The sequence below is a fragment of the Talpa occidentalis genome, unplaced genomic scaffold (genome assembly GCF_014898055.3).
Source record: "Talpa occidentalis isolate TD23 unplaced genomic scaffold, MPIMG_talOcc4v2.1, whole genome shotgun sequence".
Lineage (NCBI taxonomy): Eukaryota > Metazoa > Chordata > Mammalia > Eulipotyphla > Talpidae > Talpa > Talpa occidentalis.
This window is the reverse complement of record NW_026555331.1, coordinates 24,921,907-24,993,995: the sequence shown is the minus strand read 5'-3', so window position 1 is coordinate 24,993,995 and position 72,089 is coordinate 24,921,907. Positions and strand designations below refer to the sequence as shown.

The 72,089-nt window shown below is 34.2% G+C and overlaps 1 protein-coding gene and 1 long non-coding RNA gene across 2 annotated transcripts; one reads left to right on the top strand and one right to left on the bottom strand.

Annotated features, from left to right (window-relative positions):
• Positions 1-19,956: 19,956 nt before the first annotated feature.
• Positions 19,957-34,540, bottom strand: LOC129145392 (uncharacterized). The gene is made up of 3 exons (XR_008550925.1): positions 34,495-34,540; positions 24,502-24,722; positions 19,957-20,007 (listed from the first exon to the last, which is right to left on the bottom strand). It is a non-coding gene; the product is annotated as an uncharacterized LOC129145392 (long non-coding RNA).
• A 163-nt stretch (positions 34,541-34,703) lies between these two features.
• On the top strand, positions 34,704-64,210 carry EMC2 (ER membrane protein complex subunit 2). Its single transcript, XM_037502726.1, has 11 exons — positions 34,704-34,783; positions 42,856-42,969; positions 43,725-43,789; positions 45,730-45,815; positions 46,675-46,732; positions 49,306-49,391; positions 49,543-49,602; positions 54,568-54,649; positions 55,737-55,847; positions 57,597-57,701; positions 63,814-64,210. The coding sequence occupies exons 1-11, from the start codon at positions 34,744-34,746 to the stop codon at positions 63,898-63,900; spliced, it is 894 nt and encodes a 297-aa protein (XP_037358623.1). The 5' UTR covers positions 34,704-34,743; the 3' UTR covers positions 63,901-64,210.
• Positions 64,211-72,089: the final 7,879 nt, after the last annotated feature.

The window sequence follows — 72,089 nt, the reverse complement described above, 5'->3', positions numbered from 1 at the left end:
TCTTCTAAAGGAACAAAGTGTTCTTTGTTCTGGAGATTAAGTTTCTATAATTCTGGGAATTAAGTTTCTATAATGACAGTTTCTTAGAAATATGTTAAAATTATGGAATTACAGAATTTTAAACTATAAATTTAAAAAGTTTACTTTTCTCTTCACAAAGGAACTTATCAATCATGTCAATTTTTTAAAAAGAGCTTGAGAGGAGAATTTATATGCCATTCTCAAATTTTAAACTTTTATAAACTAAAATTTCTCTAAGCGACTTATTTTTGGGAGTCAGTATAGCTTTCTTACATTCTGAATCTAATACTAATGTGCTCATCTTATACTATGGCATTATTATTATAAGAACACAAAATTGTATTTCAATTATTCTCAATTGAATATTGCCATGACATTTTGCTTCTGAGCAATTGCTTTACTGAAAAAGTACATCCTACTTACTGGTGGGAACTTCAGAAACCACACTAATTAAGTGCACATGGAAAATTTACTTAGCCTTTCAGGGTTAGTTCATAAGCTAAACTTAGATAATAGATTGTCCCAAATGAAGCACAAACAATAAAATAAACAGAAGTCAAAGGAATGATAAGTTTTAAGCCTGTTTCCTGAAAGCCAGTATATACCTTTTACTTTATAAGATTGCTATTACTCATTTATTGCCAAAAAAACTTAAAAAAATACATGTTGAATCAATAACTACAGTTTTTGGAATCCTTTATCATTTTGTTTAACAAACTGCTATTGATACATATTAGAAGATGATTCTGGAGATTAAGTTTCTAATCATCAGTGAGAGTGATTTAGTTGTAACTTAGGTCTCCAAACAGTTCTATTTTCATAAAGTGTGGAATTTCATCTTTGGCTCTATGAGTTAACATATCAGTGATCTAAATAACTTCATTACTATAATTATGATCTTTTACCTTTCTTTTGTAAAATTTTTTTTTTTAAGATTTATTCATTTATACAAGCACTGGGTACAGTCAGAAGCCCAGGAGGGGGTAAGGACTCAGCAGAGCCAGAGCAGGGAGCAGAACAGGCAGAAGGACCAAAGCACACTGCTGAGGGGAGCAGCGGGCAGCAGGAGAGGTCTGCGCGTCATGCGGGACCCTCGCCTGGTGGCCGGGGATCGAACCAGTGCTGCAGAGGCTGCGGGCAGCTTCGCAACCCAGCGCTCAACCACTGCGCCACCGGGGAGGCCCCTTTAACCTTTCTTTATGAAAAACTTCTCTTAACCCACCTCGGTGCTAGAGTTAGAATGCAAAATATTTACATAAATATTCATTTTCTTTCCAAGTGACTATGTTACAAGCCCACATTTATTAAGCATATTTTTTTAATCTCTATTGTTGGAATGTCTTCCTTCTTCATATTTTACTTCCCACCAGATTGGTTGGAAAGACTCTTTTAATGTATCAAAGTTCCCCATACCTTACCTTCTTGAAACTTTCAAAACTAAATATCAATGAACTTATACTGCTTTTCATCATTATATCTCACAAAGGGACCCGTTTAATGTAAAAATATTAATTTGTCTTTTTTTACCCAGCCCTTTCCTCCCTAAGTCCACCTCATTCCAGCTATGGAGCTCCGCCCTTTACTGGCCCTCAGTGTTTATTTCTTATCAAACTTTACCTGTCTCAAATTCTTTTCCTTCAGGGCTGTCACACAGAGATTAGATCATCTCTGAGAAACTCATTAAAACTAATGGAAAATACTGAAGTAGTACTGCCTCTGGTCATGTTACAGGATGGGCATAAAACACAGGATTTGAGTATGTATGAGCTCAAAGTTTAGAGATCATCAGTCCCAAGATGAAACCAGCTAGTTAGATTCTATTACAATTAAGCAAGGCTTTGTTTCTGTTTGTTTTTTTTTAATAGCTTATTATTATATTTCTTAAGTTTTGGTACTTTAAGGAAAATAAATTTAAAGATTAGTAAAAAATTTCATTTAGAGAACACAATATTTTAAATAAATGTTATGGAATAAATAGGTGTTATCGGAACTCAAATTTTGTAAATTATAATCAAGCAAGAAGTCATTATAATACATAATTTCTGATTAGATATTATTTTCCTTGAGCAAATTCTGACGCACCAACCTAAAGGCCAAGTGACTTCATTCTTCCCAGAATGGCAATTTCCCAGCATAACACACCCTGGAATGTATTATTGTGGTTTCAAAATGGTCTGTGTGGTGAAAAATTTGTCATAATTAAGATGTTTCAAAGAAAATAATAACAGACCTAGTAAAAGTTATTCCTAATTATAAATGTTGACAGGTATGGAGATTTAGGCATATAAATTTATACTAGGCATACAAATATATAGATATAATTTACTTTTACATTTATATGGCTATATATAATATATATAAACACGTATAATTAATATGATTTAACATGTTATATATAACTATATATGCATATATAATTTAAAACTCATTTTATCTTAATTTCTTAATTTTTAAGGTTTACCATTGAATATATATGTGATAAGACAAGAATAAAGGTTCCTTTATTAAAATTTATTTTATTTATGCATACAAGAACTGGAATGTAGGCCAGAGGTGGAGGGGTGGGTGTGAGAGGATTCACCAGAGACAGAGTGGGGAGCAGAACAGGCACATTGATTGAAATACACTGGTAGCGTGTGAAACAGGAGAGGTCTGCTGAGCTATATGTGGGTTAGCTTCCAGGCTGGCAATCAAACTCAGGACATAGCAGTTATAGTGCTGAGACTTAACACCTAGGCCACCAGGGAGGTTACTAAAGGTTCCTTTTTGAGGGGTCAAGAAGGGAATTCAAGGGTAGGTTTAAGGATCGGAAGACCTGAATTGAGTATTGGTTTTGCCATATCCTGGCTTTATTAATTTTTACTTAAAACTTGCTAAGTCTGAGTAACAACTGTTGCACTCCTTGTGATATTATCATTTCATGGAGCTTTTGATAAAATTATTTTATGTTTGTGACTAATGTCTTCATTTAGAGAAAGTTAAGAGTAAATAATCTCTCCTTTTATTTTTTTTGCATAGAAAAACTGGAGTGTAGGCAAGTGGTGTGGTGTGATGGGGAGGGGGAGTGAGAGGATTCATCAGAGACAGAGTGGGAAGTAGAAAAGGGGTACTTACTAAACTACACTACTAAGGAGAGCGTTGGGTGAGACAAGTCCGCTGAGCCATATGTGAGCTCCATGGCTGGGGATCGAACTCAGACCATAGAGGTGATAGTGCTGAGACTTAACCCCTAGGCCACCAGGGAGGCCCTAAATAATCCTTTTTTATTTTGGAATAATTTCCTGGTGGAAAAGTAAAGAATGGAGAAAAAAATAAATGATTCTAATGTTTGTGAAATAGAAATAGAATCCAAAATGCTTGCATAGAGTGAAAGAAAATTGACTACATTTACCAAAATATATTACTTGTACTGTAATTATCAAAATTTAATTGAAATTACTTGAGAGAGAGTTATTAACAAGAATGAATCATCTGGCATTTTTCTTAAAGTTACCATTAACCATCTTAACAAGATATAGTTAAAACAGAAACATTCATCCAAGAATGTCTAACTGATAAGATGAGTTATCCAAGACATTACTAGATGTCAAACACTCTCAGTTAATTAGATTTCACTGAGTTTTAAAATGCACAATGACTATACAATAAAAATATGGTATTTATATGCCCACTTTATAACATGGAAGTTAAAATGTAGTAAGAAATTGGTAAAGTATTATCTTAAGATAATATTTTATAAATTTTAAAAAACCCTACTCAAATAGTTCTTAAGGACAAAAGAAATGTACCAGTAGCAGTACTTTGAGAGCATTTACTTAAAAGTTTGATGAACACAAAATTAAGAATTGTATATTCACAAATGAAATCAGACATAAAATATCCTGGAACTTGGAAGTTAACATTTAAAATCACTCAAAAAACTCTGTCTCTCAGATGCCCACAGGAAACTTTTTTTTTAAAGACTACTAAAGGTATTTTGAAGTACTCTTGTTGGATTCAAATAAGAAGTCAAAAAATAAATTAGAGGGCCTCCCCAATGGCGTAGCGGTTGAGCGCTGGGTTGCGAAGCTGCCCGCAGCCTCTGCAGTGCCGGTTCCATCCCCGGCTGCTCCCCGGCCACCAGAGGAGGGTCCCACATGGCGCGCAGACCTCTCCTGCCGCCCGCTGCTCCCCTCAGCAGTGTACTTCGGCCCTTCTGCCTGCTCTGCTCCCCGATCTGGCTCTGGTGAAATCTCTCACCCTCCCGCGCTTCTGACTGTACCCAGTGCTTATATAAGTAAATAAATAAATAGATCTTTAAAAAAAAAAAGTTAGAATTATGCAGAAAAAGAAAATAGGAAGATGCATACTAAATATTATGGAAAATTTTAAAAGTATCTAAACTATCTTAATGATTAGAATGAAGTGTTATTATTTATTTTAAATCCTTAACTTAGAAAAACTTGTGATCTGAGTCACATAGGTGGCTACAAATGGAAGGAAGAAAGAAAAAAGATAACACTAAAGTATATGAGAAAATAGCTATTTTCTAAACTGAGAAGTTCTCAATTTATCATTCCAATTCTCTCTTCTTATGTTTCTTAAGGCATTAGCTGAAGTCATTACAAATCACTATCAATTATTTTCAAAACCTGGGGAGACTGGCCAAATGCCAATAGGCTAGGTTATATAAGTGCTTATAACCACAAGCAAGGAAAATAACAAAGTTAGAAGCTATAGATTCATAACATCGACTATATAATGCAGAAAATGCTGATATATATTTCAAAGAAATAGATTTGCAGTCATTTAGATTAAGGATAAAATTTGAAAGGAAAATCTGGCCTATTTTTTTCTCTTTAAATGTTATTAAAAATGATCATAACAGGAGGAAGGGCAGAAGATAGTAGATGGACAGGATCCTTGAGTCATCATTTCCTTTAGGGACACTGAGGAGAGGTATGTGGAAGGAGCAGCCAAATCTAGAATGGAGTTGGGAATGTGAGACCGGTGTCTCAGCAGGGTGACTCAGAAGCCATTGGAAAGGGTAGGAAAGACTGAGAAACAGTGAGCCAGTTCATCAGGAGGAATACCTACCCAGCCCCCACTAAATCACCCAGGCTCCCTCACTGCCCATCCAGGGACCAAGAGTACATTTCTTGATTTTTGAGGCTTGTCTTCTGCTGTTATGACCACTTGGTAGGCTGAATTATATAAAGTACACTGCTGTTTATTGATGCAGATACCTTTCCTTTATATATACCACAAGTTAAGGGATGAAAGTCAGATGAATCTTTTTTTCCTCTCAACACACCTTTGTCCAATAGCATAAAGCCATATGAGCATTTTCTGGTACTGATTTATTCTTGCTTTGAGGTGGGAATACATGCCATCTGTTTGGAATACAGCTGCTCATTACCATGTACTTAAAAAATAAACTTCAATCTAGACCTGCTGATTCTTTCAACAACATCTAATATCAAATCCATATATAAACATTATAAACTGCTATTCTAAAATATCAGGAAATATCTCTTGGATAGTAAATCATCAGAATTGCAGGTAATGCTCTCTAAGATTTCCCACATCTTTGAAATTGTCTTATATGCATGATGAACAGGAGAACATGACAGGGTCAGCTGTCTGATTATTCTACATGAACAAGAATAGTTCATATAGAAGACAAACTTACCCAAAGGCTATTTCCAACCTGAGAAATAATTTACAATAATAATCATTTTAGTGCTGAGGAACACCTTTTCATTTAATCAGGCTTTTTCCTGTAGGGTAAAGTTGAAATCACCTTTTCATTTAATCAGGCTTTTTCCTGTAGGGTAAAGTTGAAATCTGGTGAATCTGAGCTGTGAGAACAGCTGTCCTTTATAATTCTGACACAATAGACACTGATCTTAATTGTAGGGTAGGCAAACAAACAAACAAAAATGAAAGGTAACTTAATTATGTTTTAGACAATTCATTTGAATTTTTCACATTATTATTTATAATATCACTAACAATAATATTAAAAGAGAAAACTTACAGGAAATACAGAACTCATTCTCAAATTAATGACCTAGTTTTTAATGTTTGCATATTTATTTAGCATTTATTATGTGCTTGACATTAAGAGCTTTATCTACATTCATTAATAATCTTATGATTTTAAAAATTATTACATATTATATATTTATTTTCTACACTAGCATTTCCCAGTGTGTTTCAAACATCAGTTGCACTAACAAATATCCAATGAAAAAGAGGGCACTGTCATCAAACTTTGTATCACGTTCCTCCAAAGGGCAGGAGAATTTAGCTTATCAATAGATTGAAAAAGAAAACCCACACGATCTCTTTCATGCATAAAGAAACCTCTCAGCAAACTTAGAAGGGGACTCCTTCAATTTGATAAAGAGAATTCACAAAATTCCAGCATTACCTATAATATTTACGTTGAAAGACTGAATACTTTCTCTAGATACAGTAACACTGCAGGATAGATTATCAATTGCACATAATCAACACTTTTTCAAAATATTAGCAAGAAGCAATTTGAATTTGAAATCTAAAAGAAACTATTTACAATAACATTAAAAAACATGAAACACTTAGGAATATTTATTTTTAAATGTATAATATCTATATACTGAAAACTACAATTTAATCGAGGAAATTAAAGAACACTGAAGTAAATGGAAACATATACCAAATTCATGGATTGGAATCTTAATATTGTTAAGATGTCAATTCTCTCCATATTTACCTCTAGGTTAAACTAAATTCCAATAAAATCCAAGCAAACTTTCATGTAGAAATTAACAAGCAATTTAAAATTTTGTATGGACATGCAAAGGATCAAGAATAACCCAAAAGATTGGGCAAAAGAACAAAATTGGAGGACTCATGGTACGTGGTTTCAAGATCATAAAGCTTTAAAGCTATGGTAGTTAATGTATAATAGCATCAAACCTAAGGATAAACACATAAACAAAAATAAATGGAAAAGAACAAAGTCTAGATAAATATATATTTATTTCAGGCCACTAATTTCTGAAAGGATAAACAACTTGTAGCACATTCTCATTTAATACCACTTAGCAACAAAAATGAACTGATTACTGATCTGATTCATGTAACATCAAGATGAATCTGAAAACATCATGTGAAGTGAATGAAATCAAACACAAAAAGTTACAAAACTATGTAATTAAATGATATTCTGCGAAGGAAAAAAATTACAGAGGTAATTTTTGAAGAGCAGGATTTGATATGCACTGGAAATGAGGAGAGGGCACTAACTATAAAGATCTTAGAAATTTTTTAGAGTAATGACATGTTTATATCTTCAACTGTGGGGGTAGTTATACAACTGAAACATTTGTCAAAACTTCTGAAATACCACACTTTAACAGGGTAAGTTAGACTGCTAGTAAATTGTACTTCAAGGAACTTAAGTAAGGAACATTCTCTTAGAAATACATCAGTAAGAAACTGTTTGAAATATTTGTAATTCAAAGTTTTCCAAGGTTATTTTTTACTAAAATGTTTGGTTACATCTTTGATCACCCTATAGAAGTTTTTGTAGTGTTTATATATACTACATATAATCATATTTCAAAATATATTTTAAATATTTTATAATTTATATATTTCATATTTATTTAAAATGAAGGAAAGTTTCTTAAGTTATTTTTGAGGACTATAAATATATAGTAAATATATAACTTTGCATGTTTTTGAGTACTACCTTCAGGGAAGCAGTATAGTACAGTTTCTATGTAAAATTTTTTTCTCAGTTAATGTAAAATTTTTTTCTCAGTAGACACTGCAAGACCTATTGTGAATAGAGTTCAAAGACACATTTCTAGCCTTGAAGTTGCTCAGAAATCAATGTGAAAGATAGGCAAGTCAAGTTTTTAAAAATTCAGCAAATGGAATGTTAAAAATGTTTATGTAGTGATATAGAAGCACCTAAGAGGCTCTCACCAGAGAGGGTTGGTATGGATAACTAAAAGAAGGATTACTTGATGATGCATGAATTAGATATTGAAGGACAGGTTTAATTTATCTAGGTATAGTATGTAGTACAGGAGGAGGGCATAGCACTGCAACAGAGGGAAAAGAAAAAACATGTCAATCATGAGGTCTTTGAGAGAAAATTCAACTGGTTCAAGATTGCTGGAAGACAGGGTTTGTGGAAATTTTAATTGGGGAAATGACATCAAATTTGGATTTTGGAAAGTAATTTCTAATTGTAATTGTAGGTGATTGAAGAGATAAGACTAAAACATTTTTGCAGTGTTTGTGGTGGGAAATTACTAGGAAACAAACTTGGTAGTGGTAATAAACAAGGAAAAGATGAGACAAATGACATTTAGAAGGTAGACTTAACACTGTTCAAAGGCTGAGCTGACATTGAAGGTGAAGGAGAAGGAGTTTTTTCTGGGTCTTGTTAAGAAAACATTTAAATATAGTTTCAAATAAGATGTCTTCTCAACTTATTAGTAGAGCACAAAACAGTATTTGTACATTTTTATTTCCTATAATTTCTTCTATTTTTCAACAACCAGAAGATCTCAAAAAAATTTTTTTGATGAATGACCAAATGAATGAACATTAGAAGTAATAGGTACCTAAATGTTTATAATTTCAGATTCTTAGACTAGATAGGCAAGAGAATTTGTAAATAGAATTTCAAGAAGTTTCAAAGGTCCAGAAAATAACTTTCAAAGCTGTAAGAGCCAAGCATGTGAAAGACTATAAGATTAAAGGCTCAGTATCTTTATTTTTTCATATCTAACATTATACATCTGAATAGTCAGTTAAAATAAAAATATAAAATTCTTTTTAATAATATCAACATTTTTCAGATAAACTATTTCTTTAAGTACTTAAAAATAATTGTTCTTCTAGGGCCTCCTTGGTGGCGCAAGGGGTTGAGCACAGCACTATGAAGCAATCCGCAGCCTCTGCAGCTCGAGTTACAATCCCCTGGCCCGCCAGGGAGCAACCCACATGACGCAGCAGACCTCTCCTGACTCACCCGCTGCTCCCCTCAGCAGTGTACCTTGGTCGATCTGCCTGTTCTGTTCCCCACTCTGTCTCTGGTGAATCCTCTCACCTCCAGCACCTCTGGCCTGTACCCCAGCTCTTGTATGCATAAATAAATAAATCTTTAAAAAAAAAGAAATGTGAACTATTTATATAAAAAAAAATCTACTCTTCTATAGAGAACATCCTATTGCTATATTTTAATATTTTCCATGAAAGTTTTTGCATATTCATATACATTTAAGAAAAGTATTTCTTATTAAATTTTCTACATTATTGTTCACATACATTATTCTAAAGCTTTTCCATTTTTTCCAAATGCTTATTCTTATCCTCATCTTTGTCATTTTCAGTTGAAGACCTCACCACTCACTTTACAAACAAAATGAAAACATCCTGTCTGAAATACCCTTCTGTATATCTTCAAATCTACTGGAAAGTATTCCATTTCCTGAATGGAAAATGATTTTAATAGTTCTTGAGAAGTGACTGATTTGGAAGCATATTAGACAAAAAACTTAAATATAAACCTTCCAAATATTATGACACACAAATTGGATATTGATTTAAAAGATGAGCTATGTGTAATAAGAATAGGAAGGTATTACAGTAGCAGATTGCTGTAAGGTCTTATATTTACAGTGAGATAAAAGTTGTTGCAGGGGGGCCTCCCCTGTGGCACAGCGGTTGAGGGCTGGGTTGCAAAGCTGCCCGCAGCCTCTGCAGCGCCGGTTCCATCCCCCCCACCAGCTGCTCCCCAGCCATCAGAGGAGGGTCCCACATAGCGCGCAGACCTCCCCTGCGGCCCGCTGCTCCCCTCAGCAGTGTGCCTCGGTCTTTCGGCCTGCTCTGCTCCCCGCTGTGGCTCTCGCGAATTCTCTCACCCTCCCGCGCTTCTGACTGTATCCAGTGCTTGTATACATAAATTAATAATAAATAAAATAAATCTTTAAAAAAAAAGTTGCTGCAGGATTTTGAGTAAAGAAATGATGTAATATAAATTACCTTTTAAAAGGCCCATTTTGCTTTTTATGTTGAATATAAGAGAACAAGGAGGTTAAATAGGAACTAGTAAGAAGCAGTTGTAATAATTCGGGTGAGAGATACATGTGGTGAGTAGTTATATTCTGGATATAATTCAAAAGCAAAGCCAAGAGGATTTGCTGACAGATTGGAGGTGGGGTGTGAGAGAAAGTCTGTAAGAGTTTTTGGGGCACCTGAAGGGTTGGAGTTGCCATTACTGTACAAGGAAAGACTATAGGAGATGCTGGTTTGGATGGTTATTGAAGAATATGATAATATTAAGAGTCCAATTTTATTATTTTTTAAATCTCTCATTTTTATTTTTTTTTTCATCATTGTTCATTTTTAAAGAATATTTGCTTCCTCCCACCCCCTCAGGTGTAGTCCCCATAGTCTCCCTCACCAATGCACCTGTGCACCATCACCTCAGTCCCCTGTGCTCCTCCCTCCCTCCCTTGATCCCTCTCCCTCTTCCTCCCCTGCAATATGTCTCTGATTTATAATTGTCCATTTTTGCTTTGTTGTGTTTCATACTGCTATTATTTTTTTACACTGATGTCTTATTTGATTCCCCTATATTCCTGCTACAAGGGAAATCATCCGATATTTTTCTTTTTCTTTTTGGCTTATTTCACTGAGCATAATTCCTTCTAGCTCCATCCATGTTGCTGCGAACGGCATGAGTATCTTTTATGATTGCTGAATAATATTCCATTGTGTATATATGCCACATCTTCTTGATCCAGTCATCTATTTTTGGGCATTTGGGTTGTTTCCAGGTTTTACCTATTGGAAATAGAGCTGCAATAAACATAGGGGTACAGGTGTTCTTTTGTTTTTTTTTTTAATTTAAATTTTATTTTTATATTCCCCATACAATTACAACCCCCTTATTTTGACCCCAAGCCCTCCTTTCCCTGCCCCCCACCCCCCATAGAGTGTCTCTGGTTCATAGTTGTTTGTTGATTTTGATATTTTCTTTCTTATAGTTATTCTTTTTCCTGGTCCCTTATTTAAGTTTTCTAGATTCCTGCTATGAGTGAGACCATCCGGTGTTTTTCTTTTTCTTTCTGGCTTATTTCGCTGAGCATGATCCCTTCCAGCTCCATCCATGTTGCTGCAAATTGCATGTGTTTGTCTTTTTTGAATGCTGAGTAATATTCCATGGTGTATATGTACCACGTCTTCTTGATCCAGTCATCTATTTTTGGGCATTTGGGTTGTTTCCAAGGCTTAGCCATTGTAAACAGTGCTGCCATAAACATAGGGGTGCAGGTGCTCTTTGGAATTGATGTTTCTGTGTCCTTTGGGTAAATACCTAGGAGTGGAATTGCTGGATCATATGTCAGCTCTATGTTTAGTAGGTCCAGAAATCTCCACACAGCTGTCCATAGTGGTTGGGCCAGTTTGCACTCCCACCAACAGTGCAGGAGAGTTCCTTTTTCTCTACATCCTCGCCAACATTTGTTGTTGCTGTTTTTTTTTTTTAATATGTGCTATTCTCACTGGTGTGAGATGGTAGCTCATGGTAGTTTTGATTTGCATTTCCCTGATTACAAGTGATGTTGAACATTTTTTCATATGCCTGGTGGCCATTTGCATTTCCTCTTCAGAGAAGTTTCTTTTTAGCTCTTCTGCCCATTTTTTGACTGTATTATTTTCTTTGTTTGTGTTGAGTCTCATCAGCTCTTTGCAGATTTTTGTGATCAGTCCTTTATCATTAGTGTTGTGTGCAAAAATGTTCTCCCAGTCGGTGGAGTTTCTCTTTGTTTTTGTTATTGTCTCTTTTGCTGTGCAGAAGCTCTTTAATTTGATGTAGTCCCAGCTGTTTATCTTTCTTTGCCTTCACTATCACTACTTTGGGTGATGTGTCTGTAAAGATGTCTTTGATGTACATATCATGTAGCATTTTGCCTGTATTTCCATCCATGTATTTTATGGTTTCAGTTCTTATGTCTAGTTCTTTAATCCATTTTGAGTTGGTTTTTGTGCATGGTGTTAGGTAGTAGTCAAGCTTCAGTCTTTTGCATGTAGCGACCCAGTTTTCCCAGCACCATTTATTGAACAAACTTTCTTTGCTCCAATGCATATTCCTTGCTCCTTTGACAAAGATTAGTTGACCATAAATCCGTGGGCTTATTTTTGGATTTTCTATTCGATTCCATTGGTCTGTGTGTCTGTTCTTGTTTCAATACCATGCAGTTTTGATGATTATGGCTTTGTAGTATAGTTTGAAGTCTGGGCATGTGATGCCTCCATTCCCTTCTTTTTTTTTTAGGAGAGCTTTGGCTATTCGGGGTTTTTTGTGATTCCATATGAATTTCATCAATAATTGTTCTATTTCTTTGAAGAATGACATTGAGATTTTGATTGGAATAGCATTGAATCTGTATATTGCTTTTGGTAGGATGGCCATTTTAATAATGTTCATTCTTCCAATCCATGAGCAGGGGATGTCTTTCCATTTCTTTGTGTCTTCTTCTATTTCTTTTAACAGTGTTTTATAGTTTTCTTTTTATAGGTCCTTTACCTCATTTGTTAGATTTATTCCCAAGTATTTGATTTTTTTTTGTTTTGATAATAAAAGGGATGGTTTTTTTAATTTCTTCTTCTTTAGATTTCTTGTTTGTGTATAGGAAGTCTACTGACTTTTTGCGTGTTGATTTTGTATCCTGCCACTTTACTGAACTGATTGATGAGTTGAATTAGTTTTTCTGTGGAGTTTTTGGGGTTCTCTATGATATATTATCATATCATCTACAAATAGTGATAGTTTGACTTTTTCTTTTCCTATCTGGATTCCTTGTATGTCTTTCTCTTGTCTTATTGCTCTGGCTAGGACTTCCAGTATTATATTGAAAAGCAGTGGTGAGAGTGGACATCCTTGTCTTGTTCCAGATCTTAATGGAAATGCTTTCAGATTTTCACCATTGAGAATGATACCAGCTGTTGGCTTGTTATATATGGCCTTTATGATGTTGAGGTATGTTCCTTGTATCCCAAGAATTTCAAGGGCTTTTATCGTGAATGAGTGTTGCACTTGTCGAAAGTTTTCTCGGCATCTATTGATATTATCATATGGTTTTTATATATCTTTTTGTTGATGTGTTGGATAACGTTGATTGATTTTCAGATGTTGAACCATCCTTGTGTCCCTGGAATGAATCCTGCTCATTTGTCAAGTAAAATTAGGACTGAAAATGAACTAATGGATTTAAGAAGGTGAAGGTCATTTGTATCCTTGATAAGAGATATCTGGGGTAAAGATTATCTTTGATTTATACCTTTATTACTTTAAAATTAACTCCCTTTTGTTTTATTCTTTTACTTTTTAAATATAAAGCTACAGATTTCTAGATTCTGGAGTATCCACTTTCAGTCCAAAGAAATTGTTTGCAGCTCAAGCAATTCCAGTTTGCTGCAATACTATTTCAAGTGGCAGAATAACTCAGAATTCATAGAGGACTTTCCAAGCCACTTTCTTGTTTCACATAATCAGGAGAAAAGTAACCAGGATACTTCCTAAGAGTAATTTATTAATAGGAATATATGACAGGTAATATTTTTAGTCTGTATTATTTATTTCTAATATTATATCCTTCTATTTTATTTTCTATATTTGGAATAGATCCATGAAATTATTAATCAATTGAAATTGTTTACTATAATGATACAAATATTCAGTTCTTATCATTTGAAACAAAATGTTCAGTGTCCTTTAGGAACTAAAGTTAATGGGGTAGATTATATATATTTAAAATATGTAAGGTATTTTCATATACTGGTTCTTATTTGGGACTCACAGCTCTGAGAAATTGACAAGCATAGAAATTTTGAAAATATGACTACATCTAAAGCTTTGTTTCCTTATTCTTCATTTAATGGTCATTTACACTATGGTACATCTAGAAAAGAAAATAGTAAAGGGAAATTTATGTGCTTGAATTTGGGAGATTCAAAGAGTCAGCATAAGTTTTAAGAGTTTTTCTAAATGAATGACTTAGGCCTAAGTTTACAGTTACACAATGCTTTTTCAAGGACCATAAAGAATGGTTGCCATCTATGATATGGTGGTAGGAAAATAAAATAAGAAATAGACACTTATTTGGTAATCTGGACTAAGTTATTTTCCTAACTAATCTGAGTACTTATATTACCAAATAGTTTACAACATGATATTTTTAGGACTCTCACAAAGTAATTTGAACGCTTTGGCCACTGTATAAAATTTAGATTACTGCCAGTGGTGGATAGTGACTATGGTAAACTAAAAATTTTTATTGTATTTTTAAGACTGCTGTTTAAAGGACAGAGCCACATCTCATAGGATCTGTGGAAAACACATGGCTTTCCTCTCCTCGGGGGCTGTCCCCAGAGTTTCATCATTCAGCTTGATCAAATTAACTGAATCATTGTTCCACTCACTAAGCCAGTGTGTTCACTGCCTAAAAATTTACAACTCTGCCAACTGTGGTACCATTATTATGGTGTGCTTTTTCCTGTTGTCTAATACCATGTTTTTGATGAGGAAAAATATAGGACATTGTAATTGAGCTTTCTCTATATAAATTCATGAACATTTTACATGTCATTTTTTTAAAATTTTAATTATTTTCATTACTGTAATATTAGTTTACAACACTGTATATGATTAGAAATATAGGATCCCACCATTTCAGGCATAGGTTATCAACTACACCCAGTACCAAGGCACCAATAGTCCACCCTAGTCCATTTTGCCCCTTCTACCCTCCTCTTTCCCCTTTGGCAGTTTCAGTTTTACAGTCAGATTTCTAGGGTTTGACTTTGGTTTGAAGATGTCTAACTCTTTTTCTCCCCCTATATTCCACCAGTATTTGTTTATTCTTCGGGCTTATTACACTTAGCAGTTCCATCCATATTGTCACAAATGGCAAGGTTCATCCCTTTTAAGATTTGAGTCATGAGTATCTACAACATATCTTCTTAATTCACTCATCTGCCCTTGAGCACTTAGGCTGCTTTCATAATATAGTTATTGTAAATAGTGCTGCAATGAACACAGGAGTGCATATATCCCTTCCAATGAATGTTTTTGCATTCTTTGGGTAGATACCTAGGAGTGTAATTGCTGGATCATATGGTAGATTTACTTTTAATATTTTGAGAAACCTTCATACTGTTTTCCATAGTACTGGGCTAGTCTACATTCCCACTAACAGTACTTGAGGGTTCTTTTTTCCACATCCATACCAACATTGGCTGTTCCTGGACATTTTGATATGGGCCATTCTTACAAGTTTGAGATAGTATCTAATTGTATTTAGTTTGCATATCTCTGATGATAAGTGGTGATGAGCATTTTATCATGTGCCTGTTGGCCATCTGTATATTATCTTTAGAGAAGTATTTATTTAGGTTTCTGCCCACTTTTCTTTAAAATTTTTTTTTAATTTTTATATTTATCAATTTTTTTACTTTTTTTTAAAATGGTTTCTTTTTTTTTTTAATTTTATTTTTGTTTATACAAGCACTGGGTACAGTCAGAAGCGCGGGAGGGTGAGAGAATTCACCAGAGCCAGAGTGGGGAACAGAACAGGCAGATGGACCGAAGAACACTGCTGAGGAGAGTAGTGGGTGGCAGGAGAGGTCTGCGCACTATGTGGGATCCTCGCCAGTGGCTGGGGATTGAACTGGCTCTGCGGAGGCTGTGGGCAGCTTTGCAGCCCAGTGCTCAACCGCTGCGCCACTGGGGAGGCCCAATTTTTTTACATTTTTTAGACAATATTTACTTCCCCCCACTCCCTCAGATTGAGTCCCCATAGAATTTCTGCCTACTTTTTAAATAAAATTTTTATTTAGGTCAATGGTTCACAACACTGTATATGATTTAGAGATAGAGGATCATACCCTTCAGATGTATGTTATCAAAGCACACATGCCACCAAGGCACAGAAAAGTCCCTCAGCATAGTCTATTTTGCTGCCTACACCCTTTTTCTTTCTCCCTTTCCATCCCCATCTGGTAGCCTCAGTTCTACAGTTGGATTTCTAGACTTTTTTTTATTGGTTTTGCTTTATCTGACTTTTTGTTTTGCCATTTTGATAATGTTAATTCTTCCAATCAGAGAGCAGGGGATGTCTTTCCATTTCTTTGTGTCTTCTATTTCTTTTAACGATGTTTTATAGTTTTCTTTGTATAAGTCTCTTTTTTTTTTTTTTTAAAGATTTATTTAATTATTTATTTATTTATTTATTTATTTATTTATTATTTATTTATACAAGCACTGGGTACAGTCAGAAGCGCGGGAGGGTGAGAGAATTCACCAGAGCCAGAGCGGGGAGCAGAGCAGGCAGAAGGGCCGAAGTACGGGCGGCAGGAGAGGTCTGCGCGCCATGTGGGACCCTCCTCCGGTGGCTGGGGAGCAGCCGGGGATGGAACCGGCGCTGCAGAGGCTGCGGGCAGCTTCGCAACCCAGCGCTCAACCGCTGCGCCACCAGGGGAGGCCCTGTATAAGTCTCTTTGTTTTAATGAGCAGGAGCTTTTCAGTTTGATGTAGTTCCATTTCTTTATTTTTGCTTTTGTTTCCTTACCATAGGAGTCAAGTCCCCAAATACATGACTGAAGCCAATGTCATGGACTATTTGTCTATATTTTCTTCTATGTATTTTATGGTTTCGGGTCTTACATCTAATTATTTAATGCATTTTAAGTTAATTCCCCTGTACCATGTGAAATAGTGGTCTAGTTTCATTCTTTTACATATGATTGTCCTTTTTTCTTAACACCATTTGTTAAAGAAAATTTCCTTCCTCCATTGTATACTCTTTGCTGTTTTTAAAGATTCCTTCCTTCCTTCCTTCCTTCCTTCCTTCCTTCCTTCTTCCTTCCTTCTTCCTTCCTTCCTTCCTCTCCCTCCCTCCTCCCTCCCTCCCTCCCTCCTCCCTCTCTCTCTCTCTCTCTCTCTTTCTTTCTTTCTTTCTTTCTTTCTTTCTTTCTTTCTTTCTTTCTTTCTTTCTTCATAGATGAAATGAGGTGTAGGCCAGAGGTTAGGGGTTTGTGCGAGAGGTTTTACCAGAGACACAGGCGGATCTATTGAAATACACTGCTAAGGGGAGTAGCCAGTGAGACAGAAGAGAGAGGTCTGCTGTGTCTTATGTGGGTCAGCTCCCTGACCTGGGATCGAACTCAGGCTCTAGTGGTGATAATGCTGAGACTTAACGCCTATGCAACCTGGGAAGCTCCATTGTATACTCTTGTATCCTTTTCCTGTAATTTACCCATATAAGTGTGAATTTATTTCTGGGCTCTCAACTCTATTTCATTGGTCTATGTGTCTATTTTTATTCCAATACCAAGTGTTTTGATTAGTAATTTCTCATGATGAAATTTCTATAGTATTATACCCTGGGTATAAACTCAGGATCTGACAAGAACAATGAGCAGAGCATCTTTTAGAAAGAAATCTGAATTTGTACTTTGCGAAGTGATGATAAGATTTCTGGTAAATGTGCCTGCATTTCCTCATTCTCCTGAAGCCCCCCAAAAGTAAGTAAAAAAATTTAAAAAAATGAAGAGAGAAAAAGATGAGAGATTTATATTGAATTTTTGGGGAGCTAGAAAGCAGATAGAGGGGACTCCCTGGTGGCATAGGGATTAAGTCTCAGTGCTATGCCCTCTACAGCCTAAGGTCAATGCTAGGCCAGGTAGCTAGTGCACATATGGTGTAGCAGACCTCTTCTATCTCATCCCCTGCTCCTCTTAGTAGTATATTTCCATAAATCTGCCTGTTCTGCTCCCCACTCTCTCTCTGGTGAATCCTCTCATTCCCTGTACCTCTGGCCTACATCCCAGTTCTTCTTTGCATAAACAAACAAATAAATATATATATATATTTTTAAAGAAAGGAGATAGATCGGTGTCTAATACGGGAAGTTAAAACCAGTGTGCCTATATAGAAAACTATCCATGGGAACATGATTTGTGTATTTTTCTTCTTCCTTTTTTATTTGTAATTTAATTTTCCCTGCAGAAACCTGGAGAAATTTAGGTTATAGAAGAAGCACAAGGCACTGGTGGAATTGGTACAGAAGTGCAATGCTGAAAATAGAGTGGATGAAATTGGCTAGCTTCCCAGATTTCATCTAATCCCCCACACTCAATACCAGATAATTCATTCCCTCTTTTCTCCCCACCTTCCACTCTGCAGGATACCAACATTTTAGCTTCTAGATAAGTAGAGGTGAATACATGTCTCTCTTCTCATTCTTGAATAATTTTTTTTACACATGTATGAAATAGAATTCTAAGTCAAGGGAGTTACAGGAAATGTCTTAGTCCTATTTTTCCTTCTAGAGACATTTGCACAGTTGACAAGTACTTTAGGCCAATTGCCCTGGTAATAAAAGATGTTACATGCAATATTTCCATTATGGCTATTAGTGGTATGAGACTAGAACCCTGTGTTACAGGAAAAGTTTTCTAGATGTTATTGTTCAAGCCATTGTTGCTTTGTTTATTTTTAAAGGAATAAAAGTTACATTTATATTTCCAACTATATGAAGCCAACTTTTACCTTACCATCTATTTTATATCCTTTATAGGTAAGCAATAAGTAGCAGGGTTAGAATGATGATTGATAGGCTGTAAAAAAAATTTAGATTCTAAAACACAGGTATTTGAGCTAACATCATGTTAGCACTTATAAAAATGTCCCACAACTCCACTTCTTGATAACTACTTTCATTTTCTTTTAATCTGAGAAAGATAAAACAATTTTTTCCCTAAGTACATTCAGGAGGAATTTCAAAGTGAAGAGAAAAAAAAGAAACTATGTTAGTATGGTTTGTCAACAGTATTTTTTAAATAGATTTAAGAGGTTCAGTTTTAGGTTATGTGTGGTAAGAGACTGAAACAGGTTATTTTCCAAGTTTTCATAGTCAAGTTTGTTTAGAGTAGGTAGTTGCTTATTTTATAAACTTAAGAAACCATTTGGGCTTCCCCGATGAAGTAAACTGCCTGTAGACTTTAAAAACTTAAAGTAGATAGATTAGTAAAGCATGGGTAAAAATGTAACAACAAATTACTTTTGCTTCTTCTAAGATATTATTTTCAAGTCTACATCAGGTTTCTATTTAACTGTCACCAAGGAAATATTAGTTTGCTAGATCATCCTGTACTAGAGATGAATGATGAATGGAAAAGAAAATATAACTTGTCTATGAAATGATGACTTAATTACAGGGATTATTTTTAACCATTTAAAATTTATTTTATTCATGTGTCAGGTATTATACTCTCAGTTGCCTTCACATTTAATTATTTTTAATAACCCTCTGAGGGAGGTATTATCTCCTATCAAATTAGATAGTCATGGATTGATGCAAAATCATATTAATGACTGGCAAAGCCAGAAACCAAGTCAAAATTTTAGGATACCAAGGAATATCAGTATTTCAGTTCATTAGCTACAATTGCATCAAATAATCAATTCAATGATTTCCTTTTGTCAGTAACAGTGAGAAATAGCATTCTTTAATTTGTGTTATATATTTATTCAGTATTTGCATCCCTACAATTTCATTTGGGTGTCTATATCTTAGTGACAATTCCTTCAAAAACAACCTTCTGCTCATAGGTTTGTCCACTGGTAATTCAAAGATACATTTCAAAAGCTGAGCTACTTGAGTTTATATATAAAAAAATATTTCGGGGCCTCCCCGGTGGCGCAGCGGTTGAGCGCTGGGTTGCGAAGCTGCCTGCAGCCTCCGCAGCGCCGGTTCGATCTCTGGCCTCCGGGCGAGGGTCCCACATGGCGCGCAGATCTCTCCTGCCGCCCGCTGCTCCCCTCAGCAGTGTACTTCGGTCCTTCTGCCTGCTCTGCTCCCTACTCTGGCACTGGTGAATTCTCTCACCCTCCCGCACTTCTGACTGTACCCAGTGCTCATATAAATAAATCTAAAAAAAAAAAAAAAAAGAATCACCAAGAATCTTTATTAAAAAAAAATATTTCACTGTTTTATTGAATAATACAAAGTAAAACACTTTATCTTTTTCAATAAAAAATGCCTATTTAAGTTAGCTTCATATAACTTCTCTTGGTGACTATAATTTGAAACATTAGAGAAAAACTCAAAATCAGCCTAGTGTACTCTGGTTGAACTTTTTGTTTTTCAGTTAGTTGTGCTTAGTGTGCAGATTGATAATCTTGCCTGTGCTGACACAAAATATCTACTCAATGATACTATGCTGCCAGTTATTTTTATAAATGATAAACCAAATTTAACTCCTGAGCATTAAAAAGTACTTAGTATTTATCTTCTAAGCACTTCTAAACAACATCAACCTCATTTATTTCATTTTTCATTTCCTAGCATTTTCAGAATGGGGAAAATTAGTGGTTTACATTAATTCTAGGCTAGAGTAGCTGGGGAAGGAATTTTAGTTAGCAACATTTTAATGTCTCTGTGTTAGCGTGAAATGGCAAGTGCCCATTTCTTCTGTAATTGTGAAAATGATAAAGTATGTAACATAAAAAGATTTTTTAAAGAAGAAATGAGGAACTAAAACGTGTAAGCCTAAATTACAGTTTTTAAGTAAATAGTGCAAATCTGACTTTTTTTTTTTTTTTAAAGATTTATTTATTTATTTATACAAGCACTGGGTACAGTCAGAAGCGCGGGAGGGTGAGAGAATTCACCAGAGCCAGAGTCGGGAACAGAACAGACAGACCGACGAAATACACTGCTGAGGGGAGCAGCGGGCGGCAGGAGAGGTCTAGAGCGCCATGGGGATTGAACCGGCACTGCAGAGGCTGCGGGCAGCTTCGCAACCCAGCGCTCAACCACTGCGCCACCAGGGAGGTCCAATCTGACCTCTTTTTGCCCTATATTCATATTGAATTGGGCTAGATTAATGATGATACTCATAAGTATGATTTCTGGTTATTAAATTAACTGTTCTTTAAATTAATATGTTACGTAGTATTATAACTGGGGCATGCAATACATTAAAATAGATTAGTTTCCAAAGGTTTGACTTTATATGTTGTATATTTCAAAATAGATTTACATGTACTCAGCTCTGTTTTTCCCAAATAATTCTAATGAGGAAAAAAAAATGTAAAAAAATTTAAAAATCACTTCTCTAAGAGCTTACAGTATATAAAGATCTATAATTCATCAGATTTCTAATTTTTATTTCTATATATGAATACTGTTTGATCAACCATTTTATAGAGGAAAGACTTTTAGCTGCAAAATTTACCTGCAAGATTGTTTTATAACAGAAATAAGATGGTTTTACATTCAATATTACTTTTGTAAAAAAAAAAAAAAAGGGCTAATGATAAAGTATTAAGGCCTTCTTTCTATTTCCTTCCAATGACAGCAAGGACATTACAATATAAAATAAGACAATACTAAGGAGGGGGGCCTCCCTAGTGGCGCAAGGGGTTAAGCACCTCACTATGAAGCAATCCGCAGCCTCTGCAATGGAGCAACACACATGGCTAAGCAGACCTCTCCTGTCTCGCCTGTTGTAACCCTCAGCAGTGTATTTCAGTCAATCTGCCTGTTCTGTTTCCCACTCTGTCTCTGGTGAATCCTCTCACCTCCCGTGCCTCTGGCTTGTACCCTAGCTCTTGTACACATAAATAAATAAATCTTTAAAAAAAAAAAAAAGACAATATTAAGGAAAAAAGCGTAAGTTTGCGAAGGCACTTGCCAGATTCAGAAATCTCTTGTAGCTTGAAGCATTACAACAGACACAGCGTGCAGGCAGGAATTTTAAGGGTGTCTCCTGTGTCATCAAAGGTCCAGATTACATCATCATTGATTTCATCTTTTCCATCTCTAATTTTAATGGCTCTGCTTTCCCAAAGGCTGCTGTAATTTATCCCATGGGTTCTTAAAATAAGTGAAATTTAAAGTAGAAACACTGCTTCTGTGTTTTCTTTGTCTTTGTCATTTGTTGATATCACACATATTTGTAGAGATACAGTGCCTTCTGCTCTAATTCTAATAAAAATATTCTTTATATATTATTTTGTCAATGAGATCAAGAATTTGAGATTTGTGAAATGAAATACTAATGATATATTTACTCTACTTTAGTGTAAAATTTAACTAAAATGAATTTTACTGAATTTATGAGACACGAGCCATATCCAAAATAAATTTGCCAGAATGTTTTGCGTCATGAGATACTTCATGTATAATTTTATTTTTCTTCTTAGATCAGACTGGATCAACCCTTCCCCAAAATGTTTTAAAAATAAGTAAAATTAAGATAGTTCTTACTTTCTAATATGTTTACTCCTTTAGAGACTTACTGGGAAAGAGCAAAAAATCTTGAAGGGGATAATGAGTCCCAGCTGAGAATCATATGCCAACATATTCAGTGATGCCTTTTTCTTTTCTTTTTTTTTAAAGAAATATAAATTAAGAATAGGACACAAAGTTTAGTAATTTGGGACTTCTTTAAAAAAAAATCTGTAATGCACCACTTTAAAAATAGGTAAATTACCAATTAGAATTGCTATAACTCATCTGAGAGTTAGAAGGGATTTAAGAAGTTAACAGTGGTTCTCAAGTGTGTCTGATATGTGGTGCCAATTCAGGTAGAAATGTCATTGGTCTCTGTTAAAAACTTAAATGTATGCATTTTCAGGGTCTGTTCTTTAGAAAATTCTTACAAATCCTTTGTGTTAAAACAGCAATTTTAAGATGAAATGTTGTGAAGCTAATTGTAGTTGCTGCTTTTAATGTACCATCTTGGCAAAATAAAAAAGTTGGCAACCGTATTGGTCTGCCCACTGTTTTCCTTGAAATTTCACTGATTCATAAAGCCCCAAATCAGTGGACACTGATGTAATGGAGTCCCTGCCTTCCCATAATTAATTATTGATTCTCTGGGGACAGATTGGGAACATGACATTTGAGACAGGTTAGACTCTAGTGACAGATACAAATAAGAATATATTATAATAGAATGGGACATATGTTTTTAGGGAGAGGGAAATTCAGGGATTACTGGAGCATGTGACAAGGCTCTTAACCCTCACCTGGGGAGGGGAAGCAAGGCAAAGATTTTTCTAGGGAAGAAATAAAAAAACATGGAAAGACTATTTTGGTCTTGTGAGCAAAGTATCTCCTTCAAAGTATACAGGTACTTGAAAAAGCAGACCAAAGGGCTGCTTTATCATCATGAAATTAGAGCAAATGACTATAATTAGAGCCTACTAAATTTTGGTGAGAAATCATGTGCTAGTCCAAACAACAGTTCTTTCGGCAGGAGGTATTAATTTTTCTAGACATGGGGTAGTGGGGAAATATTTTTGGGGTACTACATGATATTTTCTGACTCATTATGTCCCTTTCTGTTTGTCTCTATCTCCCTAATCACTTTCTGAGAATGAAACTTGTCTCACAGGCCTTGATTCAGTATCTCAGAGGGAGAGAATATTAGGATATAGGCAGAAACCTCAGCTCTCTGGTTTTGGTTTTCAAAACTCATCAGGTTAGATGCCTCTAGATAAATCACAAGTAAAACAGTGCCTTAGGAATAAAGCATGGAGGAACTTCCCTTGAGACTGACATACTGCTGTTTCTCAAGGCTGGGGAATAAAAGTAGAAGGGGTAGAGAGAAAGAGGATACTAAAGGGGATAAAAACAGAGTTTGGTGGTGCTCAGGGTGAGAAGGCTTATGCCCAGAGTCTTCTGGGGTACTGGCCAGATGTATGGGAGAGTGAACAGATTCATCAGAGACAGAGCGGAGAACAGAACTGGCAGACTGACTGAAATACACTGCTGAGGGGAGGAGTGAGTGAGACAGGAAAGGTCTGCTGAGTTAAGTGGGTAGCATGCTAGCTGGCAGGGGATCCAACTCCTGCTGCGAAGGCAGGGGATGGTTTCACAGGGCTGTGCTTAACCCCTTGCACCACCAGGAGGCCCCCCAATCTGAGTCTTAAGGAGATAAGAGCATGGGGGTCAGGGGGAAGGATGGACAGCTATATCTAGGGAGGAAACCTCAAATTCCCATGTGATATGAAAGTAGTTAACAGTCATAGGAAGTGCTTGAGGAGAGAAATAAGGGCTAACTGGAGGACTAGGTAGGCTTCCCAGTACCTTGAAACTACGCAAGTGTAACTGATATAAATCCGGCATGGCATGGCTGTACTAGTTGATAAATTATCAAAGTACTTGGTATTCATTGATAAAGCTATTAACCCAGAATCACCTATCCTCTCCATTCTAAAGGATTAATGCCTGGGATATCAGAGAAGCCACCAGCACTAAAAGCATTAAAACCAGTGTCTGCTTCCTATCTGATTGATAAGTAGGTAGTTACCTATTGTCATACAACATATTACTCCAAAAATTACAAACTTAAAGCAATAATAAACATTTGTTATCTCAGTTTCTATGGGTCATGAATGTGGGATCAGCTTACCTGGGTGGTTCAGGCTCCAGGCTTGAGTTTGCTGTCAGGATGTCAGTTGCGTCTGCAGTTTTGACTGTAGCTGGGGGACCATTCCAAAGATGTCTCACTCACATGGCTGGCAAGTTGATGCTGGATGTTGCAGGAGCCCTCAGTTCCTAACGAAGCAGAACTCTTTGTGACACTGCTTGAGTATCCTCATGACATAGCAGCTGCCTTTTCCAGAAAGTTATCTTATGAGAGATAAGGAAAAAAAAAAAAAAACATATTTTTTTTTTTTTTTTTTAAAGATTTGTTTATTTATTTATGCAAGCACTGGGTACAGTCAGAAGCGCGGGAGGGTGAGAGAATTCACCAGAGCCAGAGTGGGGAGCAGAGCAGGCAGAAGGATCGAAGTACACTGCTGAGGGGAGCAGTGGGCGGCAGGAGAGGTCTGCGCGCCATGTGGGACCCTCGCCCGGTGGCCGGGGATTGAACCGGCGCTGCAGAGGCTGCGGGCAGCTTCGCAACCCAGCGCTCAACCGCTGCGCCACCAGGAAGGCCCAAAAAAAACATATTTTAATGACTGCCACACTCCATCATTTCTGAAATATCCTATTTATAACATAGGACAGCCCTATTTAATATGGGGGGGGGCTTACACAGGGTGTGCTAACCAAAAAGTGGAAATTATTGGTGACCTTGTCCTATGGGGTATCAATTGTTTTGAATATCACTTTCACATGAGTCACAGGAGGCTGTAGCAGTGTGGGGCAAACTCCAAATCAACTGAGATGTTTCTTCCTCAAATAGTAACTGAAACAAAAATTGAGATTTAAAAAAGTGCAAATTTTATTCTTGCACCCCTGAATTTGTATACTGAAAATCATAGCTACTGTGTCCCATGCAACCACTACCTGAAAATCACCAGCAAAGTTTTCTTTGTTCACCACTCATCTTCTGTCACAAAAATTGCCTTTAATAACTTTGCTACTCATGTGAGTCTGGAAAATACTCTGCTTCTTCATATCAGGTGCTGACTTCATTACATCATTCCTCCTGGCAGCCCTGAATCTGGACCCTAGTGATGTCCTTCCCAGGAAGGCATATGTGTAGCATTAGCAAATATTAACCACGGCTGTCCTAGCATTCAGAAGGGAGTAGAGCAGGCTGACACTGAGGGCCTCTAGATTTATACGCCATTCATGTTTCAGAATTGCAACCAGTTGTCTTTGTTGTGGAAAAATGCTGATAAAATTGCACCTTGTTTAAGTTTATTAAAAAGAGATCATCAAAGGGCCTCCCCAGTGGCGCAGCTGTTGAGCACTGGGCTGCAAAGCTGCCCACAGCCTCAGCAGCGCCGGTTTGATCCCCGACCACTGGCGAGGGTCCCACATGGCGCATAGACCTCTCCTGCCACGCCCGCTGCTCCCCTCAGCAGTGTACTTTGTCAGTCTGCCTGTTCTGTTCCCTGCTCTGGCTCTGGTGAATTCTCTCACCCTCCCATGCTTCTGACTGCACCCAGTGCTTATATAAATAAATAAATCTTTTTTTTTTTTTTTAAAGAGTTCATTAATGATAGTATTGCAGTTACCCAGTGAATTATCAAGGAGCATTCTGAGTACAATGAGTTTTGAACATTTCAGTACTACACAGAGAGTTGGAATTCTAGAATTTTTAAAATGCTGATTTTTTTTTCAGAGTTAAATTGTTATTCTTGGAAAGACCTTTTTTTAAAAAACAATTCTAAATGCTTGGATATATTTGGAATTTGAATGAAAAAAGAAAGATGAAGTTCTAGTAATTTATCAATGGTAGTACCATTAATTTCCAGCCCAAGAAAATAATGATAATTCCCGATTTGTTTCTCATGAAAAACAAGCAAATTGTTAAGGCTTTGTGGGCTATAAATATATTCTACCATGTGTTTTCTTCAACACAAGGCAACCATTGCTGAGCTATTAATCATAGACTAGAAAAAGTCATTCTGTGGAGCTGAAATATAATTTCCATATGTCAAATAGCTATGTTAAATAGCTTCTGAGCTATTTATGTCTAATAGCTTCTGAGTATAACTACTCAGGAGAGAGAACACATACCCCTACATCTCATCAATAATGGAACATTACACCCAAAATGGAAAAATAATGATCATGGCTACTGTGGCACAATGAAGGTGCACTGTTAACAATCTACCTCAATTTAAAACAAAACAAAACAGCACCTCTACAACTTTAGTCACCTATGGAGGGGGGTGTGGGGGGAAAATTTGTTCACTTATACCCAGAATGTGAGCCTCATGAGGGGAGGAGGAATGATATCTTTTTTTTTTTAATCCTGAACTTAAGCATAATGTTTTGCTCATCATGGGTGTTAAATCTGTGTTGTTAAGTGAATAAATTTAAGTATTCAGTTAAAAAGAAATCTTCCTTTCAGAAAGAACTTACTATTCAGCAGCAAGGAGTATAGGGAGCTGACAACCTCTAGCTTTTAAAGCCTTCAGGATTTGATTTATATCAGCTTCGGAGGTGGGCCAAGCCTTCCAGGTGGCCCCTATTCAACAACCTAACTCTTGGGTTCTATGGTCTGGATATTTCTGACCAAAGTAGGACTCTTCTACTGGGTAATCTTTGCTCAGTTTTTTTTCCCATTGACCCATCTGATAATTTGTAAGAGCTAACCAAATGCTAACTATGGCTACCCTTGTTGCTCCTGCTTCCTTTCCGTCTGACCCTGCTTTCTACTTTTTTCTTCTGCAGGTACGATACACATCGTGGTATGAATGCTTTCCTTAATCAATCCTGCTTCCTTTTCCTTTTTTGCTGTATATGGAGTGGGTCTCCTAATGGACCACTTGCAAAAATAACTCCATCTTATTGTCCACATCCCAGAGGACTAAAATGACACAGTCACTATGTACTAAGAACCCACAAGGTAAAGGAGTATACTAGAGTGGATTTTGGGGGATGTTATTTAATATTTCTTAATTGCTCCCTCATCTGCAAAATGGGGTTGTTGTAAGAATTAACTAAATTTAAATGAAATAATCTATAATTCTATATAAATCTATAAATCTAAACAGTGTCTGGTATATAGTAAGTTCTCAGTCATTGGTTATAGCATAAAAGTATTATGCCAAATGCAAGACTCTGGGGAAGAACTCTGTTCATTCCTTGAAATCTTGTTATAATGAGTAACTATTATTATGCTCATGAAGAAACTAGGGTTCAATCAAGTTAAAATAATTCACTCAAATTACTTAATTTACCTAGCTATAATGTGTAATGTGGGATTAAAACCTAGTGAGTTCTGCAGAAGACAGCAATGGACATGTATGTTGGCAAAGAATTCATTGCAGCTACAAGAACACAAAGGAGCACAATGTCCTCTATGATATGGTATGTACAATTTATAATATAAAATACTTTTGAGTGCTTTCATAACTATATTTATATTTGTAATTGTACTACATGATATTAGAATCTTTCAATAGGTACTTAAGACTAAGTATTGGCTAAAAGCTTAGAATAGCAATTTATATTGTCACTGACATTCCCTCATTGATTTGGTTTGTAGGATAGCTCTCAATTTGGTTTTTGTATTATGTTTTTTGTGATTAGACTGAGGCTGTTTAAAATTTCATTATCTTGCTATTGCTAGAAAAATTGTATCAGTGGAGATCACTTCTCTTCTGCCAATCCCCATCGCTATTCTGTCCACAAGACAAATGTTTAAGCTTATTCTTAAAAGATGCAAAGAAATCTGTAATAGAAATATTTGAGGAGAAGCAAATTAAACTATTATAATGTTGAAAGAATTTCTACTGAGGTGGTAGAATTTTGGCACAAGTGGCAGCTTTTGGAACATACCTATATTATTCCTTAACTCAGAGTTTCAAGATAAAGAATTTCAAGTACAAATTTAAAAAATTAAGTTGCATAAAGTTAAACCATTTGAGGTTGTGGTTTCCCTCAGAAATGAGGAAGTGACAGATAGGATTGAAGAAATGGATTTAGGGGGTAAGCAGTTTTCTTAGAGACATTCTGCCAGGAAACCAGTCTTAACCCTAAATATACTATAGGGTTAATTAAACAAGCCCTTCTATGGACAAAAGCGCATAAGTTATTATCTGAAAGATGAAATAGGTACTTTGTGAACAGAGTGATCATTACCCTTTTTAGCCAATTTTAGCCAAGAGTAATCAGAATGGTTACAGAAAGAAAAAGATGATCAGTTAAGTGTGACTTTGTGACCTTGTAGCAAGGGTATCTCAGAACTACAGATAAATAAAATTACATATTCCAGTTGTGCTAGACTTGTGCTACCAAGTCACCAAAAAGAGGGAATGTGGGAAAAAAAACTATATCAATAACAGAATAACATGTAATTATAAAAAAAAGAATAAAATAATAGTATATTTTCCTGTGGGTTTACCCATAATGCAATTTATTGTGAATACTTTTTTTTGAACATTTTTCAGGTTAAGAATTCAGTTATAGTTCTGTGGTAAAAAATGGAATCTAGATGTGCTCCAGAAACCATCAGGACACAATACTAGTACTTAGGGACCTTTGAATGGTCCCCCAAAGGGATGTTTATGAAAACGCATTTTTGCACAAGGACAGTTACATATGCACAGATGTATGTGTGTATAAGAACAGAATATGCACTTTGGGGAAAGTAAATAAATATTGTTTTAAAAAAGGAGACTATTAAACATGGTTATAAATCTAAAAAAAAAAAAAAAAAAAAAAAACCCAAGACAAAAAAAAAAAAAAGAAAACCAGCTCTAATTTATTGCCCACATGGGAGAAATTCTGGGTGTACTCTTTCTGGATGTACTTTCCTCTTCAGTGTTACAGCTATGGCACAGAGGACTAATTATCAGTCTGTGAATTCTACTGTGAAAAGACCAAAGTGATCTCATTGGAAATATTTCCGGGAGACTCTCCTTTGCTTTTTAAAAAATAATGTAATTGGATGTTAAGTGAATGGCTGTCACATTTTAAGACATATGTTACAAATGATAGCAAATATGGAAAAATCAGAAGTGCCTAAATGCTATGCTTATGCCACTAAAGGCGGTATAGGAGGTGTGTTTTGGGAGACAATATTAAATTACATAATCTTATAAAATGCAGTGTTCAGAAGATTCCTAACACAACCTCACGTTAACCTAGATTTTGGTAAATAAGGCTCTAAGGAAAACTAACTTCCAAATGTGAATGTGTCAAAGTGTAAAGTCTATTGCCATAGAATGAATATGAAATAAGCAATGTTTTCTCTAAAACATAAATGAATTATGGTTATGGTTCACTAAGTAGAAGCAATAACATGATTTAAATGCTATGGTAAATTTTGTAAGAGTTGTAGCAAGACCAATTTACTTTGATAGGTAATTGTCAGAGTAAACAGAGGTTATAAACTGCGCTACATAGAATGGGAAACTTTAATTCACTATGAGTAAGACAGAACAAAGAAAATAGTAGATTCTAAATAAATGAGGGCCTCCCCGGTGGCGCAGTGGTTGAGCGCTGGGTTGCGAAGCTGCCCGCGGCCTCTGCGGCTCCGGTTCGATCCCCGGCTGCTCCCCGGCCACCGGAGGAGGGTCCCACATGGCGCGCAGACCTCTCCTGCCGCCCGCTGCTCCCCTCAGCAGTGTGCTTCGGTCCTTCTGCCTGCTCTGCTCCCCGCTCTGGCTCTGGTGAATTCTCTCACCCTCCCGCGCTTCTGACTGTACCCAGTGCATGTATAAACAAAACAAAACAAACAAACAAACAAATAAATAAAAACATGCCTCTATAAAAAAAAAAAAAAAAAAAAATAAATGATTTGAGGAAGATGTTGAATATTACAAAATCAATTAAAATTGTATTATGCTCTGTAATGTTAAATAATCCATTTTATAAATGCCATTAGGTTTATTAAATTTAAGAAGTTGCTTTAGTCTTTCATAATGTCTGAAAATATTAATTGAATTAAGTAAATCCTGGCCACAAAAGAGTACTCTAAAGTAGTTTGTGGGTCAATTTGGCTGATAAATAATCAAAGCTTATCCCATCACACAGAAAATGTGGGCTTATTTAAAATTATTCCTTTCTGATCCTTATTCATTCTAATGTAGCATCACTCTAATTATTCAAACAGTCTTATAGAAAAATATGAAAATCATAATATAGTTTCATATAAAAATGCATATCATAGACCACATTCATTTGCCTTTTTAAGTGTGCTTTTGAGATCATTAAATAAGATAATGCTCCCCATGGTGTCTGATATGACATAATCTAGTATTTTGCTCCTTGACTATTTTTTGATATTTGTCACCAATGCTGGGCAGCTTAGTCAGAGAAACTCAATAAAATACTTTTGCTATATAGGAATGAAAGCTCTTCCTTTTTAAAGATGTGAAAGAGTAAGTGGCAAATCTTTGAGAATGTTTTGCAAAGGTGGGTTTATGGAAATGTGACTGATGTTTATGTTCTTGGAGCTACATAGGTAGAAGTTATTTCTTTTTTATTTATAATTATGAATATGTTATAAAATGTTAAGAATATACTTTATTCACTGATTTGCCAGTTCCCCCCACCCCCCGGGTTTGTCTAGGAAAGCAGAATTTATAAGTCATTTGAAATGTTTTCATATATAAACAATCACTTCCCCTACTTCAAAGAATACTAATGATCTAGGTAAGTCATATTGTCTACATGGATTTCCCATCTTTGTTACCTACTATTGGCAAGAAATTAATTAAATCATTTCACTTCAGGGTTTCAGATTAAGAAACATGTATAACGTCCACTAGGATTTTTCAAAATATGGGTCATTAACTGGGGGGGTTAAAACCAGTATTTTTAGAAAATAAAATAGAAGTAATTAATTTTAATAGAAATATAGGAGACATTGTAAGACTAGCTTCTAAATTTTGTCTGTTTTAAATATATATATGCACACTATATAATGATGTAAAATGTATTCCTTACAATGGTTGCAGGCAAAAAGTTTGAAAAATATTGTTCGAAAGAATCATAGGTACATTCTTAGTCTAAAATTATTCTCATTTCCATGTGAAAATGACTTCTTTTAGCCAAATATCATAAGGCTCATTGATTGATAGATAATAGGAGTTAGGTACAGGTCTTTTAAATGAAGTGACTAGAAAATATTATGGAAATATGAAAATGGAAAATACTCCCTTAATTGGCTGTAAACATTACGATTCATTTTAAGTCTTTAAGACCATAACTTCATGAACTTTCACTCCCTCAAAAAATTCAACAAAATGTTGGGCTTCAACAATTTAGTATAAATACTGCTTGTATATGTATGGCAAAATACATATGCTGTATACTGTGGTAAGGGACTAGGAAGTATAAAATGAACTGACATGTTCCCATATCATTAAATTTTTGTTTAGAAAAGTAACAGATATAAAAAGAAAACATCTAATCCATAACCAAACACACACTACTATGAAACATTATCCTAACAAACTGCCATTTTTTGAGTTTCTAATTCATTAAGTCATTCACTCAACAAACATTAACTGTGTGGAAGGTGTTCTTCTAGGTTGGATATTCCAAGGCTAAAATGACAAAGTCTAAGGAGCCTATATAATAATGGCAAATATCAAAAATAAGTAAACAAACAAAATATCAAATAGTAATGTGTCATAATGATGTAATAGATATTAACCAGGGGTTACTTTTTATTGGAAAATTAAGAAAGGTCTACTATAAGTAATACATTTAAAACAGAGATATGGATGACAAAAAGAGAGTCACTCAAAGATCTACAAATACCATACTCAAGGCAGATGGAAGTTTGGTAGGTTTGAGGATTAAGTAGGCTGGGATCTAGTGAAAAGAGTTGAGGAAAGAGAGTAGGTGGGGAGCAGATGAGTAAAGTCCTGTAAATTAGGTAGAATTTAAAGCATATATTTATTGCAAGGGGGAGCCGTTTGCGAGCTGTATGCAAAGGACTTTTGTAGTCTGATTTTTTTTTTTTTTTAATGCTCGAAAGAGCTGCAGCATAGACAACAGATTTTACACAGTAAGAATTAAACTAAGCCATTAAGGATGTTAATAATTATTCAGGCAAGAGAAAGATGTGTCTTACATTAAGATTAATTGAGATAGGGCCTCCCTGGTGGCGCAGTGTCTGAGCGCTGGTTTGCGAAGCTGCCTGCAGGCTCTGCAGCCTCTGCAGCTTCTGCAGCATCGGTTATCGGTTCGATCCCCGGCTGCTCCCCGACCACTGGAGCAGGGTCCCCCATGGTGCGCAGACCTCTTCTGCCGCCCGCTGCGCTGCTCCCCTCAGCAGTGTACTTTGGTCTTTCTGCCTGCCCTGTTCCCCGCTCTGACTCTGGTGAATTCTCTCACCCTCCTGCGCTTCTGACTGTACCCAGTGTTTGTATGTATGTATAAATGAATGAATGAATGAATGAATAAATAAATCTTTAAAAAAAAGATTAATGGAGAGAAAAATAAGTGGATTTTTGGAATGTTTTAGAAGGACAACATGGAATTTGCAGATAGACGTATATAGGTAGGCTGAAGGAAATACTATTTTTAGTTTTAGGTGGATGGTTTCATTATTTGCAATGGGGAAGAGCAACTGGGGTTGCTGGTGACAGGAATCCAGAATTGTTTGTGATATGTTAACTCTGAGATGCATATTGACCAGCTAAGTGAATATCAAGAAAGCAGAACTGGATTTCAGGGGAGAAGTAAAGATTGCAGGATTTATGAATTTGGGAGTCATAGCATATAAAAAATATTTAGAGTCATAGAATTGGTACCTCCATCCTGATAACAATTCAAGGTATATAGGGATCTTTGTATGTAGATATAATTATCTTCCTTTTATATATAAATCACTCTATTGCTTATATATACATACCGAAAGTTACCCAGCTACTAAATCTGAATTCAGATCTGTCTGCTAGAATTCTTGTTCTTTTTGTGACACCAAGTTGTTCTATTGAAGGGTTTTGTTTTTTTTTTTAAGGTCTGTTTTGCCTGGAGAAAATGAAGTTTATTCAAATCTTATCTTCATTTATAAATTCACTAGTCTTTTCTGTCCTCATATGACTTCTCTGTGGCAGTGGCACTGATAGTTCGTTTCTTAAAAACTCCCTCCTTGCTATTGGGATAGCAATATTGGGATATGACTATTGGGATAGGACACTCTTTATCGGAATAGGACACCCTTCTCGTTGCAAACTGATATCTATCGCCTCTTCAAATGACTCTTAATTAATGCTATTAGATAGGGATTTTTATCCTTCCTTCCTCACTTTACATATTCACCCTTCACACTCTTATGCTCTCATTGTTTCAAATACAAAATACATACTCATACTCTCAAATATTTGCTTTCACGCCAACAAATTTCTCCCTAGTTCAGGGGACTAGGTCCAAAATTCTGAGAGCAATTAGCTTTGTGAGTAAGGGGTGAGGAAGGAGGCTCCCCCCTGAGGTTTGGCAGAGGAGCGAAGAGTAGGGGCTGGTAGTTCTCAGTCCCACATCCATTTACTTACAAGCGGTTACATAATGGTTATTCTTACAGAATCTCAAATCTAGAGAGGCAGGCCGACAAGATAAAATAATCACATCCACGAGGACCATTAACTAAAGATAGAATGTGGCTCGAAAACATTATGTAAACATTAACAAGTCCTCGGCCACAGAAATAGAAAGCGCAATCTCAGAATCGCACTCAGTCTCAAAAACGAAGACTTCGAGTGTATCAGCTTAGCCGAACATATTAAAAAGGAAATGGAACGTGGATTCCCCTAGGGAGGGAGCAAAGTTAGGGACACGATTCATGTAGAACGTTACGTTTCAGCGGGCTGTGAAGAGAACACGATACTGACTAGGGAAAGGGGGAAAATGAATACACTGGGAAAAAATGACTAGGGAAAAAAATGAATACACTGTTGAAGAGAAAAATTTTGAAAAACTGGAGTGGTGCACACTCAACCCCCAGTAAGTGTTAAAAAACCCAGGGTAAAAGGCAGCTCACCCGCAGCTGGCCCCACCACTCGGCGGGCCTCCCAGCTGTCGCAGCCTCTGAGCGCGCCCGGGTCGCCCCGCCCCCTTTCCCAGCAGCCCCTCCCCGAGCCGCGTGCACTTGGGCAGCGAGTCCCGCCCTCTGAGCTCTCTCCACCAATGAGAAACGATGTCGTAATCTGCCACCGCCCGGTTTCAGATCACGTGACCGCGCCCCCCCGCCCCTCCGCCTCCTCACCCCGCTGCCTTTAGGTTTGAGAAGATGGCGAAGGTCTCAGAGCTTTACGATGTCACTTGGGAAGGTAATTGCGGGCAGGGAGGGTGCGGAGAGACCGAAAGCTCTGGGAAGCGGTGCGGGGATGCTAGGCTGTTCTCGGAGAGCTGCATTCTCTGGTCTGTCTTCCGCACGAAAGCTCTCTACACAGGCCACGATGAGGTGGTGGCTGAGGTGGAGATTGAGGCTGACCCTCGTTTTGACCGGCCCCCGACTGGACTCTGCGGTGTTTCCCACTGCTTTCGCCTGTAAATAGACTGACCCGCTATTTTCGCGCCAGTCCAGCGGCTCAGGGCGCTGGCGTTGGGAATGTTACATGTTTCCTGTGGCTGCTGGGCGGCGAGGAGGAGGCAGAATAGGTGCCCCTGAAGCTTCTTGGCAGCCAAGAAATGCAGGGCCTCTGAGGCCTTTTCTTAATGCTGTGTAAGAGTTACACCTGTGCATAAAAGATGTGTAGAGGACCGTGGACTAATGTGATTATTCTCACATACTACTTTATGTTCATTCTCTCTTCAGAGCTGGGTTTCTGATTGCTCCCCTTTTAAATTACTCTGCGTCCACTCCCCTTCAGAGCACTTTTACACATACCTTTCAATTTCCTTATTGCCACCTTTGATTAGTTCCTTTTCTGAAGGAGAAAAGAACTGTTTGTCTTGGACCTGTACTCAAGTATGAGGTACTTCTTTTCCTATCCTAGTTTAAGGTAGAGGGTGTTTTAAATCTTTTAATCTTCAGATCTGAAAGCACCCAAACTTTAGACCAATTGTGTACGAAAGATTTTCCCTTCTCTAACTTTTTGCGGGAGGCATGTTTAAGAGCAGAGTCTTGAGTTTCATTAAGGTATGAACTTGGGTAACTGAAATTTATATTCCCGGCATTTAACAGTGGATGTCAGGGAACAGATCTTTGGATATTTAAACAATGACATGATACCATGTGAAGTGAAAGTTATATTGATTATTTGACGGTGAATAAGTCTCTCCAGGATTAGCAAGTGCAAACATGTTTGAGAACAGTAAAATTCTTTTATACTCGAACCGATTTAGTGATTTATGATTGGTTTTATGGTCTTTAGTTCACAGAACCTCAGTGTTTCTACCTGTTTTGGGAGAAAACATAATATTAAAAGTTTTATGTAGTTAAGACTAGATAATTAACATAATTAACATACGTCCCTTATCTTCAGGGAGTTCATAGTCTAATGATTAGAAAAGACAGATTTGTGAATTCATAGTTTTTAAAGACTTGTATCAGGATATATTGAATTGGATGGCAGATATGTGGCTGTTATTTTAATGCTTTTTAAAAATGTTTCAAGTATTCCATGCTTTTTAGAAAAATTTTAATTTGAAGGTATATTCAATATAGGTTTCTTAGATTACAATGTCAAGTATAGAATCTTAGGGACTAAGTAGATTTGTAAGTGCCAGCAGACAAGATTATTTAACTAAGAAACTTGGAATTAACCCTGTGAACATTCTAAAGAGAAGTGATGTATTTAGAGTTATTATAATAAGTAAATAGTAACTACGCCGCAAATTTGTTAATGTTCATTGAGTACTTTGCGCCAGGCCCTGTTACCAGTTTTTGAGGATATAGTGCTCAACAAAATAGGCATGGTCCCAGATCTCGTGGAGCATAGCCTGAGATTTCACTTCTGATCACTTATGATTATAGATTTGGATATGTTTTGTGAAAGTCTGTTTTAGAAATTAAGCACCAGAAAGGTAGGTTAGTGCCTAGGTTAGTGCCTGGAAGGCAAGGTAAGAAGTTTGGGCTTTGTTTTGTATATAGTTGAGAGCCACCTTCCTATTAAAAATACATAATAATGAATGATCCTTTCATTAAACTTAAAATTTACAACATATGTATTGATTTGGGGCTAGGCCTCTTTTTTGACAGAGATTCCCTGATTGAAATTCCATGCCATCTTTAATAACCATACTCAGTTATACTTTTTTTAATATGGAACAAGAGTATTTAAGTCCCTTGTGTGGCAGCTTCAGTACATCGGTCTTTTTTGATTCTTATCATTTTCCTCATATTTTTAATTATGTTAACATGACAGCAGTTTTTCGAAGGTATTTACCTTTGTGGAGTCTTTTCAAAGCATCCCATATAAATTAGTATTTTTTGCACTCAAGTTTTCTTTGGTTTATATAATATTTAATTGTAGTATATAATTATTTTAATTTTTAACTAGTGTGAACTGGTTTGCATACAGACAGCTTTTTTAAATATAACTGATGGAAACAGCTAAAAGCTACCTGATGAGGCCTGTTAACCAAGAACTTCTATAATGCTGAGGTATCATTGGTATGATTTGCAGAAAGAAACTCTTTGAGGTAATTTAACTGAAAGAAGGTTATGGTTTTTACTGAAATTTATTAATCCCACCCATCATATTCTAATTATTGTTTATATCCTTTATGCACACAGATCTCATTCCTTCCATTGTCTAGCAGAGTGATGAGATTTAGAAAAGAAGCTCTCAGTAAATTCTCTTTGATGAGTGAATGCTAGCTTGTTAAATATTTTGTATAATCTTATTTAATCCCAACATATTTTATGAGATAGGTTTTATTCCCATTTTATGGATGACAAATGACGAAGGAAACTAGAGAACTGAAGAAGCTTGTCCCGGACAACATAGCAGTAAAAGTACTGTGTTTTGAGCAGCTCTTACACTAGTCTTCCAGGCTATAAACTAGTTAAGTTCATCCACTCATGCAACTGTCTTAGAATTTGCCAACCTGATTTCTGACTCAAGAATTTATCTATGCTGTTTGTGGCTGGCTCCTCATTCTTCCATGGGCTTGAAAAGGGCTTCCTCAGAAATGAAATCTCTCCTCTGCACTTGGAAAGGCTGCTTCTTCCTTCCTCCATCCCTCTGACTTTATCACGTGGCCTTTTAATTTCCATCATAGGAATTCTCACTCTCAGAAATTATTTGATTTGCCATGTTTATGCCCTACTAACGTTCAAGACAGTAATTTTATCTTGTTTCTTACATTTTACCCCAGATTAGGCCCCACACATAGTAGGCATTCAGTAAATTAGTTCGATGATGACTAATTCCAAAGGCTTTGCTTCTAATTTTTACACTGTATTGTTCAAAAGGCAAATTATTGGGCATTTTAAGAATTTGAATTGCCTAATGAAATAAATCTTTCTAGAAATATCAGGTAGTGATTTGCGGATTGAATTTGAGTGGAGAGACCAGTTGGAAAGATAACTTAGCAATTTTAGAGTGGGATGATAAGAACCTGTACTTGAATAGTAGCAGTGAAAAAGGGTGAAAGGTATAAATCTTAGAAACAGTTCAAAAGAATCACAAGATTGAGATACTAAAAGAGAAGATAGAAACAGTAGTAAAAATTGTAATCCTAAGGTGTCATTAACAAGAAATATAAGTTAAACATTGGGAAGGTAACCCACATTGTTTGGAAAAAAAGAACTTTGGTTTTCCAATATTGTTGCAGTAGTGGTTTATCAAAGGTGAAAACATGTTTCCTTCAAGAGATTATTTTACTGATTTTTAGATTAATTTATTTAAGATATTTCTGAACAGATTTTTATGTTTTAAGTAATTTTACACTTTATAGCAGCATCTGGAGTGTGACAAGGCCAGCTGCTTACATATGCTTTAAGGTGTTTTCAAGTAAGAGGCTGTTTATTCTGCAAAATATATATTTTGTATGTAAACAATGCTTATTGTTTTGTGTTCACTCATTTGTATTATTGTATAATGATGTTTATGACTGTGTGTTAAACTGTTGTTCTTACTTGTTAGGCTATAAAAAGTATGTCCAGGACCTACAACTACAACGTTTTCCCATAATCCACAATAAGAAATACCCTTTATAAATTTACTCAATAAAATACACAAATATTTTAACGTGTATTAATTGAAACCGAAGTTTCATTTAAAAAGTACTTAGTGTGACCAGTGCATTCATTCTGTTTATTGTTTCATTTTTTTCCCCCGCAACAAATGCTGGAATAAATCCATCATGTTGATTTCATGCCCCAAAAATGGGTTATAATATACAATTTGAAAAACACTTCTGAAGTTTTCTGTGCATTGAAATAAATTATTTCTTTTTCTAAAGTGAAATAGCCTTTTCTTTTAGAATGGCTATTTTCCACATGAGACCAATTGACTAGATTAATTGTGGGACTATGAAAAATCTAAAATTTATCTGTTACCCCACAGGTATTAACCTTTTAAAGGAGTATTCTGGCCCATGTAATTGAATATATCTAAATGATATTTCAGAATATGCAATAAACTGATTCTAGATTCTGCATGCTTTGTGCCACTTAATGCTCTTAATCAGGAGTTGGCATAGGTTTTCTGTAAAGGCTAATAGTAAATATTTTGCCTTTGTCTCAACTATCCAACTTTGCCATTGTAGCACAGAACCAGTTTTAGACAATACCTAAATGAATAAAGGTGCCTACTATATTCTGAACAAACTTACAATACAAAACAGGTGGCTGCAAAATTTGATCATAGGGCTGTAGTTTCTTGACCTCTGCTTTAAATCCCCTGCTCTCAGTGAAAAATGAAGGGGGAAAAAAGGCCAGAAATGGTAGGATTAGGAAAAGATAAATAACGTTTGGTTATAGAATGCATAACTAGCTTGGGAAAAATCTTCAAAGCCTCTTAGCTCAGAAACAATAAAGAATCCACAGAGGGTATAAGACTAGGAAGAAAGTAGAGGATAGAAAATTGATAGTTACAATTAACTGTATGATATAGGTATTACTATTTCATTTCCTCATTTTAGTTGAGATCATTACAGTGCAAAGGATTAATTTGCCCAATGTGGTATAGCTAGAAAGTGACAGCAGAATTTGAATTGAAGCAGTTTGACATTTGCATGTCCATGAGTGACCACAACACACTACTACTACCTTTAAAAAAAAGTGAAGAAGATAAAAATGTAAAACTTGGAAACAAAGGAAAAACCTTTTGGTAATGAGAATTGTGGGGCAAAATTGAAGTATTTGTAACACATTAAAAATGTCTTCGAAGGAGTCATAACAATATATAGATAATGCCTTTATTTAAAAACTAAAAGATACCTAGAAGTACATATTATACTAAATTTAGCTTTCTTTTAAAATTTATAGTGTGGATAAATAGGGAAACATTTGGGTGAAAGGGCTCTTTGTTTCCACCATTTAATCTCTAGAAAAAGTACTTATTTTCCTTTTTCTGGTGGGTGATGCTTCAGGTTTTTATTTGGGGTCTGTGTCATTAGTCCTTGACAAAAAAAAAAAAAAATGTGTTCCCTGTTCTTTTTTTGAGGTTAATAAGTAAAGAATTTACCTGTACTTCTTTCTGCAATGGCCTGAAGAAATTGATTCACCTCCATTCTCCCTTTCTCCCTCTCCCTCTAGCCCTCAATCTTGGTGGGTTGGGCAAGTTCCCATCCTGAGCTCATCTGATAAATTCCATTCCTCCACCATGGTTTAAGCTTTTTTGCTCTAAACTTCATCTTACCAAAATCCCTTTGATCTTGAGAACTTAACTCATCTATCACAGGTGTCTTTAACCTCTTTTCCCCACCAGCTGGGATCAATTTTTCCCCTCACCTTACTTTCTTAGTACTTTGGACATATCATTATCTTAGCTTTTATTATTTTGTAAATACAGTTTTCTGTTTGTGAACTTTGCAAGTACAAAAAATGATTCTTTTTTCATGTTTATAATTCTAGCATATATTACAGAAATAATGTAGTGCTTTATTTTGAATGACTAAGAAGTTATGGAATGTACCAGTAGATGAAAGGGAAATGTTTTAAAAACCAGAGGTTTTCTAATAATAGACCTCGATTGTGAATAAATGGGAGATGGATGGAAAATTGAAGACTGCTGGTAAATTGACATGTATAGGTAGGAATTCCGTTTCTTAAAGGGCACTGAGAATTCCCATCTAAGAATATATTTAATAGTTCAAGTGATAATTTTTGAAAACTCAAGAAGCATATTTATTCATTTGTTTGTGCTAGTATTAATTGGATGTCAGGAATAAGGGCAAGGAATAAGTGTTGTGAACACATGTGCAAAATACTAAATATATTCCCAAAACTCTTTTTCCTCCTCTAAAATTATCTGCCAAATTGAAAGAGAATGTGGACTTAAATAGTGTAAGTGAACTCTGATATAGGGGATATGGATGGAATTTCTGAGAACCAAAGTTGTAGACTAAAGATAACATACATTGTGATATAGTAACGGACATAAGTTACTGGGCACAGAGCTCCTACACCCTTGTAATTTCCTGTATAATCTTTATATTATTTGCTCTTAGTCCTGAGGTCCTGATGAAAGATCTGCTAAGACCACTGGAATTTCTAGAGTGAAAAGTGTTTCTGTGTGTGTGTGTGTGTGTGTGTGTGTGTATTTAAATGCAGAGTACCTGATGAGTTCACATTAACATTAGAAATGTCAGAGTGTAGAAGATTTATTTCAATTTTTCTTTTATATTTGTATTTCCTTTTACATGAGACCCCCTACTCCTAATTCTTCAAGACATGAGATTAAAAAAATCTATAATATCCCATACTTATTTGTTTATTACAACTGCTGGTCATAGAAAAACAATATTAATATCACCAGTATTCATATTCGTATTTGGGATTCTTCTGTTGCTAGAATCTTCATATTCTACTTGTTGCTTTAGCTTTTTTCCATAGGTTGTTATACAAGTCTTATAACAACAGTTGACTGTGCTGTACTATCTGCTATCATCCTTGGAGAATGTTTTTTAAAAAAATAAATGAAATAGTTTATATATAATTTTTGTATCTAATGACTTCATTTTATATCTGTTGCCATTGCTTGATTCATTCTATTTCACTTGGACAGTTTCATTGAAGGGGTTGGGGAGGGGAACTTACTAAGTCCCTACCATGTGCCAGGTATTTTGCTGAGAACTTTATATACACTTTGCTTAATTGTAACTGTATATTTCAGAATTATGGGAGGTATTATTATCTCCATTCAGAGGTGTGGAAAATTATAGATTTGATTAAATTATAGGAAACCATTTAGATACAACCGTTTAGATTCACTAGACTGTATATGCTCCCTGACTGGTTTCAATTTTACTTCTTTGCAGTTTTTGTAACTGTTTACACCAGAATGATATTTCTGTCATGCACATCTGATCATATTGCTTTTCTTTTGCTTACCATTTTTTAATTGTTCTCCACCTTCAAAAATAAACTTCAGATTCTTTAGTATGAAATAAAAGGCCTTTAAGAAGTTCAGTGTTTCTACTTCATGCTCATTCATCACTTAATCCCACTCTATTTCATTAATTTTATTTACCAGCAGTTTTGCCTATGTGCAATAACCTACTTTCTTTGCCTGCTGAATTTCTTTTCAAGCTTTGAAACTCAATTCAATGTTACTTCCTGTGCAGAATAAGAGGCAAGCTGCTTTCCTGTGCAGAATAAGAGGCAAGCTGCTTTGTAGGTTTCTGTAGAAGGAATAAACTGTATGTTAACTTGTAAAGATTTTCTAACATTTTATGAATTCAACTAGGGTCTAGACTTTTTGGTCATATTACTTATTGTTTATATAATCAAATCTTTGTTTCTAAGTTTTTAAATTTTGTTTCCTTGCGTGGTAGTATATATACATTATGTACTGTTGTAGTAACTATAAGGAAGTTTTGTGATGAATACTTATTCAGTTTATATGATATTATACTGTGTTTTGAGCATTTTCAATTCCTGAGTCAAGGGATGAACTTCAGAAATATCTTGATGTATTTATTTGGGAAAATTGACCCTTACTTTTTTCAAATCTTGCATAAAGATAGATAGATAGAGGATATTTGTAGGAGACCCATGCCCATTCACTACTTTTAAATGTGTTTATAATATTGGTTGTAAGTCATTTTCAGTCTTTTAAAGGATCTTCTGCTTTTGTTAACTTGATTTTCCGTGTTACAAAGTTTGAGATACCATAGACTTCTACCTTAGTGTGAGTTTATTTTTATCTAAAGATATTAATTACATCTTTAACAGTTTTTGAGATTGATCAAATATATATGTAAAGACATGGTTATTTTTTTCCAGAAATGAGAGATAAAATGAGAAAATGGAGAGAAGAAAACTCGCGAAATAGTGAGCAAATTGTGGAAGTTGGAGAGGAATTAATTAGTGAATATGCTTCTAAGCTTGGAGATGACAGTAAGTTCTTTATTATATTCAGGCTCACCACATGTTAGTTTATGATTCTTAGTGTTTTCTTTATTTATTTTTTTCTTTTTTCTTTTTGCATAGAAGAATTGGGCTGTAGACCAGAGGTGTGGGGGTAAGAGGATTCACCAGAGACAAAGTGAGGACTAGAACAGGCAGATTTACTGAAATACATTGCTAAGGGGAGCAGCAGGCAAGATAGAAGTCCTCTATGCCATATGTGGGTTAGTTCCCTGGCTGGGGATTGAACTCAGGCCCTGGCGGTGATAGTGCTAAGACTTAACCCCTAGGCCACCAGGGATGCCCCAGTGTTTTTTTCTTAAACCAACTTTGTGTTTTTCCTGCTGTTCAATTTATCTGTAACTTTTTAAAAACTTCTCAGGAGATTTAATACTTTATTTTGAGAAGGATTTATAATAGCTGGCAGTAGTAATGTTATCAATTAGATTTTTTTTGTTTTAAAGTTCGCAGGACCACAGGCCTAGTCTGACCAAAATGTATTTCATTAAGAATCTTCTAGGGCAGTAAAAGTATTAAAAAGTCAAAAATTTTTGCCTCATATTAAACTATTTTATGTTACTGAAAATCTAGGATGCTTTATTAATTCCAAATATGTGGCAATAAATCAATTTTCAGTGATAAGTAATGTTCTTTAAAATTATCAGAAACTAGATGAATTTATTATCAAATATTTGTTGGGAGATTTATGTATTAAAATTCAGTTTCCCCCCCCTCAATATATTTAGTTTGGATCATATATGAACAAGTTATGATTGCCGCCCTCGACTGTGGTCGGGATGACTTGGCAATGGTAAGTATTTAAACTAATTTTATTTTATGTTAAGTTTGCTTCATGAATTATATATGTCTTAATACATGGTTTACATGGAATGCTTTCTATAGCTGGTTTCAAATGCTACTCTTAAGAGTAGGTGGGATTAACAGATACTTTGAGACATAGTGTGTTCTTAAATATTAACAGTTCTGAGAATTTAGTATTTAGTATCCTAGAATACTGGGATATTAGTAACCCAGAAAGGTTAAATTAATTGAAGAAATTTATCCACTCAACAGATAAATTATGCTATAATGTACAGTTTAAAGTAAGAAGCAGATCATTTAAAACCAGTTTATCTTTTGTGTTGTTAATTTTCATAGTATATAACATTAGCTACTGTTTTGTCATATTGCAAATGTGCTTTTTAAATTATTTGAAAATCTTGTTATGTACAGAATATTATTTAAAATATTAATGCTTTAAAATAATAATAGCTATAATTTTTGAACAGTCACATGCTAGGCATTATGCTAAATGTTTTATATCATTTAATCTTTACAATTGCTTCTAAATTTGATTTGAGTTTGATGTTATTATATTCATTTTATAAATCAGGAAGCAGTTTGTTCTATTGTTCCTATATCCTGAGTTCTTAAGTATTACTTCATGCAGCTTCCTCATTTAAACTAAAAAGAAATACATAAAAACAAAGTAGAAATACCAGGAGAACATACATATGCCTTAATTAGTATTGTCCTTTTCGAGGAAGTTGTGTTATTCTGGCTATCCACATAATTCTGTTGGAACTGCCAGTGGTAAAAATATATCATAAACTCTTTAAGGATTGTGTTTAAAACTTACAAGACATATCCACAAAGGTGACAGTTAATTTCTTGAGGAAAATTTTGTGTTTTCTTTTTTGAAAACCAAATACTATTTGATAAAGTAGGAGATCAAGTTAGATAATAACAATGTTAAACAAAGCAGATCAAATTAGACAGTAAGTTTTTTTGTAATACAATATTTATTCTGTGTTACAGAATTTCTAGGTAGTTTGGATAATTGACCAAGTAGTATGAGTTTTGCATGAAGTCAAAGAAATAAATAAACATCATCTTCAGTTTTGACTCACTTAAATTTTTTTGTTAATGCAGCAAAGTTTTAGCTGTAGACTAAAGTTATACATCCAGATCATATAAAAACTTCCTTTATTGTTGGTTAATAGTTTCAGTATGAGATAAAGGCAATTTTTGGTACCTTACGCTTGGAGAACTAGAGTGAACTATTTTTATAATCTCTGTCATTTTTAACACTTTCAATATTCAGATAATCAGCTTGTACATAGTAGATGTTCAGAACATATTTGATTATTTAGTAGAATTGATGAATTATGGATACCTGCTCAGAGGAAATTGGTACTCTAAAGATGTGTGGTATCTGTATTTTCAGACCTTAAATTAGGTTATGTGTACTGACAAGATGATAGCTAAATATATGATTTCAACAAGGCAAGATTAAGCAAAGCATTAATAGAAATTGCTAGGAACTTGAAAGTATTATAGGTACTATCAAAGAACTTAATTTTTATTAAAAATGTTTATATAATAGGGAGAAAAAGGACAGAAAGTTGTTGTAGGCATTTAAGTGGTACCTGACCCATTATGGAAGCAATTTTTTTAAGGAACATTGTGGTAGTAGCAATTGGGAATTATTAGTGGATCTCATGATCTGCTCATTTTCCCAATTAAGACATTGATCAGTTTCTGAGAACTGATTGTTGTTTTCACTTGTAACTTCAGAATTCTTTCATCCCACTATCCATTACTGATTAACGTAACTCCATGTCATTAGACTGCACTAATGAGATTGTTTAAGAAGTGCCTTGACGACTATGTAGACCATTCTTTGAAGCTCGTCTACTATATATAATATAATTACAACTCTTCAATTCTTTTTTTAACCATTTTTTTCAGTTTTGTCTTCAGGAGTTGAGAAGACAATTCCCTGGCAGTCACAGAGTCAAGCGACTAACTGGCATGAGATTTGAAGCCATGGAAAGGTAACCGAATCTTGTTAGCAGTTTGATTCCATTTAAAAATGGCATACCTGACGCCTACATTTGGATCTGCCTATAGCTGTGGTAACATCATTAATTGTACAAGATCTTTTGTTACTGAGCTTCAGAATAGTGTCTGAGAGCTTCTTAGCATAAATCTAGTGCTAGTTACTCCCAATAAATAGGATTTGACCTAATTATAATCTACACTTTCTGTTCTAGTGAAATGGGATCATGTTTGCCGTAACAAATCCTAGTTCTAAGATTTGTTTGCTGTTGACAGGGCAAATTTTTAACTACGTTAAGCCTTTTCAACCTTGCCCCTCTGTAAAACAAGTATTTGAATTAGAAGATATACGTGTGTGAGACCCTCTAAAGCACTCAAGGTAGAAAAGTTATTGGTATCTTTTTATTTAGTTATAATTGACATATACTATTGTTAGTTTTAGGTGTACAGCATAATTTATGTATATACTGTGAAAACATTGGTACAGTAAGTTTAGTTAACATCCTTCACTACACAGTTACAAAATAATTTTTTTAAGCATCTTACCAACTTTCAAATATTCAATAGAATATTATTAACTATAATAATCATGTTGTATATTATCTCTGGGCTTATTTATCTTGTAACTGAAATCTTGTTTCTTTTGATCACCTTTACCCATTTCTACTTCTCAGTCCACCTCCTTTGGCAACCGTCAATCTGTTCTCTCTGTGTTGGATTCTTTGTGGTTTCTAGTTGTAGAAACGGTGCTATAAAAGTTTTTAAAAATCTGTTTTGCTCTCTCTAAAGATTAACTCTCTAAAAGAGACATTGATTTTTTTTGTTTTTAATTGGTTTCTTTTTCTTTTTAAATAGATATGATGATGCTATACAGCTGTATGATCGAATTTTACAAGAAGATCCAACAAACACTGTAAGTTAGCTGATTTTGTCCTGAAAATTACCTAAAGCTTAATATTTTTAGAATTTTTAAACAAAAATCAGTTTGAGTTAATTTTCTTCTTTTATAGAAGAAAAAATTGTTATATTCACATATAATAATAACTTATCTGGCAAGTTTTTCAATGAAAAGAGTTTTTAAAAAGTTCATAGTCTGTATATTTATGGAGTATAAGATACAGAAATACTTGAACATAAATAACTAGAATAATTTTAAATAAATTATGCTATAATAATAAGTTGAGAAATTATTTATTATTGAAGTGCGTTATTTCTAGATAGCATTTATCCCAGGCACTTACTGGTCATAAACCCCTGATCTCTGTAGAAATATATATGTGACTTAAATGATAGGTTTTTTTTTTCAACCTATTTGAAATTTACTGAAAAGTAACATTATGTAAGTTTAACTTTATACCCTGTGGTAATTTCGTGTATTTGTGTGTTGTGAAATTGTTTAGTTTTTGGCTTTCAATATCTTACCCTATGGAAATTTTCTGTGCAAATTTTGTAGGTTGGTTTTTACTTTTGTGCTGTTTATTTTGGTAAATATTTAAATGACAGGATTTATTATTTTGTGTTCATTCTCAGTGTATAGAAAGTTTAGGGAAAAGTTCTGATAGCTACAAGCCTACCTGTTATTAAAATAAAACAAAACACTCTATTAGCTTATCTAGCTATCTCCTATAAAGCTAATTGGAAACCTTGAAGTAATTTTTAAAATTTAACTATCCTACTAACTCCCCAAATGTCCTAATAAAGCAACTGTTTATAAAAATGCACTGTTTTTCTCTTCTTGAAGATTTTTTCATGTTACTATTTCAATTGTAAAACTTCACTACATTTTCACAAATACTAATTTTTCTAGCCATATATTAAAATAAAATGACATCAGGTTTCTAAAAGAGGTATGAATTTCATATATATTTTTCTAACACCAAATTAAAAAAAAAACTATTTCCTTTCAATTAGGAGTCAAAACATTTTCCATCCTAAGTTGCAGATATTTGTAATAAATTCCCTTCTTTAGCATCTGAGATAATATATAATTAAATATTATTCTGTCTTTCTACTATTTTACATGTTTTATAACTTTGTGACTGACTAAAGGTGAAATCCAAATGATTCCCCTCATATACTGTGTAGGAGTTGGAAGTAAGTACATCCCTTAGTTGTTATACAAATATTTTAAAACGAAGTTTGACTAAATCTTTACTATCTCACTCCCTCCTATCCTTCTGTGTTTATTGAGTACATATCTTGGACTTTGAGGGAGAAAACAAAGCCAAGTAAGACCTAGAACTTAAAAAGTTTAAAAGAGAAAGACTTGGTTTATATTAAATAGTTTAGTTACTGTGTAGAAGTAACAGTTGTTAACAATAGATAAAACTATAAAAAGAGTAGATAAAACTGAAGTCCAGTTTTATCCTCATTCAGAGTTGTAATATAAGCTTTTATGCTGTGATTATTTGCATTGTCTAAAAGTGACAATGACCCTAGTTACAGTGTGTTTCATTGTTTAGTCTTCTGCTTTGAACTAAGCATAGTGGAGAGAATATAAATTTAATTATTCACAGTATTCTACACTTCCTTGCTGTTTAGTCCATTCTCAAAGGTATAGTCTTTATTACACAGTCCTGCTATGCATTGTCCTCTATGCAACTTTCTCATTTGCTTTCTTAATATCTACTTGTCCTTTATTTCAGTAGAGGTATCACATTGGGGACCCTCTTAGCTTCCTCTCCTTCCACCTTTTCCACTGTGCCAAATCCTCAGTGAGGATCTTCTTGTGACATAACAACCAAGATATCTCTATCATTGTCTTTTTATTTGCTATGTCTTTCTCTCATGAGACTGAACTCTTGCAAGGAATTATTTATTCCTTTTTTCATTCTTACATATTTCTTATCTAGTACACTACCTGGCAATCAATAGCTATTCAGTGTATTTTTGATGAATGTGTAAATGGCATTGGTTTTTATATTTATCTTTTAAAAAACTTGAAAATGCACATTTTCAATGTTTTCTCTATTATAAAATTTTCTTTCAGGGCCAATTTTATTCTCTTCAAAGACTCATAGGTAGATTTTTCTCTTATAATTTGGAAAAAAGTTATCAGAAGCAATATTTGTATAATCACATTCAAGTGACCATTGTGAGATTTTTTTTTTTCCCCTCTAATCTCCACTATCCCTCTTATCTCTTAAGATACAGATCTTATGAATGAGACAGAGTAAAGGACTTTAGGCTGAATAAAGATTAGGATACCCTGCTGACTTGTAATTATCAGAATCTGGATGGTTATTTATTTGAATGAAATGATGCATGCATTGTGTGCATCAAAAGTAAAGCATATGTGATTGTTAGAGGAATGTTTGAATTCCCCAGTGGGATATCATGGGGTATGTTTATAAACTCCCACTAAGCAGTAGTTCTACAATGGAATTTCACTGGCATTGAGATAATAATTTGCACAGTCAAATTACCTTCTTTACAAAAACCCAGGGAATCTTGAGGGCCTAATCCTTTATTAATGTCAACCCATAGGCTGCAAGAAAGCGTAAGATTGCCATTCGAAAAGCCCAGGGGAAAAATGTGGAGGCCATTCGGGAACTGAATGAGTATCTGGAACAGTGAGTGTCTTACAAGAGGATTGTGTTTTGTTATTCTGATAAATCTTTTTTAATTAAAATGGAATTTGCATTTGATTTTCCATTTTTCCTCCATGCTGTTCATTTACAGAATATCTACACACTTACAGTTTTTCCCCTTTCCTCTTACCAGATTTGTTGGAGACCAAGAAGCCTGGCATGAACTTGCGGAACTTTATATCAATGAACATGAGTGAGTTGTTAAAACATATAAAATTTTGTTAGGCATGTAATATACATCACTATATAAGTTCAGAAGTCATAATGGCTTCTGAAAGATTGGTAAGAAGTTATAAATCATGTATAATTTTGAATGAACAAAATAAAGGAAAAATAACAAATCACCAATATGTTGCTTACAATGTGAATTGCTTTAACTGGTAATTTGTTTTATTTTTGTTTGTAAAATAAGTTTTTTTAAAATACGGATAAAATTCTTGGGAATTAACATTTGCTTAACTAAGGTTATTTTTGTGAATCAAAATTGTGAATTTTTAGAATTTAAATTGTTCTTTTATACAAAGAGTATTATACTCCCTGCTGTTTAAAAATTCTGTCAATTGTATGCATTTATTAGACTTAATACTAAGAGAATCAGCTCTACCAAAGTAGAAGCATTCTGTTGCCTGGGTAAAAAACCGAGAATAATCAAGAATGTTGAATGCTGTAGGAACTTGCTTATTGGATATTTAATGTTTTTGTTAGCTTTTTTATTGCTGCAGTGACAGGAGGAAATCCCAGTTGTGAGAGGATTAGCCCAGTCTTAGTGCAGGTTTTCTAATATCACAGCATTAATGCTAACCTCCATCTAGAGATAGCGTTTTTTCTTTTTTTCCTTAGTTCTTCCTTGTCTGAAGTATATCACATTGTTTCTTTCCTTTTTATAAGAGAATAGAATTGGATTCTCAAGCACGTATTCTTACTGTGCATGAATAGCTAACCTCATTCTCATGCTACAGATAGCTGACACAGGAAATAAAATAGAATGTAGATACTTTCCTCTTGCCTTTGCCCAAGGCAAGATGTGTGTGTGTGTATGTGTATATATGGAGTGGATATATATATATATCCATATATATATATGATATATATATGGAGTGGAAAATTAAGGTAATTATCTATATAATTTTAATAAAAGTAAGATGTAAAATAAAACTAATAGCCATCATTTAATGATTGTGTCCCGTATTTCAGTTTTCTACTATACTCTCACTATCAGGTTTTGTTTTCTGTCAGGAAATTATTCCCTGACTCATGTTCAGTTTAGATATATATGTGCTTGTATTGTCACATATGAAAACATACTTGGGATTCTCTTAAGTATATGAGAGTGCAGTGTATTTATTTTAAGTGTAGTATTTCTGTTTTTCATGTGCCTAAAATTAACATTCATAAAGTATACAGTATATATTTTAAAAAAACATGAAACTGAATTTTCAGAGTATAGTAAAAAAAAATTAGTTTTATTTTATCCCTAAAATATATAGCAATCATTTAATTTTTTGTGCTATTTGATGATATTGTGATTATAAATATTTAAAACTATTCAAATCATTAAGGGAAATTACTTTCAATTAAAATAAGAACTAATGCACATAATTTGGAAAAAACAATAAATACTAACGATGGGACAAAAATGCTGTGTATTTGCATCATCCTAAGTTAATTGCAGTTTGAATTTGATTTTTATTCTTCAGTATCTTTTGAAGCAAGCAGAAACCTAAAATAGAATTATCTTTTACAGCTATATTTTTCATTAATTTGTATTGTCAAAATTTTCCTTTACAGTAAACATTCCACAATGTCATTTAATGGCTTTCTTTATATTATCCCATCTTTTTAATGTATACTGCTATTATCAGTCAATTTTCTAGGGGGATACAAAGGTGGTTTTTCATTCTCCCTATAATGCTGTACTGATTATCTTTATTTTAACTGTTTCCTTGGGCTAAATACATAGAGGTAGGATTACTTGATTAAATGATATGTGCATTATCAGTGACTGATAAATTGCTCCTGTTTATTCACTAGAAAGATAATAGCAGTTTACTCTCCAACCAGCAATTATTAGTGCCCCCTTAACAACATTGAGTGGTATCATCCCCTTAATCTTTGCAAATTTTGATAGGTGAAAATTGGCTGTACTTATTTATTTATTTTTAGTCTTTTAAGAGCTCTTTAAATGACATGAACCATTGTCTTTGCTTAATATGTATTGTTTGAATATTGATATTTTTAACTTGTAGAAGCATTTTATTTTTAGGTGTTCAGGGGAAATGGTAATTGTGTTCAGCCAACCTTTTTGTCTTTAAGCACAAAACTTATTTTGACCTTAAAACTATTTTATAAAATAACCCTTTATTCTTTCTACTTGAAGACTTAGGAATATTTAGACTTAGGGAGAGTAGAAATAAATATATCCAGATTTTTTGAAATTATATGGAAATCAAAATGTGTTCATTTAATTTGACTTGTTATAGTACGTAAAAGTTGTAAATTAAGTGATATTTGTTTATTACTAATCATGTGATCACAGTGGCAAAATGTAGCCATTAGGGATTACTAGATACTTATCATTTAGATACTCTCATAAGCTATTTTAAATATAATAGGTCTCAGGCAGCATTGCTATTCTAAAGTTAGGATTTTTTATTCCACGTAAATTTCCATAGTATTGTGTTTATATGAACCTACATAGTGCTTTCATAGAAAGAAAAGGGAATTTAGAACTAGGCCATGTACTTTATACTTTAAGTAGCCTTTAAGTTTGTTTTTGATGTGTAAATTCTAATTTGTCTTTCATTATTCCAAACTGAACATCACACCAATTCGTCATATTGAAACACTAATTTGTTCTAAATATTAACAATTAGTTATAATTTTTTGCATTACCAATATATTATAACAAAAAGTTTGCATTTTTAAACATTTTATTTTTTTTAATTGATTTGTAGATAAATCTGGATGTTATTTCAGCAAGGAACAGCTAGTAGTATAAAATATAGTTGTGATTATATACCTTTTTATAGGTCAGAATCTTACAAAGAAAATAATAAAGCAGTGTAGGGACAAGTACTGTAAAAATTGACAGACAGATAGATACATTTGCTTTTGTGAGAAACAAAAAACTTTAATTATTAATGCTAGCATAATGGTTATTCTATTTTAAATAGATTCCATTATTTTAACTTCTTTAATCTTAGTCTCATGAAGTTATTGTACATAATGAACTGACTTCTTTATATGTTTGAAATGGTATCAGCTATGTACCATCCTTGAGAGAATTGAGAAAATAGTCGTTCACACTACATTCCATAGGGCTTAACATTGGGCAACCCCTAGCTGAGGAAAAACTGGACTAGACTACATTGCTTGCTGCATCCAGCTCTAAGTTTATACTTTATCCACAAAATTAATTTAAATTTATAGTTTGTAAGGATAAAGGAAAGAATTCCTTTCATGTTTGTGAAGCCAAATAATTTTTGTAAAAAATATATTGGCACTTATTTTTCAATAGACACACCTCCCTGCTTATCTTAATGCTGTGTAATAACCCGAGTGAGTTATTACATTTAAATCTCTGAGAGCTGTTATTCATAGCATCAGTATGAATTTTTGATGCAATCCTGGTAAAAGGAACACATTTAGATGAGAACTGTCCTTTGGTGAAGTTGGATGTTTAAGATAGAGAACATATTCTTCCCCATCTCAAATATAACTATAAATACTAAATAGGTGGTAGTAATACTTTTGTTCTAGACATTTATTTAATCATTTGGTTATTCATTTGTTTAGTCACTTACATATCTAGCATCTGTTGAAAACCAAAGACAGGGTTTAGATATCAAAATGAAAAAGACTAAATAGCTGCATGATCTTCTATGAGAATCTATATATAATGTTTTCCATAAGTTTAAATTATTGTGATTTGGGGGTAATCTGCAGGGTGTATTTTGTTCCTCAGGCTCTTTGGATTTGATTGTCGTATCCATTTATATGTTACCATTGACTTCTTCACCACTGTCATTACCACCAAAGTTTTTCAGTGTGGGGTGTATTTCATATGTGCAGTATGCACAGTGGTTAAGAGCATTGGCTCTTTGGGTTCTTGTTTACATCTCTGTACCTTAGTGTTCCCAACTATAGAATGGTGATAATTTCCTATTTCCTATGGTTTTGGTAGGATTAAATGAGTTAATACGCTAGGAAAGTGCATGGTACATATACTAAGCATGTAATAAAAGGTTGCTATTATTAGTACATATGTGAAACTGCAATACTTAAAAAGTAAGTATGTCAGACATTAGTATAAACATAGGTTCCTTTGTATTTTGGTGATACATGCCAAGAAAAACTGTAGGTAGCCTTTTTCTATTAAGTACCGTCATTACCTTCTAACAAGGAGTAAATCTTACAACACCTATGTTCTTTGGGATTTCCTGTAGTGAGGATATTTTCATGACTTAAAATATAAAATACTTAAAGGCGAATTGTAGTCACATGGTTTAAAAACATTTTTCCAGAACCCTGTACAGCAGTTCTCTCCTTTGGTTTTCAGTAAGATTTTATTTCTCTACCATATGATTGATTAATATAATGCATATCAAAATTACTAACTTTATCTAGTTTTCATGGGTTTTGAAATTTATTACTTCATTTTAATTTTGCATTTGACAGTAAACTGAACTAATGCAACTTTTTTGTAGTAGAATATGTTGGTAAGTGTATCTGCAAAGGGGTTCTAGTGAGTAGAGAATATTTAATAAAATCTTAATTTGCACCTCACACTTTAACTATTTGAGTATTTTATCAAGTGATCAGTGGACTTACAGAAGTTACTTCATATATAATGTTCCAAGGTCTTGAAGCTCATGTTGTTAATAATGTTTGGGTGTCATACTAGCGACCGATTTTCACACACGTAGTTATCATTCATAAGCTGTTTTATGATGTAAACCTGTTTGTTTATTCAATTCATTAGAAAATTTAATATTGCTATTTATAAAATCAAGATAAAAATAGTTTATTAATAAAATAATTGAAATTATTTGGGGGATAAAATATCTAACATCAGTAAAATTATTTTCGAATTGTTTAAAGGCATAACTAGGATAAAATTTTATTTCTAAAATTAATTTCCGTTCTTGATATTTTTCAGCTATGCTAAAGCAGCCTTTTGTTTAGAGGAGCTTATGATGACAAATCCACACAACCACTTATACTGTCAGCAATATGCTGAAGTAAGTGTTTTTAAAAACAGTTCTATGTACTTTTATTTTATTTTTGTTGGTTGTGGGCATTATTATGAAATAAGAATATGTCCTCAATGTTAGACACACACACACATATATATATATATATATATATATATATATATATATATATTTAAAACATCTGATGAAAGTTGTGGGAGTAAAAGTTCTGAATTTTTAATATTTTAATGGAAATGGTAACTTTTCTATTGAAAACTAAAACAGTGAAAATATTTTAATATTTTTATACTGTTCTCTTTACTAATTATGAATTAATTACAACAAAGTTGCTATCTTTTATTGGCTTCTGAGACATGTACAATGATTATAATATTTAAACATACATTCTGGGAAATTCATGTTAAGTTCAATATTTTAAAAAGTAGGAAGTATTTATATCATTAGCTTGGTATTAAAATAGGCATAAAATTGAATGCTATAAGTTTAGAAGGACTTCATTATTAAGGAATTTCAGTGCTCTAGAAAAGAAAAATTCAGTATTTGAGTCAATTTATAATGGTAGTAAAAGAAAATGTATTGTTGTAAAGCATTCCAAGGCAGTTGAAATAGAAATAATAGTAGGTTTTTATTTTGGCAGCATTTTTATTTTAAAAACTACTCAGTGGCCTTAATGTTTATAGAATAGAACTGTTTTGGGGAGAAGGTTATGTTTTAAAATTTAGTTTAGCTTTAACAAATTTAAGATGAATCCTTTTAACATTTTACACTTGTTTATAGAATGTAGTCTAGATTTGTAATGCTGGTAACAGAAAATATAATGTGAAGCATTTGCAAGGCATCTGAAGTAGAAATTTTACTGGCTTTTTTATTTTGGCAGTATTTTTATTTTAAAAATTACTCAGTGGCCTTAATGTTCATAGAATAGAACAGTTTTGGGGAAGGAGGTTATGTTTTAAAATTTGGTTTAGCTTTAACAACTGTAAGATGAATTCTTTTAACATCTTGCACTTGTTTACAGAGTATCTGTTTCAATTACTAATGCTTATGGTATGAAACATGCTATATTTCAAAGTAGTAAAATAAACAGGTTTCAGCACTCTGCAATTTTTAACAGGTTAAATATACCCAAGGTGGACTTGAAAACCTCGAACTTTCAAGAAAATATTTTGCACAGGCATTGAAATTGAACAACAGAAATATGAGAGCTTTGTTTGGGCTTTACATGGTGAGTTGAGGTGCATGTTTAATGTTATTTTATGAAGTCTGTCATTTAAAATCCATTAGCTATCCTCTCCTCTCACTTTCCTCATAAATTTTGTATTTCATGGATAAGCATATGTTTTTGCCCTCTGGTTGATTATGAGCAATAGGTTATAAGGCAATACGTTTTATCTTTGTTATTATATGCTAGCTCTATGATATTTATTATTAAATTTATTGTATCATTATTGTTCTCTACCTTTAAAATTAAATAGTAACATAAAAATCATACTATGTTTCTTAATTATTTTGATTTTCTTAAGTTTATGTCTAACATTATGTATTTTTACCTTAACTTATAATTGTGTAAGCTATTTTTAAACTATACCAATAAATATAAAATGTCTAATATGTCAAAGTAAGACCTTTTTTTATTGGATAGGAAAACAATTTGGAAATTGTGGGAAGCATAATTAAATATTTCTTTTCTTTATGTATGCCAAATGGTGAGCTTAGGAAAAGTCAAATAACAAGAGTTGTGGGAACAAGGAAGAACTTGGTGAACTTTAAAATATATATAAAATGATCCCCTCTCTACAATCAGTGTGGCTGGGAAAAATAAATTTTAATAGACCAGTTCTTTACATTTTAATTGTCCTAGTCTTTCTGGACTTTAGGGTGAATGTCAATGACAAAGGATTGAGTGCAGAAATGCGTACAGGAAGAAATATAAATGAGATCATTTTCAGGAAAAGAAGGGCAAAATATAATTAGAAAGCAGTTCAAAACATTTCAAGAAAGTTTTTCCTGTATTTTACCAGTGCCAAATTTAGTAGCTTTGACATACAGTATCATAGCATTTCTCTTTACCAATAGAATAAAAGCTAACTTAAAAATTAACAACAATTAATAATGGTTTATACATAAAACACTTAATGTGCCAGACATAGCTTGAACTTTGAGCTCTATTTTAAATCATTCAATTCTTTTTTTAAAAAATATTTATTTATTTATTTTATACAAGAACCGGGGTACAGGCCAGATGCGTGGGAGGGTGACAGGATTCACCAGAGACAGTGGGGAACAGAACAGGCAGACTGACGAAATACACTGCTGAGGGGAGCAGCAGGCGAGGCAGGAGAGGTCTGCCGTGCCATGTGGGACCCTTGCTGGCTGGCAGGGGCCGGGATTGAACTGGCACTGCTGCAGAGGCTGCAGACAGCCTCATAGCGTGGCGCTCAACCGCCTGCACCACCAAGGGAGGCCCAATCATTAAATACTTTTTTTTTTTTTTGGTGGGACCCTCACCAGTGGCCGGGGAACGAACCGGCGCTGCAGAGGCTGCGGGCAGCCTTGCAGCCCAGCATTCAACCACTGTGACACCAGGGGAGGCCCCCAGTCATTAAATTCTTATATAAACTATGGAGAAGGTACTATTTTTATTACAATTTTATAGTGGGTGAAATTAAGGGAGATTTAATTAATTTGTCCAAGGATGTACACAGAGCTGCAGGGTGATTGAGTTGGGATTACTAGCACAGCCAGTTAACTCCTGGGTAATTCTATTAATTATATTTTCTGAAATTCATATCAAGAAGGTGGCAGACTTTAAAAACACAGATGTAAAAATCAGTTTTGGGATATAAATTTCTCATTGACAGAAGAGGAACCACTACAAATGTTGTCCCATTGTAACTCTGACCCTTATATGTATTAGATTATCTTGGCTAGAAAAGAGGGAATTTTGTTCTTGATGTTTCTTTTTTATTTTTAGGCAGCAAGTCATATTGCTTCTAATCCGAAAGCAAGCGCAAAAACGAAAAAGGACAACATGAAATATGCTAGTTGGGCAGCTAGTCAAATAAACAGAGCTTATCAGGTTAGTACTGATAATTTTATGTTATCATATGGGTCAGCTAATATCTTCTTTAGTTGTTTTGTTTCTAAACTAGATGTCTCTCATTGGACTTCTGGATCCCTTTTATCTGTTTTGGGCATAAAACACTTACTGAATGTGTTTTAATTGTATAGCTTTAACTTACAATTTTAAGATCACATTCCCCCCTCCCCACCAAAAGGAGTCTGTAACTATTACAATCCCATAATTAGCCTTACCATCTGGAAATCTCAGTACATCTGTATTTGACAGAAATAGTTGAATATTTTAAAATATTTAAAATTAAAATTTTAATTTTAAAATTAGAAAGCAGTTATTTTAAAATTCCAGGAAGATAAGCAAATTGCATGATGCATTTGAGAAGGAGAGTGGGTATTCGAGTGTATTCTCAATCATAGGTATCTTAAATAATAAAAAAGGTGGAAGAAAAAATGCTGTAAGCAAACTAACCAGACTGTAGAACAACATTTTTTTATTCTGTTTACACATCATAGCATTTCTGAAACTTCCCCCACTCACTTATGTGTTAGTTTTCTGAAGCTCATCCCTAGGACAGTCTTCAGGAAGAGCTCCTGGAAAAATATTCCTTCTTATGTCTTGCATCTTTATAACTTACCTATGTATAACCTTTATATTTGAAGGGTAATTTGGCTTTTTTTTTTTTTAAAGATTTATTTATTTATTTATTCAAGCTCTGGGTACAGTCAGAGGCACGGGAAGGTGAGAGAATTCACCAGAGCCAGAGCAGAGAGTAGAACAGGCAGAATGACTAATTAAGTACACTGCTGAGGGGAGCAGTGGGCGGCAGGAGAGATCTGCGCGCCATGTGGGACCCTCGCCTGGCAGCCCCGGATTGAACTGGCACTGTAGCGCCTGTGGGCAGCTTCGCAACCCAGCACTCAACTGCTGCGCCACCAGGGAAGCCCTAATTTGGCTTTTTATACAATATTTGGCTTACATTTACCTATGTATCTTAAGCATAGTGTTCCAATGTTTTTAGGATAAAATATTGCTGCCAAGAAGTCTTGATGCCATCCTGATTTTCTTTCAGTAAAAAGTGACATAGACATTTTGTCTGGTTGCCCAAAGGAATCATTTATCTTTTAATTAAATCAGTAGTTTTACTATATGTTTTTGTTTTTATTTTTGGGTCAGTTTTCCAAAATATACAAATTGACTTTCGATAGGTGAACTTAGTCCTCTTTTGAGAAAAGTTTTAAACTTTTTTTTTTGAATGCATAAGTTTTCACTTTAAAGATTCCAATCATAAGTTAACTGGATCTTCTTTCCCACCTTCTATATCATTCATTTTTCTTCCAAACCCTTTTTTGTCATTTTCTGCATTTTATTTTCTTCTTTTTTCTCCATAACAATGTTTTGTAGAGTTACTTAGTCTGTTCTAAGAAGTAGAACATGTTCTCCATTTTTAAATGAGATTGTTCTCCATGTTTAAATGAGGCTACTAGGAGGGGCCTTTTATAGAATAGAGGGTGTTGGAGATTGGAAGGGTAACTTTCTCAGTTTGTTTATTTGTTTTTTTCTCTGTTACAGAGAACTGTGTTACCTCTATGTATTTAATCTTTCTCACTACTGGATTTGATTCAGAAAGGTGTTATGCTTCCATCTCTCTGTCCTACTGATAGAGCTCTGTAGATCTTGAATTTTAGGTGTTGCTCTCAGCTTTAGATGTAGCAGGGTTTTTCTTCTCTTCTTTCTCTTTCTCATATCCCATTCCCTTCTTTTTATGGGATCTGCTGCCTTTGGACATCACTACCTTATTCAAACCCACAATCCTCCCTTAATCTGAGCCTTCTCTCCCTCTTACCTTCAGTGTTTCTGCCCTGTCCAATTTGATTTAGTTTCCAGTACTATTTTTTCTTCAAAGTGTCAGGATTTTTCTTTCAGGGAGCAGACTTATTTTATAAAGTCAGTGTTCTTTGGAAAGAGCTCTGAGGGTATCACTTGTGCTCTCAGTCTTTTGAGTTTTGTACCATAAACTTCCGAGTCCCCAAAGATGTTTTGCACATCATTACTGAGGATGTGATTTTTCCCTTTTCTTGATTCTATAGGAAAGGATAGTTATGGAATTTTTGTCAGTTTCTATCATCTTGGAGACCACTCTAGAAAAATAATACATCTTTCAGTTGCCTATGTCACATTCAGTACTTTTCAACTGAGAATCACATAAAACAAAATTTATTTTTGCCTCTAAACACCAGTAACAAATTTTAAATAAAAATTTCTTGGTGATGGGCCTCCCCGGTGGCGCAGTGGTTGAGCGCTGGGTTGCAAAGCTGCCCGCAGCCTCTGCAGCGCCGGTTCGATCCCCAGCTGCTCCCCGGCCACTGGAGGAGGGTCCCACATGGCGCGCAGACCTCTCCTGCCGCCCGCTGCTCCCCTCAGCAGTGTACTTCTGTCCTTCTGCCTGCTCTGCTCCCTGCTCTGGCTCTGGTGAATTCTCTCACCCTCCCGTGCTTCAGACTGTACCCAGTGCTTGTATAAATAAATAAATAAATAAATAAATAAATAAATCTTTAAAAAAAAAATTTCTTGGTGCTTTTGAAGATTTTGTATTCAGTGCTTTTTCTATGTAGGGTCTGGATTCTCTTTCTGTGAGTCAATTTCCATAAATATTTGTGTCCATTACCTTTTGTTCACTTAATGGTTTATCATAGTTATTTATTTGCTTATGATTCTATAGGTAGGCCATTAGACTTGGGCTCAGTTGAGTAATTCTGCTAAATCTCAGCTGGGCTCATTAAAATTTCTGACATGCTAGTGTTTGATCATCTTACTTAAATTTTTGATGGTTGACTATCAGCTGAAGGTACAGGGCTTGCTTTTCTCATTTGGCAGGCTAACTTGTACTTAATTCATGTATTTGTCTCAGAGTTTCAAGAGCAGAAACAAACTCTAATGCACAAGTCTGGTTGTATCATCTGTTGCAAATACATCATTGAGCACAGCAAGTCACTTGGTAAACCCAGATTCAGGGGATGCAGTACTTTACCTTTCAGTGGGAGGAGAAATATGTGGTCATTTGGAGTTTATTATACTATTGCATACCTCCTTAATTCATATACTTCTCTTTTTGTTTATTGTGCCTTTATCTGATTATTGATGTATAATTTGCATACAAAAATGTGTACACATTTTAAGTGTACTTTTTGAGTTTTGACAAATGTTTACTTTTTTCTCACCACCACCTCATTCAAGATACAGTTTTTCTATCATCCCAGAAAGTTCCCTTCTGCTACTTTGTAGTCAGCCACACTCCACACTACAAATTGGTTTTTATCTCAATCAATTAGTTTTCCCTGTAGAAGAACTTTGTGTAAATAAGATCATATGTTCTCTTTTGTGCTGGCTTTTTTCATTTAGTATCTTTCTAAGATTCAGCTATCCACCATTCCATTGTATTCATTTATTTTGTCTACTGATACTATATTCCACAAATTAAAAAAGCAGATTTTAGCCTAACTTCTTCCATTTGTCACATTGGATAAATCACTGATACTTGAATTTGTTTAGCAATTTTTTATTATTTGAGTATTCTTATTACTGAGTTTTCTTTAAGCTCCTACTGGGAATTATAAAGAAAAGTTTAAGTAAAATTTTAACTGTATGAAAAGAAAACTGCAGAATTTGTGATTAATGTGGAAGATCTAACTTTCAGAGATTGACATTTTAGTAATTTGATAAATCTCTCAGAATTAATTGGGAACTTCATGGCTCATGTCTAGTCATATACACAGTATAAAATATAATTATTCTTCATTGTAATGTTTTTCTAGATATTTATAAATTAGAGAAAATGAAATTTTAAGAACTGCTTTTCTTTTTTTCTACTTAATAATGAAACAAGATATGGCTGCTCCTTGCAATTCAATTAAATAATTGGTTTAGCATGTTCAGTAGAGGCAGGCAAGTTTGATTAATGCTCATGAAAAACTTTAATATGAACCTACTCACAATAATTTTCGAGATAAGTGCTTCTTTGGTGTACTGTCAAATTCATATGTGCTAGTGATCCATATGTTATATATGATTGCGAAGATGATTCTGTTACTCTCCTTGTGGGAAATAGAAAATTAAATCATGATTTGAGGGGAAAATAGGATTCCAGCTCAGTCAGTTAAATTGCCATATAATTCTAGAATAGACAAAATAATTGCATGTCAGGCAGAATTTGAAGTGATAGATATATATTTCCTGCTTTCCTTTTATTTGTTCTGACATGAATAAGTTTGTTTGGTTTATTCTAAATTGCACTGATTGTCAGTAGTGCTGACAAAATCTTGGTGATTTTTTTTTTAATTAGTTGTTAAAATCACAATATATATTTACTATTTCTATTATGTCTCAGCACATACCAAGGAAAGTGCTGTATTTTAAAATGCATACTATGAATTCAACTCTACAGAAATTTCTCTTTTTTGATATTTAAAAATTAGAGTAAGTGTTACTATGAAGTGTCCTATTTTGTACTCCCTCCCCCAATCCATCAAAGCTTTTTCTTAGAGTTGCACCTATAAGTATCTGATTAGGAACATTCCTGTTTACTTTGGAATAGGCAGTATATGTGAAACTATCAACTGAACAGTAGGAGCAATAAGAACTCCTCACATCCTATACTCACCACAGAAATTGTGAAAAGGCAGTTTTAAATATGGTGTTGCTGTTACAGGTTTGGCCATTATGACTTGTATATTTAATATTTGACTTCTTATATTAGTAATGACCTATTAAAGCCGAAGTGATTTAGATTCTTATTAGAAGTTTTTCTTTCCCTTTAGAAATCCCCTTTATTTACTCTATCAAATCAGTATTGAACCACAGAACCTAATAGTTTAGGAAGTAGGGGACTCATAATGTTAATCTTCCTCCAGAGAGGTCAGAGGCAGGTTAGCAATTCTTGAAGCCTATTGCTTCTATGATGTTACCTGTGCTTGATCTCTTAATCTTTCTCAACAGGTCACCAGAAGTTTTCCAAATTAAGTTAATTACAAAAGAGAAAGAACACATCATAAATCAAGCACTAAGTACTTAAGATAGCATTGGTGTTTGAAGGAAAGATCAGTCACAGGACAGTGTATTGAGGGCTTAGATGTTAACTTGAAAGTACTATATTTTGCTCATAGCAAATGTTGATCAATACTTCATGCAGGGGAAAAATGGGTAATGGAGATAAAATAACCCTTGCACTACCTCCACAAGGAATGTTTGCCTAGATATCAAGTAAGTCTGTGGTGTTAAATAAAACTGATAAATGGGAAAAAAAATTGTCAGTCAAGGTAGAAAACTCATTTTGAAATCTTGGGGTCTTCAACAGTGTTTCCCTCACTAACAACATGTAGTATATTGTGTTTAATATGCTGTGAGTTTGTCTTTAAATATACAAAGATAGTATTTAATGCATTATATTTTGTTATCACTGATAACACCCTAGTGAATATTTGTTTTTATGGAGTAAATTACTAAATATTAGAAATGCATATTTTAAAACATGTTTACCTTACCTCATTTTAATATGTAACATACTTTTTGACAGCTCTTTACTGCAGAAACATTATCTGGTTAAATAATAAATCTAAAAATTTTGCAAAATTATAACTCACTAATTTTAGAGATAGCCTGCAATTTTAAAACATTTAATAAAAAAGTACATTTTAGTTTATCTTTGTTTGAGATTGTCAAGTTTTTTAGATGCCAGATGAAATGGTTCACATTCCTATATAAATATAAACTGAATTTCTTTTATAAATTCTATTTTTAATTTCATATAGTTTTCTGGTATGAAGAGGGTGGTTTTTAAAATAAGTATGTTTTTTAGATGATATCATACCATTTAAATATTTTAAACTGACCAGTTATGCTGTGAAATCTTTGTACTTGTCAACTGAAGATGAAATCTTAATGAAAATGTTCTTAAAACCCAAATTTTGTTCCTGAAGAAAAAGAACACATTTGATTTCATGCAAGTGATAAAATACATATATTGTATTAAGTCTCATTAAGCAATGTGAAGGGTGTAAAATTGTGATTTTTGAACGTGTCACTGAAATTGAGCCTAACTGGATTTTTTAAAAATTAGTTTGCAGGTGGGAGTAAGAAGGAATCTAAGTACTCTCTTAAGGCAGTTGAAGACATGTTGGAAACACTGCAGATCACCCAGTCTTAAGGTTTCATAAACTCTTTCTGAGCTGTGAACTTGAACTTAATTGGCCTTTGACTTATTTACTAAATGCCCAGCTATTTATATACTAATTTTCTGTTAAGAAGGCAGTTGTAATAAATGTGTTTATATAAACCTAAAATGCTTTTTTACCAATAAGCAGTAAAGTGGGGAAAATCTGTGGAAGAAAGGTTTAAGAAGCCTCTTACTGTTTGTACGTAATTCTCTTCATATCACACATATATAACTGCTTTTAAACCGCAATCTGATGTAGAATTAACCTTGTTAAATAAACCATGATGATTTATTAAACTTGTATATTAAGTTATATTCTTTGTTATACTCAAATAATGAGTATATTGCTTTAGAACGCAATTCCTATTTTATTTGATTTGTGATAGGAAATACATAGCATACACAATTAATAGAATACATAAATAATAGAAAGCAAAATGCTGGCAAGTTATTTTGACTGTTTACAGTGTCAGGTTGATTTTTGTTCTTCATTCAGGTGGACTTTTTATGTGCAACAATGTTATTCTGATAAATCTTGCTTAAAATTTGTCATTCTTGACAGTTTAGAAGTATCTTTTCATTTTTTTTTTTGCTATAGGACATAACAGATTTTTCCCTGTAAAATGCTTTAAGGTTCATGTATGCAATAGCAAATTTAGCCTCTATGAAAGTTTTATTTATTGAATCTTTAACTGTACACTATGTAGAATATTTAGAGATCACAGAATAGAGATTAAAGTGTTTCAGTGGCTGAGTTATTTTAGGGAAAAATAAAATCTAATCTTAGTAGCAAAATTTTTTAACTCATATCTCATTACTTAATATTTAAATTTCTTCCTTTTTCTCTTTTTATAGTAAATGGCCATTATACTACCTTGAATAATATTTTGTGTGTGTTAATAAAATAGAAGTTAAGAGTTAAAACTATTCAGACAGAAATCAATTTTAAAAATAGGCAATTCAGGGCAAATATTTTTGTTAGTATTGGTTTGTAATTTAATATATACAAATTGCATATTTCATACTCTGTATATGTACAATTATATGTATATGTGTGTAAGTATTTCCACATTCTATAGAAACTCATGTGCACTTGTCATTACTAGAATGGGACAAATGTGAATCATGGGCATTTTTAGGAAGAAACCATTAGCTTTTTAGCCTTTGAATAATTCTGTTAATTATTCTCCATAACTAGTCTAATTCTTTCATGTTACAGTCTTTTTCATTTTGTTCTGACATGAGTAATAAGTTGATATGAGTATGTTCCCATAAGACATAATTCTTAGCAGTTGCATTTTCTGCATAATCAGCCATTTCAGATTTGTTTGCTATAAAGAAAATGTAGTGTGCACATATTATTCCACTACCTTTCTTTCCTCTAACCTTCTCCCATTGATCATTACAATAATGTTTACTTTAGCGATTGTATTGTGTAACTTAGTGTCTCCTGTAACTCTGTCTTCTTAGTTTCCCTTTGTTTTTTTTCTAATTTTAATACCGTCTTACCAAGAATTTTTTATTTAAGTATGTTGTTCGTCTGATGTATAAATGTCAGTTGAAATATACTGATAATCCTATTGTGGCAGACAATGGCCTATATAGCTGCTCTTTCTTCCATTTCTTTCTTACGAACTTGTACTCACATTTTAAGATGAGGAATAGAAGTTCTAAGAAAGTAAACTCTTCAGTGACAGAGCAGGGAGTCGGACCAGGACATCAATTTCACATGTCAGTGCTCATTCTGGTACACTTCTGAGGCATATGTGTATTCTGTGAATGTTCCCATTTTTGAGTGACGAAAATGAGAGCAGATATATATAAGGGACATTTGCAAATCAGGAATCAAAATTCAGGTTAATCTGACTTGTAAAACAATTTTCAAATGAAATAATGTCAGAATTTCATTTTTAATTATATTCACTTTTAATTACCTATTTAGGATGTTCACTTATAATCAATGTGAGAACTGTTTCAAACTATGGATATTTTTAAAAACTATTTCAGGTTTCTTTCACTCTGAACCTCTGATGCATTCTCTTTTCTCTCTCTTGGCAACTAACCTCGTTACAAGCTGAATTGTGTCTTCTGCAAGTTCACATCTTAAAGTCCTGACCCTTAGTACTTTACAATATGACTTGATTTGGAGATAGAATTTTTTTCCCCCAAATTATATTTATTGAGGTAAAATATCAATAGGTTTATATGTTTATCTGCTCCTGGGTTTATAGTTCAAACTTCTACAAATGTATTGCCACACCCTGCCCACCACCAGTGCCCCAGCAATCCTTCACCTTGTTCGATTGGGCCCCTCCCTCTTTATGCCCTCCACATCACCTTCCCCCTCCAGTTGCCTCAGTTTTGTAGGCGGATTTTAAGAGTTTATTATTGGATTGGTTTTGACTGACCTCTTGTTATGTTTCTCTATATTCTATATATAAGTGAGACCATCCTGTATTTGTCTTTCTCCTGCTGACTTATTTTCCTCAGCATTAATCTCTCCAGTTCCATCCATGTTGTTGCATATGGCAGAAGTTCATCCTTTTTTTTTAAGCTGAGGAATATTCCATTTTATACAGACACTACATTTTTCTGATCCACTCCTCTGTCCTTAGAGATAGAAATTTTAAAGAGGTAACTAAGGTAAAATTAGGTCCTATTGATTGATGGGCCCTAGTCTGTTATGGTAAATATCCTTCTAAGAAGAGATAAGCACACAGACACATGGAGGGAAGCCCATGGAAAGAGAAGATTCCATCTGCAAGCCAAGGAATGATTTTTAGAAGAAATCAACTCAGCTGACATCTTGAACTTGGACTTCTGGCCTCCATAACTGTGATGAAATAAATTTCTGTTGTTTAAGATACCCAGTTTTCTGTGTACTTTTTTAAAGCAATCCTTTTCAAACAAATGTAGCTCATTTAATATTTCTTAGAGAAAAAAGGAGTTAACATGTAAAATTAACCAGTATCAGACATTCTTATGCTCAACTTCACCACTTTACCTTTTATAATAGACGAAAATAGTCCTGCACTTTCCCAAGCCATTTTCCATCACTGTCCCCCTCATTCTTTGTACTTTAGTTATAGTTCAATTCCATGAATTTGCCATGCTCCCTTCTACTGCGGAGCATCTTGCCCCCAAACTTCACAACATCTCTTTCTTCACATTTACACTATTTCTTTTCTTATCTCTTCTTTTTCATTTCAGTTAGATTCTTCTATTAACTCTAAAGTGTGCACAGTTCAATACCACTTTTTAAAAGATCCTTTCCTACCCTATTACTCTCCCTCATTTGTCTCTTGCCCTCCCCAATAGCCAAAATTCTTTAGTTATCTAAAGTCTTCATCTGTTTTCCCCCCATTCTTTAAATTGCTCCAGCATGGCATCCCCCCTCTCATTTTTCCTTTGATAGTATAGTTTCATGTCACTAATATAATGGATATTTTTAATCTCTATGACCATGTTCTTTTATGCTGTGTTAGACAATTCAAATCTGTCTATTTTCTTAGTTTTTATTGCCATCACCACCCAGTCTGTTACCATAACAGTAACAGTATTCAGATTTCTGCATCTTTACTCCTCCTAGTTTTTCTCCACTCACCCTCCCCAGTCTGTTCTCCATTGTAGTTAGAAGGTGACTAAACATCACTGTTAATGCCAGTTTATCCATCTTATTAAAACTCTTCAGGTGTTTCCCATTTATTGCCCTAGACCTGTCTGTTGTGATTACAGTATCAGAATCAGGAAGACAGGACTCAAGTTTCCTTGTAAACTATCCCTGAATTCTTCCCCTTGATTTCTGAATTTAGCCACATGTAAATTCCATGGAGTTGTTTTGCCTCCACAAATTTGGTACTTGTTCCATCTGCCCGGAACCTTTCTTAATTCATTTTCCTGAGTTCAGGCCCCTCTATTTCCTACTTGCATATTTTTAATAGCATTTTATTTTAAATGAGTTTCAAAACTCACAAGAAGTTGCAAGAACAGTAGAGTCCTTATGTACCAGCTTCTCCCTATTATTAACCACAGTACATTGTCAAACCATGAAATTGACATTGGGACAATATTATCAAGAACTTTGTTGGGATTTTACAACTTTTACTTGCCCTCTTGTTCTCTTTATGAAATGTTGCATGTATGGATTCATGTTCCCATCACCACAATCATAATATAGAACTTTATATCACAAAGAAACTCTCACTACTCCCCTAAAAGTTACACTCATGCAATATAGTATTCTTTGAGATTGGCTTCTGTCTGTCATTCAGCATATTGGCCTTTGGACCCATCAATATCTTTGCATTTGCCAGTTGTTTGTTCCTTTATATTGCTAAGTTGTATTTCTTTGTAGGACATACCACAGTCTATATAATCCATTCACAGTGGAAAAATATTTGGGTTGTTTCTATGACAAAGTGATGTTTATTCCAGAAGTGCAAGACAGCTTCAACATTTAAAAATCAGCCAATGTAATCCATCATGTTAAGAAGAAAGAAGAAAAATTGCATGATCCAATCAACTCGTTTTGTCAACTAAAACAAATTGAGGCCTGCAAACTTAAGTTTATTAAACTATCGAAGAGTGAGGACTCAAGCCCAGCAACAGCCTCCAGATAGCTCTGGGAAAGCTATTTGAATTCTAAGCTGCTCTGTGAGTATATACAGTTGGCGTCCTCACAAGGAGGTTACATGAAACATCTCAATGATTTCTACAGAAGCAAATTCTGGATAGGAATCCAGTTAATGTATCCATCTGATACTTTCTATGCATTGAGACAAAGAGGTTGTTAAGATTAGCCTATCTTTGCAGAGCCTTTTGTTAAATGGAAATTTAGCTAATCTGCAAATCTTGACATTCTTTGATTTGTCTTGAGAAAGCAGTTTCCAAATCACTGCTTTTTCAAAAAGACAGCATTTTTCCTGGGTGCAGCCTGATCACAGGACTGGACCAGCTACGTACTGACTCTTGGCTTGTGCCCTTAGTTGGAAGCTGGGAGGGAGGTACCCAATTAATAGTTAGCTTTGGCTAACAGTATAAAAAAAAAAAAATTGAAAAAAATTCAACACCCAATTAAGATTTTTAAAAATCTAACTCAGCAATATAAACTTCCCCAATCTGATAAAAAAAAGTTTCTAGAAAGAAAAAACTAAACAAACTAAAAACTTACAACTGGCAGTATAGTATATTTGACAAAAGACTAAACATGTTCCTCCTAAGATTGGGAGTGCTCCTTCTATTTGATACAATATTTGATGTCTAAGTTGGTGCAGTAAAGTAAAAAGTATAAAAGACGGATTAGAAAGAAGGAGGTAAAACTGTCTTTATGTAACCTGATGGTCTACATGGAAAATCCCAGAAAATCTCCAAGAACATCCTGGAACTTAGTAAGATTAGCAAGATTACAGAACATGGGGTCAACAAAAATCAGAAGTATTTTTAGTATCGGCAATAAACATAATTGCCAAAAAATAAATTTAAAAACAGATACAGGTTATGGTTGCTGAAAACTGCAAATGCTAGTGAAAGATAGCCAAAAAAAAAAAAAAAAAAAAAAAAAACCAAATAAATGGAGAGATGCCACATTCATGTATTGGTAGACAGCATAGAAAAGATGTCAGATATTTCCAAAATAATTTGTAGGTTCAATATGATTTCTATAAAAATTCCAGATGGATTCTCCATTTCTAAAATTTAAATGAAAAGACAAATTACAATAGTTTAAATCACTTGCAAAATGATAACAAAGTTGAAGGAATCAGATACATTAAGATTCATGTAGCTACAGTAATCAGGACAGTATGATATTGGTATAGATTCTGTGATTTTTTTTTTCAGGGATAGAGCAGTGGAACAGAATAGAAAATCTTGAACAAAATAGAACTACACAGGTATGGAAAACTAATTTTGAGAATGGTGCACGAGGAATACAGTATATAAATTGTGCTAGAACAATTGAATATTCAACAAAATGGTATTGGAGTAATTGGACATTCATAGCAAAAAGTTTTAAAATAAATAACCTCACTCTAGACATCCCACCTTTATAAAAAAAATTAAAATGAATCATGGAACTAAGTATAATATGTGAAACATAAGGAAAAACAAATTTGAGCTATGGTTAGGACAAACTTACTTAGGCGACAGCAAAAGTGTGAAGTTTTTTAGTGAATAAATTGAACTTTGTCAAAAGTAAAATCTGAGAAAGACCCTGTGAAAGATGGAAAGACAAGTCATAGAAAATATTTGAAAATGCTCAATAAGATATTCTGTCCATAATATATAAAGAGCATTGAAAATTCAATAATAAAGCAAAAGAAATCTAAAAATAGAAAAGACTTGAGCAGATACATAACGAGGCTGGAGAGATGGCGAATGTGGATGAAAAAGATCGTCAACATCATTAGTAATAGAGTATGCAAAGTGAAGTTAAAATTAGAAATCGCTGAATATCAACAAGAACAGCTAAAACTGTGTGCTGATGATTATGTGGAACAACTTGGAAATGTCAAATGTTTAGCTCCCCTGGAAAAGTTTGTTGTATACTTTTCTATTATGTTTTTGACTTGGAATATTTGTCACTTTAATTATATTTTCACTGGTTGTCACTCCCAGTAGATTAATTACCTGAGTTCAGAGACTGTATATGTTTTTGTCCACTATTATCATTCTAGCTTCTAGCTTTAGGAGTGGATAGAGTACATATTTGAAATGAAAAGAAAAATGCTATGCACATGTAGGTTTCATTTGTTTAACAAACCTTACTTCTAGAAGTAGATAGGCTTTTCTTCCTCACTTATTTTCCTCATTAAAGAAGTTGTAATCAGAAAATCACTTCAAAAATCCAATCTGCACATCATGAACAATAGTATGGTAAGACTGTCATTGAGGTTATATATATATATATATATATATATATATATATATACACACACACAAACAAAGAATAGAAAAAATTAACAATTATATATAAGCAGAGTATATAAATTGGATATATACACTCGAGTCAAATTTTAATAGCTCCAGGATTTTCCCAACTTTAAGGATATTGTGAATGATGAAGAGTGATTAATAGACTACTGAAAGTTCTAGTTAATGGTTTTCAAAGTGTGGTCATTTTTTACCTTGTTGCAAAATTATTGAATCTTATCCTTATTTCCCACTGATATCTACTAAATGAGAAACTTAGGATAGGGGGACCATGAAGTTGTGCTTTAATAAACACATCCACTATTTCTGAGACCCACTAAAATTTGAGAAATATCAGTCTAAACTAGGCTCCGTTATTTGAAGACTGATTGGAAGAACCAAGTGATTCTGTGGAGATCTGTGTTATTCCCTGTTTCTTCCATTGTATTTGCATATGGTATTTCTGTTGTCCACTCTTTACTATTAATGTAGTTACTGCTCTTATTTTCTTTCTCAGAAGCCAAGAATAAGTTATTTGATTTATATTGCCCACAATAGTTTAAAAAAAAAAAAAGAGCAAGGGATGGAGGTAGGCCGGTGGTCTTTGGAACGATAAATTCTATCTGCACACACACGGATGCTTACAATGAGGTATAGAAGGTGTGAACTTTGTATTACAGTAGGCATCTTAGAAAGTAGAGTATCAAGTCTTCTTTTTTGTACTCATGGTTTCTTAATACAAAAATCTGATTAATGATTAGAAAAAAATTAGTGCCCCAAAAGTAAAATTGGAAGGATATTACAGCAAACAATTTGAGTCACGAATAAATCCCTATAGGGTCAATTGGATCTCTGCTATTTAATATGAGAAAACTTCAACATTATAAGAACAACTCATTTTCAAGTCTTCAGTTCCTGGGAAAATTTCTCTGCAACTGCTAATACCAAAACAAACCTAGAAATAGTAAGTTGCAAACAGGTCAAGTAATAACGAACCTTTCCAAATAGAGAATGGGAAATAAACTTTGAAGAAATGTGAACCTATACCCTACTAAATATTTCCTTTAATTATGACTTTAATTTGAATTAAATATTGCATGAAAATATAGGGAAGTATTATGTGGGAATATGATTATATCAGATGAATGACAAAAAAGTTGATGTTTATCAAAAAGCATGTTCTTTAAAAACTAGGTAACAAAATGTACCATAATATCACATCAATTTAAAGTCAATTTGAAGGTCTCCAGAATGGTAACTATAGTGAGTGG

What these genes read in the sequence shown, in the direction of transcription:
- EMC2 (XM_037502726.1), top strand. Translation starts at nt 34,744, where the DNA reads ATGGCGAAGGTCTCAGAGCTTTACGATGTCACTTGGGAAG. An exon ending in AGATTTGAAGCCATGGAAAG is followed by an intron (nt 45,816 to 46,674) that starts GTAACCGAATCT and finishes CTTTTTAAATAG; the next exon opens with ATATGATGATGCTATACAGC. An exon ending in ACTGTCAGCAATATGCTGAA is followed by an intron (nt 54,650 to 55,736) that starts GTAAGTGTTTTT and finishes AATTTTTAACAG; the next exon opens with GTTAAATATACCCAAGGTGG.